Genomic DNA, 72089 nt, shown 5'->3' with positions numbered 1-72089 from the left:
TGCCCGCTGGGAGCAGAGGCAGCCCGTGAAAGCCCATCCTACACATTCCCTGGGCACATGTCCCTTCAGACAAGAGCTGCTGCTGAAGTCTGAGGCACTGCACTGATCAAAACAATGCTTATTAACCACTGCAGATTTCCTGTTTTACCTCTGCCAGTATTTACAAATCAATTTGTTTTTCAGGGAAGGACTGTTCTCCTCGAGACCTGCTCAAGCACCAAGGTGTCTAACGTCTTCAGAAACCACTGCCATGGGACAATAAAGCCCTAAAAATGTCAGAAGAGTCAGAAATACAAGCACAGGAACCTGGTTCCCCCAAGCAACTCCTCTATTCCCAACATTTATCTCACAGGCAGCAGTGCCAAAGCTGACGCTGATGATCAAGGGCTGCTGGCACATGGGGGGATGTTCCACCTTCATGGTATCACACCATGAACAACCTTCCTCCTTCTTTCTCTAAATTCAGATTGGGTTGGAAGGGACCTGAAAGACCACCCAGTTCCAACCCCCTGCCACGGGCAGGGACACCTTCCACTAGCCCAGGTTGCTCCAAGCCCTGTCCAACCTGGCCTGGCATACTAATATTCCTCAGTAAAAGAAGAGCAGTTCTGGGGTTTCACATACTAGGAAATCACAGGACTTTCTTCATCCTTTATAACTATTTCATCCCAGAGAATTATGAAGAATAATCAAGACAACTGAAGATGAAGAAACCCGCATTAACAGCAGCACTTTGGGTTTACAGGACTATTGGTGTTATTTATAATAAATGATCCCATCATGGTCAGTCTTTCCTATATCTAAGATCCCCTGAGATATCTACAAATGTGCCTAAATAATCATCCCAGGCACTCAGAGACCTTTTATCATTTATTTTCCGTCCTTCTTTGACAGGAAAGTACTGAAAATAAATATTAGGTATCTACACAGGGATTTAGTGTCTACCTTCGTAAATGCTTACATTTGGAAACCTGTTCCACAATTACTGTGTAGTCCTTAAAATAGAGAAGTTGAAAGCTGGCTAATTTGTAGGAATTCAGTGAACATACACTGAAAAATATCTATTAATTTGAGATATTCTGGGAAAAAACCTCAACAACAAATTCTCTCCCAAAGCCCACCCTGTTGTTCTACTCCCAGCTCCTTAACATTCACCACTGAGTGGTAACTGGAAACTGCATTAGTAGTAAATTTGAGCCCCGAGATCTCATATTTTATCCTATGTCATTTGCCAAACATTCCCCTATATTTTTTTCCTGCAGCTCAAGATGTTCTTTGCCTTTCATTTCAATTAATGGTGTCATAGTCAGTATATTCTCCCAACAAACTATTAAATTAACTGCCACATTCTTCCCTCATTTTTTCTTATTCACAGAAGGGAAGAAAAAATAACCCCTGCAAACTGATGCACTTAACTCTTCATGATTTCAAATAAAAGCCAGAAAAATGATTGTAATGTTTCAGCAGTCCCACCATTTAGCCAAAAAGCACACTGTACATCTTAGTTATGTCATGTTTTATTCCTCAGCCTATGAAGATGCTGGAGAGTGATGCATCTAGGATCAAAGAAAACCCACAAACCACCAAACCAAAATGAGAAGAAACGCCCCCCCAAATAACCTTGTTCTTCTCCCTCCTTTTAAAAAACAAAGGCGCAGCACAAGGAAATAAAAAATGCCATATGAAGCTTTTATTTCCAAGCCTATGGAAGGAGCAGTTTTTCATCTTTAGCTCTCCCTGTTATAATCCCTGTCACGTCCTTTCCCTGCCGGCCGTGGGTCTCTGATTGACAGGGTGCTGTCTGCATTCCTGCCACGCGGGGAGGCAGGTCAAACCCTGCCCCAGACAAACAGGCTGCAGGAAATTTCCCCTCAAAACCCTCCGTGTTAAATATTTACAGATGTCTTTTCTCATGATTGGACCACCAAGGATGGAAAACTGTCTATCAGGGGAGCCAAACTTTCCATCATCTCTTTTCCTGGCTACCTTTTCTCCCTCTTCCTCTCCTCCTTTGCTGGTCTTCTATTTCCCTGGGTTTTCTACAGTTTTCTCCCCAGAATATCCCATATCAAACCTGCCATTTAGCATCAGCTTTTCCACCTCTCACTCTACCACTTTTTGTTCACTTCTTTTGAGGAAAACTTCAGGTTTAAGTTTAAAAAAAAAAAAAATGCCAAAAGTTAAACACAGTCCTCGAAAGAAGCAATGGTTAAGGGGGTTGATGTCATTCACAACTCTGCTGCAAATCTGCATCAGCACTTTCTAAGGCATTCCTTGTTGATGGGGAACTGCATGCATTCAGCCCAAGGCTGAGCTCAGCCTAAGGGATGTCTCTGTTCCTTCTCTTCTGGGTCCCCGTGTCCAGGGGAAAAGCCCAAAAGTTACACGGAGGCAAATCTGAAGATCTGAATCCAGGAGTTAAAGAAATTCAGGTTCAAGGAGTGTTTGGACAGCAGTCTCAGTGGTGGGATTCTTGGGGTGTCCTGTGCAGGGCCAGGAATTGGACTCAGTGATTCTGATGGGTTTCTTCCAGCTCAGCAAATTCTGTGATTCTATGAAACCTCAGTTTGTAGTACCAGAGGTTGGAGAGGGTGGTTTTAACTGTCGTCCCTGAGGACTCCAGAGATACAAAAATATGAATGCATCTATTTAGGTGAACCTGGCTTGACTTCTATCATGCTGTGGGCAGGCAGCACCAGAGGCTGTGGCCACAACCACACTGCATACTCCCCCTTGTCCAGGGAAACTCCCCACCACCACCAGGCTCATTTCAATTACAACTCCCTTTCAACTCCTTTTTTGTTTTAAGTGAAAGCACATCTCAATCTATCACAGAGGCTTCATGGCCACACACTCATTAGTTCTCCTGCTTTAAGAGCCATCACTCCTGAGCTGGGTTGTTCTCTGCTCACTGAGAAGTGGCAGGAAGGGCCATGAATTACTCCAGCACCGCTGCCCCTCACAGTGATTGAGTTATGGGACAGGAGCACGGAGTCAACCTTTCCTGCAGCCCACACAGAGCAATTTGTTGCTTGCTGGGAGTTGCCACCACTCAGGTCACCCACGGAGAAGGAACGTTCCCCCAAAGGTGCCTTTGCAGTGCAGAAGCCAACCCTGATGTCCCCAGGCAGCCAGCCATGACCTCTGTAAGCACCAGCTCCACAAAGTGGCCCTGCTTAGGGAGGGCCCTGCTTAGGAGCAGCTTCCAGTAAACAGTGGCAAATATTTTTTCCCAGAGCTGACTTTTGGGTTACACACCATTTACAGCCCCACTAGTGGCACAAGAGCCTCTGTTGCTCTCCCGTGGATGGTTTGCCTGTTACAGAAGCCTTGGGATCAGAAAGACCTCTCAGGTCATCGAGTCCTATCATCTTCTATTGCAGACAAACACATTATATAAACCCTTTAATAAATGTTATCAATCCTGTCTGTAAAAACTCGTTAGGTTAATGTGGCGCTATTTTTATTTAAGCTCAGAGAACTCGTGTTCAGTGGCAAGTACACAGTTTAAACATGAAACAACTCTAAACTGATAGAAGCCAGGGCTTGGTGTCAACTGAAATCCACAGCTCCAAAGCTCAATCTCTCAGAGCCAGGTTGACTTTGTGGTCCTGCCATTACACCCCCAACTTTTCTCAACAGCGACAGCAATTCCTCACTGTCAGAGGATTCAGATTTGTTCCTGAGTGAGAGATTTGACTTCCACATCTCAGATTGATCTGCACAGACACCCCTAAAGCCTACAAAACTCAGATGGGAGGCATTCCCAGCACATCTTCAAATCAGAACTCAAAATGAAACAACATTGTCCCCACCAGGGTCAAGTACTGAGGCCCCTGACTCAGTGTAACATGTTATATGAGAAAAAAAGTTAAAAAATAGCTCCCAGTCTAACATGTTATATGAGAAAAAATAGTTAAAAAATAGCTCTAATCTTCCTCTTCTAAAAGATTTCTGGATTATCTGCAACTAAGCTAATTTTAAGCAATAAAGCACTCTTTGTGGCAAAGTGTTTTTAGGGACTGGTTAAGTTCTTGCACACACTATGGGAATTTCACCTCTATCCACACACTATTAAAGGAATCATCCAGGTGGAGATGAGTTAGAAGCCTCAACAAAGAACTCTGAATAGAGAAAATGATGATTTTTTTTTCCTTCCCATGAGCACTTTATTTCGTAAACTGGTGTAATACGATCAGTCAAACTGAAACGAGAGAATTCAGACTATCCTGGTTTCCAGCAGCAGAAAACAAAACATAGAATAGTTTGGGCTGTAAGGGACCTTTTAAAGCCCATCTAGTCCAACCCCCTGGTTGCAATGAGCAGGGACGTCTTCAGCTAGGTCTGGTTGTTCAGAGCCCTGTCCTAAAAAGCAGAAGACACCACCAGTCACCTCTCTGAACATCTGATAGGAAACAAGCAGAACTAGCATTTATCTGAATTTTTCAACTTGTTTTCAATAATAATTTCTATTTACATCACCATAATTTCCATTCACATCTTGCACTGCTGTCTCCATATTCTATTAACCTCTCTAAAACCCCTCCTGCTCAGCAGCCTGGCAATTGTCACACACGTCTCACAACCAGGAAAACAAAAGGCCACAGTTTAAGTAAAGTTGGTGCTGAGTCCTCATTAGTCAGGTGTTGGCAGGACTTTATTAATGGCAGTAATTAGTAGGAAAAAAAGTTCAGTGGTGGCAGTGGAAAATTTCACCACTTAAATATTCATTGTTATCGACTCCTCCAGCTCCACAGTGCCAGTTATCTTATTAGCTCCCTTTGGGCCAACCTCAGGTCAGCTCTGTGAGCACTGGTGAAGGTGAAAGGCTGGAAATGCTAAATTTCTTTCAGAAATCAGCAGAGTTATGTGCTGAGACAAACGACCACCCTTCAATTCCCTGAGCATGCCCTCTAAGTTATCCTGGGTATCAGGGTGATCTGAGCACGGCCAACATATCTTGCTCTTTACTTTGGCCTTTTAATTCACAAACGACAGGACAGCGGTGAGGAAAACCAAGGGAAAAATAAGGCACTAGTTATAAAAGCAATGCCTAAATATACAAAGAGGACAGGCCCATAAAGTGCTCTGCAATTGTCTAATTAATTAAGACCATCAGGGAAACCTGGAAAGTTTTGTAGCAAAGTAAGTGGGAAAATTAAAAAATTCAGGGAAAAACTCTCAGTTAATTCTGTCTCCATTTGTACCCACGAATGGAAAGACATTCATTCAGCTTGGAGACAGCTAGGCCTGGAATGTCAGAGCAACCTGAAGGCTTAAACTTGCTGAAGTCTAGTGGAAGTAGAGGCACAAACCCTGGTGAATCAAGAACCCCTGAGCTGTGCTCCAGTGGGACTCACTTTTACCCTGACCCAGCTGCAGGACATGAAGGCAGCTCAGAGGCACCCTGGTTTGGGGAAATCATTTGGTTTTCAGTTAGGCTGTTGTGCAACAGGAGCAATTCTACCTGAAATCCTTTGCAGTCAGCATCTCAGTTGGCCCATACCCTGAGAGATGTCACACACATTAAACACTCAACCTCCAACACAGGCACTCCAGATATGTGCACTGAAAGTGAAATATCTACTCTTATTCCACCTACCTTGAGCTTCTCCTTTTTGGTTTCTTTGAAGCACATTCTCACTCAAAAACACAAAACCGACACAAGTAAGAGCAAGGACAAAGCCCATCAGTTACAGCACAATGGTATTTATCTTCTCTGAGTTTTTAAAAACAAACAAACAAAAAAACCACCACCACAACAAAACCAAAACAAAAAAAACCCTCTCAAATGTCTCAGTGGACATTAATTCTTCTATCAGCATGAAATCAGACGGATCCACGCCAAATTCTGTCAGCTGGAGGACCTTGGGATTAAATTCTACTGGCCCAAAGCATTTTTTGAGATAAAATCTGTGATTTTCAAAAGCCAACCAGGACCTTTGTGGTCTTTATTTCTCTCCTACCTGAGAACCAGGGGTAGTGCTCTGCTGTGTCCTAGTGGTGCTGTATATCATACCACAATAGCTGTTAAGTGCTGGAAGAGCTTTAGGCTGGAGGGGGGAAAGCATAAACCTACAGAGTGTTTTATTGCTTAGAGTAAATGGTAGTCTTAGTGCAGCCCTTGTAAAGAGAGGCTGAACAGATCTGACCTTTCTACGGTCCTGTAACTTTTACTAAGAACACTATCCCAAAGCCAGCCAGCAGGGAAGCAAAGCAGTGTGATGGATATACTGCTGCAGCAAAGAGTGGTCAGCTCAAGAAAGATGGCACTGATTAGAAAAGGCCGGTCTAGGGCTGTTTATAAATAGCTGCAGAAATGCAGCTCTTACAGAAGGTGTCGCTGTTAAATAAATAAATAAATAAATAAAAGCCTTCATAAAAAAACAAGAAAGCATTGAGTGAGATCATTCCATTCCCAGAGTTGACATATTTCCACAGATTTAGCTGGTTCTCCACTTTACCCTTTAAAAGTGTCCATATGTGTGAAAGGATTTGAGACAAAGCAACTCCATTTCCCAGCCCATCAGATGTCCTGCAATACCTCTCTATTTGTTGTTCTGTTTGCAACAGATTTTCACCTCCGTGGTGCATAATCTGTTCTCATTTGTGCCCCTGCTAAAAGTGGTCTGCAGGAGCATTTTGGCTTTTTGCTGGAAGGTTGGTTAAAATGAAATGTAAAAATAGGAGAGGTTGGAAATCCCTGTGATTCCAGCAAATGGAAAAAAAGAGCTTTCCCACTGTCACCTGGGCTGGAAAAGCTCTGCTCCCTGCCTGGCATTAGGCATGCAGAGCACTGCCAGCCAGCAAAGCTCCCGAGACACCATCTGTGCACATAATAAAGAGCAGTGGGACTTTTGTAACATAAATGATTGAATTTGCTTTCTCCTTCCCTTGCAGTGGGAGTATGCCAGCTATTAAGTGCCATAAGAACTTGCCAGACTACCTCTGAATATAAAATTTATCTTCTCTGATTCATGCCCTCTCCCACCTCTGTAAGTAAAGCTGGTGCTGCTGCAGGAAATGTTGTTATTTTGCCTCGGCAAAAGTAATTTTACCTGCCCGTCACATCCACCTAAACCAGGAATGTAGCTGTGAACCACAGAAAGCCTGAACTGCTTTTGGGTCTTGCCTCATCCTTCCTCGACAGTGGGACAAACCTAAAGTGACCGCTGAGTCTCAGCACCTCTCAGAAACCTTTTAAATTTCAGTACCAAATCTGAGAAGGCTGATGGGCAGCACCCTTCCTCTTTGTCATGTTATGAGCTCCTGACCCTTGGTTTACTCCAGCACTTGTCTGTCACTTCTCAAATATGAGGGGAACTCCAGATTTCCAACATTTGCCTGTATTTTTCTCCCGTAAGTAAATACATTGTATTTGTCAGCCACATGCATCACCATCAGGACCAGAAGCACTGCCCAGTAAGGGACCCTTATCAGACCTGTTTTGGGTTATAATGACAAATTTTTTGCAAGGTCAGAATTTTATATCTGGAGTGCCTACATCAGGCTAAAGGGGTTTGAAACAGCCCAAATGAGCTGGGTGTTCCAGAAAACAAGAGAAAACAAACAAAAACATTCTTCCTATGGCAAAAAGAAAACCAAACAAGCCAGCGACGCTTTTACCGGGAGTGTGAGAGCATCTCATCTTCCAGGTGAGGACATGAAGTGCTAACAGGGAGCTTGTAAACATGGCCCTTCAATTAAAGATGGTCACATCAGGTATGTGCACAAGGCAAAAGTACAAACCACTTTAATTCTGGCCTCTTCCTAACTCTGTTATGCTCAACTTCGTCCTCTCCTACTCCCTTGACTGTGTTGTTCTCGTGGTTATATAAACAAAACACAACCCAATTACGCCCAGGCAAGTCTTTCAAATTTTATAGGGCTGTGGGATGTATGTAGTGGGAAAACTCAGCCTGTACAAATTGAACAACAAATGGAGGCAGAGGGAGGAGCAGCAGCAACTGCAGGGTAGAGGCAGCCCTTGGCAGTGCCACACGTGGGAGCTCTGAGGTCTCACCGAGCCCAGGGGCTGCAACCTCAGCAGACACGGGGTGTAAGAAGGAAATAATGTGCTGAGAAGAACAAGATACTGAATATTGAATATAGAATCATAGAATTGTTTAGGCTGGGAAAGACCTTGAAGATCATCCAGTCATTAGAAATATAAAAATAAAGACCTTTAAGATCATCCAATCAATAGAAATAAAAAATTATAAAGGACAGGAACACGTCCCAGAGCCTCTGAGCAGACAAGCCATTTGAATTGTGTTTAAGCAGGTCCATGGGAATGGGAATGGAGGTTTTGAACAAGCTGCAGCATCACCTTTCCAGCAGCAACGCACATGGCAGCCACCCTCCTCCCCTTCCAGGCCAGCATGAGCTCTCAGGGCAAAGACAAGCTGACAGAAACGTCTCAGTGGAGGCAATAACCACGAGGAGAAGTACAGGCATGCCATCAAAAGAGCTCTGGGAGGACAGCCTGCTCTCCCAGGAGCAACTTGAAATCCAATATGTTAATAAGTAACATGCAAACTTGCTATGAATAAGCAAACCCTGCACTAAGAGAAGCTTCTTCCCATCCTACGGTCCCTGAGGCTGGAGCGGGAGATGTGAGGACTCTCTGCCAGCTGGGACCTTTCCCTGGCTGCCTTCATGGCCCCAGCAGCATGGCACAGATGTGCTGTAGTGCCCCAGGCTCCAGGCCTTGGCATGAGAGCTGAGAGAGCAGCGCTGGTGTGGCCAGGGGTTGTACAGCAACAGCTGCTGCTGTCCCTGCTTTGTGATAAATGGCCTGAATTGTGAGCCCTCTCTTTGGGAGAGGAAGGCAATGGGAAGCAAAGACAGAAAGAGAAGGAAAACCAACCCAAAGTTTTGGTGGCCCAAGAAATTCTAAGTGGTTTACTCTAAGGACCCCTTGGGACACTTCAGGCTGACACAACAGGACAACTGGCCTATCCTCCCAAACTCTAATTTAGTTTTTCTTCACCACGGATCCGCACAGCTGGAATTTTCCAGCCTGGTCATTGAGCTGGGGACCATCCTCCAGGTGTACCAGGAGAGCACCACCAAGGTACCCACAGCTACATGCAAAAATTAGGGATAGAAAAGTGCAGTGTCTGCCTGCTCTGAAGTGCTGACAAGATCTTCAGCTCACAGGAGGAGCAAAGCCTTGAGAGGGCAGAGAGGATAAGGTGTACCTGAAACCCGCCCAGTTCTGTATGACCTGGGCTCTGATAGGGAAAATTCACTTAAGGAACATAATGAGGGACACAGGAGAACAAAGCTTCATCTGGGACTCGAATCAAGCCCTGCCTAAGTAAATGCTGCTCTTGTTTCAAAGATTCTCTCTCCAGCCAAGAGCCAAGAAATGTCTTTTTTCTGTGCTTGTCCCAAAAACTGTTGCACCGTGGTCATAACTGATATACACACTTCAAGCAGGCTATTTGCAGGACCCTTTTTCTTTCTGCTAGCAGACTACCAGTTCTTCTCTTCCCTTTTCCTCAGCAAATCCCTGTGCTTGGTAAATCCAGCTCAGCACAGGACCCAGTAGACAGGACTGATTATGCTGTAAATAAAGGTTTATATCCACAGTGAAAGATTTCTAAAATGCAAACAAAAAGGCCACTTCAGCTCCTGTTAAGCCTCTGGCCCTGTTAAGCCTCGATGAAGAGCAATAGCACTCCTGTACACGCTGGGAAATGCACTTTCCTTGCAGTGTCTCTGCCTGTGACCCTTCTACTCTTCTGCCCATTGCCAGTCCTGACTGACATTTTTTGTGCTTACTTTATTACTGCATCCCCAGAGAATGAGGGAGGGGTGAGAGGAAAGGAAGAATGAGAAAAAGGAAAAAATAATTACAACGGGATTTCATTGACAAGCAGGGAAAAAAAGGAAGTGTCCCTCTGGGTTTGATCAATAATGCAGCACTTATCTTGATCTTCTTAATAAACCACAAGCAGCCCAGATATATTTCTATCTGTGAATCAATGCTTCGCAATGTTTCTATCACAATACAGCCATAACATGCAACCACACAAAACTAAAATGAAATGGGCTGGTTTATTGATTGTCCAAACAAGAAGCCTTGTCGTTTGCATAGATTATCAGCAGAGAAGTGCTGTCTGCTTTGCTCCTGTTTAATTACTTTTGCTTTGTTTCAGCCTTTCTGTCCCCCACTGGGGCCATGTGCATTACTAGGCAACCCCCTATGTCATAGCAATGGCTAAATCCTCGCAGTTTAACCCCAAAGTCATTGGCTAAACCTGCAACCACGACTGCTTCCTTACCTGTGGCAGCACTTCAGGGCACTGCTTTTATTTCTCTTAAATCAGAGGTGTCGGGGGCGTTACCGCGTTTCACAGGAGGCAGAACTGGCCCGGAGCTCCTTGCCCTGGAGAAAGTTTAATTACACAGCTAATTATGTGGCTGAGTTCACCTCCTTTCACCTCCTTTTCTATTCCTGCCTCGGAGCCTGCCTGCAAAGTTCACCCTCCCTGACCCATCGCTGTGCAGGTTATGACCACCCCCCCCAGCAGCTCTAATTGCTGGGCTGGGGTCAGGCTGCAGAGCCCTCCCAGCCTGACCCAGAGAGCAGCTCTGGGAAGCTGCGCTGACACGTGAATAAAACCCTCAAAGGCGTTTTGTGTTTAGGTATTTCCAGTTCTCTGATGTGCCCCGCGGATCACGGCGTGCCCGGTACAGATGGCAGGGGTGCAGAAGGCAGCCTTTGGAGGAGCTGGCCTGGGAGAAGGGCTCCCCAGAGCTGTCTGCTGCACCCCTGGGTTAACCACACAACTGAGATAAGGACCCCCACCCCACACACACAGTGCCAGCTTACCCTCAGACATCACCCGTGGCTAACCAGGGAATGCTTTGATCCCCTTAGATTGAATTTCTGTGCCTTTTCTTCTGCTCTTTCAATTTTCAGTAACGCCCTGAGCCTTCTGCAAAGGAAATTTTCCCTCTGCAAAGGAAATTTAAGAACGAACTGAGAAAATCCTTCAAGGTTTGACCAGTGAGGAAATTACTAATGATCAGATTTTGTGACCGTCTGATGAAAGCAACGAACACAGAAGGAGCAAGGTAACATCTCACTGTCTATCAGTGCAGATACTGGGCGTGATAATGTTTCCTGTGGGTCTGCTGTATCCATGCCACAGCCTGCACCGATCAAATGAAGGTCCTAAATTAATTCCCCACCTTTCTTAGGCATTTACCATCGATATTACTAAGGTTTGAGAAGACAGCCCCTGAATGGATGTAGATGAGCCCCCCCCCTTCCCACAGAGACGGCATAAAATCCTTCAAGAAAAAAATGTAATTAAGTTAGACTTGTGAATGATAATGAGTTTCTATTACACCCCGCTGAGAGTAGCAGCAACATCTGAAAACTCTTTTTCGCTGTCTACAACCAAGCAATAGCTCTTTTATTAGAAACAGGGATGGAGCTGATAGCCTGGACTGTTGCAGCTCCAAACTTCCTTCAAGACCAAACCCATGTCAAAGATGATGCTGGGGATTATGGCTCTGGACCTGCAGGTGTTTAGAAGAGACAATGAACCTCTCTTCCCAGTTCAAGCCACTCCTGATTTTCTCAAGCTCTGGCATAACCTCCCCTCCACCTTTTCTTTTCCAGGTTGGACTCCTTGGCTCCTTTGCTTTTTGTCCCTGGGGAAAAGCTGCTCTTGGCTCTCTTGCTCAGCCTTGCAGGACATCCTGCAGCAGGGAGCCAGGTGGTGGCTTGCTCAGTGCTGTGACAAACTCTAGTGGTTTGTTCTCTGTTTGCTCCTTGGTAATTGCTCACACAGGGTTCACCTGTTTGATTCACCAAACTTGCACTTCCAAGGGGACTCTCTGCCCTAAGTCCAGCATTCCTCAGGTGTCTGGTGAGGTCAAGGACCATCAGAGTGGACATAACACACCTATATGTATGAATATTTATATGTATGTGTAACACATACAGGTAACACTGTGGTTTCTTTCCCCCCCATGTGCATAATTTATATTCAACTCCATCACATCTCATCAGGTGCTGTTTTCCCTCTCACTTTTATGAGATCTTTACACTCAGCTCTTGTTCACTTTGGGAGCTGGGGATTCTTTTTAAGAATGGAAAGGAGAAAACACAATCAGTTGGACCCTGCAATGCAGGAGAGGGGAGTTTTTTTCCACATAGAAATAACAGTTTTATCTCGGACCCCAAAGACACCAGGATGAAAACCACTTGTGAATTTTATCCAAGAGAGTTCATTGCCTTAATCCTGGATAATCCATATCTAATCCTTTTTATAATCTTACTCATCTACTTGCCTCAATAGTTTACCACAGCAGGGAGTTTTCATTTCATAAAAGGAATATTTTCCTCTTCCTGTTTTGCAATCAGTTTTACTCTCGCAGAGGTTTTCCTTCTGCAAGGGTTCTTCATCCAAACCAAAAATATATTTTCTCTTTTTGATGCCATGCCTTGTAAATGACTGAGGAGCTGTTTTGTTTCCCAACAGGACTTGCAATCCAGGTGGCTCATAGCTGCTACCAGATATACTTTGGACCCAGGAACAGTCACAGACCCCTAAAACCCGCGAGTATCAAACACATAATAAGCAGAGTAAATATATATTCATTACTGAACAGAATATATATTCTATCAGAAGAAAAGCCATCCTCAGTAGCCTATAATGATGCTAAACCAGTATATTTCAGGGCTGGTCATGTTGGGGAGAGACAAGAAATCCTGTATTCTAGATGGGGCCATATGGGACAACAACCTGTTCCAGCTGCCTTTTCCAAGATCTGGTACAAAAGCATCCTGAAGAATTTCTAAGACACTCAGCCTTGGTCTCTGCCAGGCAATCTGGACTGTCTGGCCAGCCTGTCAGGGAGCCCTTCTGCCAGTCAGGACCTTCATCAGTGAGGATGCTGCAGTCTGGGAGACTGCAGGAGGTGCAGGCAGGAGGCAGGAAAAGGCAGAGCTCTGCCCTCCTGCTCAGTGCCGTGTGGGCCAGGGGCAGAAAGCAGAGAGAAATCACATTTATGGGACCTGAGAGGTTTGGTTTTCAGGTCACAGCACTCAGTGATGTAGCAGACATGTTGATTTCTGGCTGGAGAATCTGCCTGAATTATCTCTGTTGTGCGTAAGGAAACAAGACAGATGTGCATTTTCCTTTTTGTGTGCGTGTGAATGTTTAAAAAAAGGCTACACAGAAAATGTAGCTGCTACATATCACTGCTTGCTCATCCTGACAGAAACAAATCACCCAGCCTTCAAACTTTTGTCAACCACTCAGGGTGAAGGGGACATAGCACCTCCTTGTGAAGAAAATAACGTGACTGTGGTTCAAGGCAAGTATAACACACACAACACAAAGCACAGTATTGAACTGAATAATCTTTTAGTGATCAAAGATCTGGAACCAAATCCACGCTCTACAAATCAGTGTACCAAGACAGATAATAAGTAAGAGAAATAGGCAAATCTGTCACCAGGGTGTGGGTGGTGCAGTTTGTAAGTTTGGGGGTTGCTCAGGAAACCTCCAAATTTTAACCCTTAGTAATCACTGAGGAGATCCTGCCTTTCATTAAGCTGGAGCATCCTCACTTGAAATTCAAACCTTTGTGCTCAGCTACCCAGCTCCTCATTTCATTATGAATTTCAGAAATTGCCCCCTGACCCTGCCTGCAATTTCCAAACCACAGGCCAATTACACTCAGCTAACGAAGGTGGTTGGCACCACGCTGCACAGTGACCGTGGCTTGTGCTAATGAAGAACCTGTTCCTCACAGTGGCTACTGGGAAGCAAGAAGATGAGCCCCTCCCTTCTCACCCATCATCAACAGTATCTCTGAAAATCCCTGAAGATTTTTTCAAGTTGCTAGTGATACAAGCAGTTTCCTAGCAGTGCTAGATCTTAAATACAAGCAGATCACTTCCAGCTGCTCCTTATCTAATTTCTGTTGTCATCTGACACTGTTCATTTACAGTATATCAATCTAACTTGGGAATATTTGGAATAATAATTAGGCGACGGGCCTCAGCTCATTACCAGGGATGCACTGAGCGGGATGCCCGACTGTTTACAGGTACCCAAACTGCTGTGCAGAACAAACAATCACCATTCCTCCCTCAGGGAATGTCTGGGAAGAACTACTCAAACCAGCTTTAACTGAGCCAGCTTGGGTGCTGTGCTGTGCTTCAGCCACCACAAGGAGCTTTGGGGAGACATCAGATGTGTCAGGATTTGTCCAGCACAGGTTTCGAGCTGTGCTGGAACAACCAGGCTGAGCCACACTGCAGTTTCCTTTGGGTTTATTCATAAAATCATAGATCACTTAGGTTGGAAAAGCCCTGTAATATCATCAGATCCAACCACTAACCCAGCTAAACCATGTCCCCAAGTGTCACATCCACACATTTTTTTGGAACACTTCCAGGAGGGGTGAATCCACCACTTCCATGGGCAGCCTGTTCAGTGCCTGACCACCCTTTCAGTGAAGAAATTTTCCCTAATATCTAAGCTAATTTGAGTCCATCTGAACCTGCCTGTGCTCAGGACCCACACAGTAAGGTCAGAGGGGCTGGTAATGTCCCCTGAGGAGCATCTGCTGCCTGCCCTACCCCGCTGACGGGGTGCAGGAGGGTGCCAGGTCAGGGTGGGCTGCTCTGGTGGGTTCTTGCCCAGATTTCCAGTGGGTTTTCCAGCCAATGCTGAGCTGCTCTGTGATTAGCAGTGCTCCCTCACCCAGCCTGCAGTCCCTGATGGGGATCTTGCCCTCTCATTTGTCTCACTTCTTAATGACCAGGCTGGATTATAGAAAATCTAGGAGAAGAAAAGCACGGTGGGCTGTTCTCTACCTAAAAAATGTGGGGCAGCAGGAGCTGGTCCTTTCTGGGAGCACTCAAACGTGTGACAGCACTTTACCCCAACCCCATTTCATGCTGGGATGGGAGCAATTACCAATAGCCACAAGCTATTATCAATGATAACTGATAATTATCAATATTATCACATAAATGAGAAAACAGGGGCTTGGCTTCTGCAAAGTGCAGCTCGTGTGGCAGCACACGGAGCTGCTTCTCTCTCCTGCACCCACCTGTCTGCCTGTAGCCTTGCCCCAACAGGGCTTTCCTTGATTTCTGCTTTTTGGGGGAGAAGATGAACCAGAGAGACCAGACCCACTCTGCTGCATCACAGCTCAGCAGCTCTGCTCAGATGCACCACCACACACCAGCGTGGTGAGATGCAGGATTCAGCCCCTCCTGCATCTTCCCTGATGAGGCAGAATTGAGGAGCCAGTCAATGAACACACACAAAATTGAACACACATGCACTAAAGCTGTCATTTAAATGCCTGGAAAATAGCCTAATTTCTGTGTACTCTGGCTGCCTATTACTGAGATGCTAAAGGAAGATGGGCCAGTGACTGACAAAGTGAGACATTAACTCCATCAAGCAGATGGAGAATGGCATAATTATGAAAATAATAGCAGTGATTGGCCAAGATATGACCAAAAAACAATGTTATATGAATTATTTACGTTCAGGGTTGTTGGAGCCTAATTTATTCTAGTGTTTGAACAGCAAGAAGAAACACAGAAATCACGGCTCCTGAAATGCTCATAATAGGTGGTATAGCCCAGAAGAACTGCTCCCAGCTACAGGGGTTTAATTGCATCTCCTGATGAATGAAATTAACCTTTATTTGGGGCTGATGTTCACATGTCACCCACCAGCATTTCTCACAAGGCTCACGCCTGCTGCCACCACAGTTAATGTCTTAAACGAGTTCATCGCGGTCTGGAGCGAGCCCAGCTCAGAGACACCAGGGTGTCAGATCAGAGGAATTAAGCTGTACCCACAGGACCAGCTCTGGAGCAATTAAAGTCCCTCATCAACAAACAATTTGCAGGGAGATGGGGAAAAGACCAATAAAGGGGTTGGTTTTGAATAAGAAGAAAGCACATGCTGCAATCCTGCTTGTGCTTCCATGTTTCAGGAGGGGCAAACCTGGCCAGATACCCATGGTGGTTGGCCAGGAAAACCTGTGACCTTTCTAAATAAAACACTCTCACCTTGGAAATTGAAATATGGCTGGGAAGATTGTCATGCTGCCAGGAACACTTACATTTTTCATACTTAACCCTAAATCTTTTCACCTCTCTGAAGTTTTACATCAATTTCCCTGCCACGTTTGCTGTTTGTCAAAGCCAGTTGGTCCCAGCTCACCCATCGCACTCCTGGGGGCAGCAGGAGCACCTGGGCTGGTGGGATCAGCTCTGGGTGTGCAAACCTGCCCTCTCCCCTCCTGCTGCTGGGCGTCCTCCTCCCCCTTGCCTGGATGAAGGATTTTTTTGGGATTTAATCACACTTTTTTATTCACAGGACTCCTGTCTCTTTTGCAGCTCCAGACAGACACTGCTTGGGGAACAAGAGAGTTATTCAGTGCTTTAATTCATCCTCATTCTATAGGGAACCTGTGCCTTATTTACTGCACCCCTCCAGCCCTCGTGCTTGATTATTCCTCGTCTTTCCAGGGCCATTCATCATTCTGCCTCCCAGATGCTAATCAGTCTCTCTCTGCAGAAAACTGCTCTTGCCCCTGCTGCATGTGGAGAAGTTCAGGGCAGAGGGGCACATGGGATGCCAAGAGGAGACCAACTGCAGAGCTGGAAATCAAGTCCACAAAGATGGTCCCCACCTCCCTGGCTGTGCCCCACCACTGGCAGCCTCATTTCCCAGAGGGGTGATCATCACTTTGGGTACCAGATACACTCTCAGCACGTGAGAGGGGCCCACAGCTTCACCAGAGATGGACCCAGCACCACTTGTCCTATTTTTGTTTGCTCTGTCTCCCTTTTGATACAAGTTGCTCATAAAGCAATTCCTTCACTGCTCAGTCTTGATTCCTTCCATGGCACCACCCTGTTCTTACTCTGGGCAGTGTCATGGGAAGGGACAGCACAGAGTCAGTGATTACAGGATGACATAGGCAAGATAAAATGGAGCATTTTTAGATTTCCTGAGTTTACCCCCTCCCAGCCTCAGCTGCCTCCACTCGTCAGCCAAGACAAGCTTCATTTCCACCGAGGACCCAAAGTCCTATACTAAAAAGGAACATGAAATTTGAATGATGGAGGCATCCACATGCTCTCCAGCAACCCCACATCTTCCTCCTACCAGCACCTCTCAAATAATTGCCCCCCAGCCCTACCCTGAACCCCAGACATCGAGCCCTTCCCTCTCCACCTGAGACCTTGCCCAGCCATGGGAGAGAGGGGCTGTGTTCCTCCAAGGCTGGCTGAATGCAGGTGCCAAAGGACCTCTGAAATTCAATATTTCATGTCTTTCTGATGTAAAAGCCTCAAATTCAGCTGTAGCTGCAAAACTTTCTGAAGCCAAGCATGAGCTGCTGGGGCCAGAGAAGCAGCATCCCTGCTCAGCAGTGTGGGGCTCACACAACCACAAGCCTGTGGAAGGGGGAGAAAGGCGGAAAAAGTTTAAAAAAAAAGTGCTGTAAACAGTTATAAAATGTTATACACAGCCTTGGTAACCTACCTAGAGTCTTGCTGCAGAAAAAACCTGCAGCACCTGACAGGAGACCTGGCTTAGCCTGCTGCACCTGAACAGAACTGAGCAGTGCCCACAGGATTTATGTCTAATTTAAGTCACACACAGCCACTTAATGCAGAATTGGGAGTTCTGTTGAACTCCAGATTCTGCCACCTGAATACTTTCGAGTCAGTGCCAACAGAGGTGAGGAAGTCCAGTGAAGTTCCCCCCACAGTGCCTGCAAACCCCACAGAGCCTCTGCTACTGATGTCCCTGCCTCCCAGGAGCAGGGAATTCACTCGATCCAGCACCAAAGAGGAAAGGTTCGTTTCTGACTAAATTTTTCCTCGGTTAGGTTGTTGTGTTTTGCTCCATTTTATTTAAGGCAGGAAAAAAAAAATATTAATTACATGCTGCCAAGATCTTCGGAGCAAAATTCAATATTATCTTTTACGGCAAAGAAGGAATGGATTAAGGCTCCATTCCAGATCCAGCACAGGCCTGACTTTGACGTGCCGAGGAAAATAATAACTTTCAGCACATACTAATTGTCTTGTTAACATGGATTATGCAGCCAGCCAAATAAATGTCATTCACACTTTCATGAGGAAGAACATAAATCTAAAAATCAGAAATGCATATTTTTTTTTAATCTTTTCTTTCCTTCCCATTCTGCATTCATAGCCTAAATATATTTACATTTTTAATCCATGCAAACAAAGCAAGACTCTGCTGGAGACTTTTGAAACCTCCCAGGGGTGCCAAGCTCAAGGTGATCAGATTTTTAAAATAACTAGCTTGGTTCCCATGTAGCCTTAAAGTCAGTTTATACTTTCTTGGCACTACAAAGCGGTTTTGAAATGAGGATAATTTACACGCAAGTTAATTTACACTGAGCCCCCTTCACATGCCAGCGCAGCACAAACACACTCTGGGCTGGCCTGGACTCGGTGTTCTGAATGCTCATTTCATTCCTCCGAGGGGAGGGATGAGTCCAAAAATGGGGAGCAAAGCTTGGAGTGGTTTCCCTAGGGGAGGTGACTGCCTGACTCCACCAGGTTGGTACCTCCCTTGGCTTAACCCACCTCCCTCTCAGCAGTGCAATGGGGAATTTTCTCTCTCAAAGCCCTCGTGGTACCTCCACATTCACCTCGTGCCAGGAGTGGGTGATGTGACTCACAGAGCCACCTCTGCCCAGCACAACAGCAGCCAGACCCTCCTGAAAGGCAAACCAACTGTTCAACTGAAGGAAGAAATGGCCCAACAAGGAGATTTAGACTAATACAGAACACAGATAAACTCCACTTGTTAACTTTGCCTCTGCAGTTATTATATTTCAGCACTCAGCTCTCCCTCACAGATCAGCCCTGGAGCAGCAACCCCCGCCGAGGGGCCCACAGAGCAGCCTGGCATCCGACCTCCCTGACACAAACTGGATTTCTCAACAGATGCTGCTCTTTAGGCTTTCTTTTATTTTACAGCAGCCTGGCAAACGGCACAGCTCTGGCACAGCACTGGGCTAAAGCCTGTGGTGATGAGCCCTGGCTCCCTCCCACCAGCCTGTTCCCGTGCAGGATTATCCCTTGCCCAGCTCCAGCATTGCCGCAGCTGCTCCCGGGTTTGCCACACGCTAATCCGGCTTCTGGCTCGGGCAGCTCTTCTAACACTGCTCCTTATCTCACCAGTCTGCTGGGATCACTTTAATCACCACTATCCCATCTTTCCTGGTCTCTTCTGCTCCAGTGTCAGCAGCGACAGTGCTTCCAGGACTTGGTAGGAGCGTTGGAGCTGTCACCGCACCACTGCCCTTCTCCATCGTGGCAGTTCTCCCCCTTCACACTCACACCACTGCCACGAACCAATTCCAAACCTACCACACGAGACACCCTGTGCCTGACTCCCAAACTGCCTCTGAGCTCAGCATCTCGGTGCTGCAGAGATGAATGTCCTCAGCTGGGCCCTGGGTCTGGGTTACTGAGAACCAAACCCCTGCCAAGGTGCTGTTCTCCTCCAGGGCAGGAAAAAAGCTGGCTCAGAGGGTACATTCTCTGCAGGCTGGAGACAAAGCTCCAGGCCAGAAGTGCCAGATGTGGAATCACAGAATGGTTTGGGTTGGAAGGGACCTTAAAAATCACCACGTTCCACACCCCTGCAGTGAGCAGGGACACCTTCCACTAGACCAGGTTTCTCAAAGCCCGATCCAACCTGGCCTTGAACACTTTCAGGGACAGATCCTTGTCTCTCTGCAGGAAAGAGGCTGGGGGGTTATATTTTGTGCAGCTCTGAAGTCCTGCTGCACTGCACGAAAATAAATCTACACCTGCTGTAAAAAACCCCGACACTGCAGCATCACCCAGCTGAGGAACAGAGCTGGCAGAGGGGGAAGCAGCCTTGACAGAGCAATTCCAGCAAAAGCTTACGGACAGACACAATTAAAACAAGCAGCGTAGTTTCAATTAACTGTTCTCCCCAGCAGCACGGGCTTGGAAGGGACTCTTAATAGATCTCTTCCACCGCAGTGCACAAACTCTATTGCCACTGCTTCACCGATTATTGAAAGTTAGCAGAGTGCAGCAGCTCCCTCACACCACCTTCAACAGCGATTCGAGGATCTGTCTGTTATTAGCAGCCATTCCGTGGATGGAGAGTCTAAGCAGGGTATGGACCAGGACCATTTTTCAGATAGTTTATCTCCCCAGGCCCCGGGGTTGCTGCCTTGGGGGGATGCACTGGCCCTGCTCCCGCTGCCAGACCCGGGGAAGGGAGCAGCATCCCAGCCCCCCGGGGGAAAGGCAGGACCACGCTGAGCCTGCCTTGATTAAATCACAGGAGCACACAATTCTCCCGTCGCCTCGGGCTGATTGGGAACAAGGCTCAGCATAATCTCTGATAGATTTTGTTCCTCAGACAGAGAGACATCCTGATGGTTTTAAACTTTCTCTTTTAGCTTGCAAAACACTCCCCCGGGAGGGCAGGCTCCTGCCAGCCCCACCGTGTGGCTTCTGCACGTGGCCTCCTGATGGAGAAAGGAGTGCAGAGCAGATTAATTTAGCCAGGTGTGAAGGTCAGCACCTGCCTGTCTGGAGGTTTGGGAGCAATATTAAATATAGCATCCACACTGTCAGTATGCAGAGGATCTGGAAGAAATTTTGGTTTTAGCAGCCAGCAAAGCAAAGAGAACCAAGGAAAGCAGAGCTGTGCCTCTGTTTCCCACCCCAAAACACTCTGTAAGAAGCAAAGGGTTGTTTTTAATAGAAATTATTAACCTTTGAAATGCCTGACCTAGAGATGTCAGGGATTCCCTAATTCTACAGTTTTGAAATCAATCCTGGCAGACTTTCTAAAACACCTATTACAAAAATAGACAACACCACTCAATTTTTTTCATGAGAAATGGCAGCTACCAATATCTTTCTCATTTGCTTTTCCTCTGGCTTCTCCTTGCCCACGAGCGAGTGAAGTGTGCCATGAGGGGCTCAGAAATGTGAATCGCAAGAATCAGAGATCATGTCTGGTCTTGGCACAGACTTCCCCTGCCCTTGTGTCTCCAATTCTGCACTTGTAAAAGAAGGTGATGGAGATATGCACCAGCTTTCTACAAAGGTATCACAGTGCCCTTGGACAAAAAGTATTATAGAACTGTGAATTATTAATTTTCTTCTAGAACTGGATAACCCCATTATTTCCCTCAAGCCCTAATGAACATGGCCTTGTTCTTTCTTGATTCTCCTTCCTATAAATGTCCACTTTCATTTAGGTTACCTCCAATTGTCCCCAAGGCCCTCAAGCATGGGACACCATGAACATCCAGACCCCCAGCTCCCCCTTTTCTTTTAGCTGAAAAACAGTCTCACACGCTTAAGTTCCCTCATAACCAGGAGAATTACCAGGTCCTACTTTACTGTGGAAAGCACCCAGGCAGATATTTTTACAACTCCCATGATGCAAATTCATGCTGTAGGTTTTCCCTCAGCTTCCTTCACCTGTCCAGTATTTTTGCAGGGCTTTTCCAAAATCTATTACCTTTTGAAGCCCTTGCCTGTCAAATTGCATTGAAATTGGTCAGTTCTTCAAACTTGAACAAGGTTAGTCTGACAGGAGGGCTCACATGCATTTGGGATTCCCACAGCCCTTGTTCTCCCCTGTAAAGAAGCATAAAACCCCCAACAATCATAACACCCTCCTCCCACCCAGCCCGATGAGGATGGTGCCTCTGGGTTTAACAGTCCCCAAGCAATGATGGGATGCCCTGGACTATGGGGAAAGGTCCAGGTGGAGGTTGAGATTGCAAATCAGCCCCCACGGGGCTGTACCCCAAACTGGAGGGAGGCACAGGAGGCAGACAGAGCTCTGAGATGGCAGCAGTGCTAAACCAGAGAGGCAGTTTTCCAGTTTGGATCCTGATTTGACTTTATTTTCAGATGGTTGGTGGTCTCCTGCTACCCCTGTTCTGCAGGAGGACTCCAAGATTTAAACCAGACACAAGCTTTGGGGTGTGTGTAGCAGAGGACAGCAGAGACTGAGCACCCCACTGGTTTGGGGTGGTTACCCCCAAATCAGTGCCCAGGTGAGGAACAGATTTCTGAGCAATATGCAGCCATGGCTGGATAATTCCTGCAAACATCTGATATTGATCCCAGGTATCCAGGGGAGGAAATGAGCAGTGAAAATAAGCATGAATGTGTAGGGAGAGAGAAAAGTTTTTCTTTGGATAAAGGAAGGTGACTTTAAGGACAGTCTAATGCAGTTAAACCACACCTGCCCTCTCCTAGAATATCCTGATGCAGATTCACAAACTTGCTGAGATATTTTTGATGAACTTTGATTTCTTTCCTCTGAAATCTCCACCTGTGGTCGAGGAAATTCCTACACAAATCCCACTTGGCACTATATAATTCAAGGTTTCCAGACATACATCCATTCTGAACATGGTCAGCATGCCCTGGACTGGCTGCACCCCTCAGTTCCCCACCACCACCTTGCTTGCCCTGCTTCTCTTTTATCTTAAAAATGATAATGAGTTCTCCCCCTCTTGGTCTGGATTTCTCTCGTTTTTCTCCAAGGGTTTTCAAATACTGGACAAGACAAGACAAGACAAGACTTCCTTTTTTTTTTTTTTTTTTTCCCCAGCTTGAAAGGAATAATTTCACCTCGATGGCTGCAGTGAACAAGCTGCAATAACAAGCAGCTTTTCCAGAAGGGTAAATTAGTGGTGGTACCAAATGGGAGCAATGCTGGTTTATAACATCAGATGTAATCTCTCAGCAACAGGGGGAAAAATGCTTTCAGAAAAATGCTGTTTGTCATTGGCCACTGTGGTGGTGCATCCAATTACACCAGTTTCATTTCAGATCCAGAGGACACAGCTCAGACGAGAAATCAACAACAATAAACATGTGTGTGGCAGGGACCCAGCCAGCAGGAACTGGAGTCTGTGTGTGCCCTGTCCTATGACCCTGCCACACAAAGGCTGCCCTATTTTCCTCAGCAACTTTTGGGCTCTTTGGAGAAAGCTCGAGGCTTTTGAAAGCCCAAGGAAATGCACACAAAGCAGGAGGGTTGAAGGGAGGGAGAAACATCATTCATTCAGAAAACTGAGTCAGCACATCAAATCCTGTCTGGAGCCGAAGGAAATCTGACCTAAAGACTCTAAGAGTGCTCTGAATCCTACTGGCCACTGCTCTTTGAATTCTTTCTTTTTTTCCTACGCTAAACTCAGCAAGGGTCCATCTGGCGAGGAGCTGATGCAGCACAGAGGCTGAGCTTGCACTGGGCACCCTCAGCAGACCAACCATCTCCAATATGAACTCCCTCATCGATTATTCCTCCTCTTCCTACTCCATTGCTCTCCCATCTGCCAATATTATCTATTATCTTTTCTAACTGTCACTCTCATTGATTTTTCCAGACTTGCCTTGCTGGCAGCACGGTGGAATTGGGTTTGTCAGGTGCAAGTTTCCCTGACATGCCCACGTTGGTCACAGTGAGGTGACCAATTCCTGGGGCACAGGACTTGCTGTGCACACAGGTGACATCACCCTGGTCATGTCATCATGGAAGGAACTATAGGGAGGCCCTTCCAGCCCACCTGCCCCTTGTGCCTTGTGTTTCCATGTCTTGCAGAGCTCCTGGGGAGCCCGAGATGGAGATTTTGATGTTGAATCCACTCCTGCTTTAGGAAGCCCTTGCTGCTGTAGGTACATAATGGAGCAATTTGTGGGGAAATGGTTGCATAACATTAATTTCTTTCTTTTCTGCCAATTACTGTGATACACTTGCAAAAGCATTTTTCAAATATTCAGCCAGCTTTACAGGTGACTGAAAATACACACCAGCCATATCATTTGCAATATTTTCCTGTCAGTCATCTACTAATGTATTCAGAGATGAATTCTCTTTTTCCTAGGTCAGTTTTAAGTCATATTTAGTGACTGAAAACAACATTAGCCTTATTGACTTCTCTTATCAGAATCCCTTTAGCTGGTGACGCCAGACTGTCACGAATAGTAAGACTGATCATACTTTAAAATCCCAGCAATCGAGGGGAGGGCAGTGCAGGGGCAGAGGCAGCAATTCCTGTGGCCAGACGGGGCAGCAGTAAGGTCCAAGCCCTTTCCCCTGGCAGCTGAGTTTCAGTCCAGATTTGAACTTTACTGCTGAAAGGCAGAAGTCTGATTCTGATAACAACTCTCCTTCTCTCTCACCACCCCCTCCAACCACCCAGTTTTGCTTTCAGACCTCAGTGCAAACCCCTGTTAAAATCCTTTCCTTGGCTGTTGCACACCGAGTTCCTGATTCTGCATTTGCAGGGCTTTTCCTCAATTTAAGTCATAACAATATCAAAAAAATTATTACAATCCCCAGCAGTTTGCACTCCCAGAGTGTCACCAGCATCACTGACTGACTGACCCCATTCCAGGCACTGAGCAAACACGTGCAGGGGTGAGATGAGAGCTCAGGTCTCCTCATTTATGACCACCAGCCCATGCTCTGGCTATTTTTTATGTTTGTCCTATTTCTTCTCCTTGATAAGCGAGACTATCTGGCTCTGCTCTCTGAAGGCAATACCTGCCTGCCCAGCAGCCAAAGCTGAGGTTCTGCTCGATAAGTCACAGCCACATCACATTTAACTGCCTTCAGCACGTGTATTTTTGTGTTTCCCGTGCACTGTGCCCTTCCTGGGCAATGCAGATGCAAATCAACACACACGGAGCTCTAAAGAAGAGAAGCAAATTTGCATTTCGTTCCTAACCAGTAGCATTTTCATTTAATTTCCTACCTCCTTATCGTAATCATCCTCTACACCATTTCAATCACATCCATCAATCTGCCCAGCCCAAAGCACAACAATGGGAATACTCTCGTGTGCTCCTAAATGTGGTCTGTAATTGCAAATTGCAGCAGGCATCAGTTATCTGGCTCATGATCACTCTTCTCTGATAACCTCCTCATGCAGAGATGACTTGCTGTATGAATTTATCTCTGGGAGAAGCTCTCCTGTGGCAGGTAAAGCTCGCACATAAATTCTCACACAAAGGCAAACTGTAAAAGGAGGGAATTGTCCTCTGTTAAATATGGGATGAGGGCAAGAGGGGAAGCTCTGCTTGCAGCTGCACCTCTGATTCCCAGTGCACACCTGGCCTGGCACTACCTCTTCACTCCTAAAGCACAACACAGGGGGGATTAGAAAAAGATTATCTTTAAGGACCCCTCCAACCCTAACCAATCTGGGATTCTCTGGTTCCCCAAGGGTAGCTTTGCACCTCTGAGAAACACCAGCCACAGCTTGTCTGGGCAGGAACATCGGCCATCCCTCTGCTGAAACCAGCATTTCTCAGGCATTAGGAGAGAAATCAACTCATTTAACAACTTTCACAGCCCTCAGGTCTTGGCTGTGTCTGGACCCAGCAAAGTCCCTCCTCCTCCTTGCCACCAGTGTGTTCACCACTGACATGGAGCAGATCTGGCTCTGCAGTAGCACAGCAACCTGCTGTTAGCAACAGGGCTTTATGCTGCACACAAGTAATGAGAAAACTGGGAATAGCCTGGAAGAAAAGAGATTATTAGATAATAAATTATCAATGCACCAAAAACTGCTCTGTACATATTTTTCCCCCCTCTTACAGCTTCCCTAATGTCCTGGAGAAGTGACAATTACACAATTTAGAGAGGTTAAGTTTATTAAAATCCTTTTTTTATTGCTGTGCTTTTAATTTATGGTCGAGATAAAGCATCTGATTAGAGGGAGGTCACAAAATAAAACATTTAATGTTCATGGAAAGAGCAATTCTTCCTCCCCTGTACATGCAGCAGCAGCAGAGGGGCAAGTGAGAAAGCACTGCCCTGCTCTTCCATGTTGGATTTCTCCATGAAAAAGCAGGGCCCTGCTCTTCCATGTTGGCTTTGCCTATTACAACCCATGCCAATACCTTTGGGAATTACTTCCACAGGGAAGTTCATTTATTTTTCTCCATTTCAAGCATTTAGGACACTCCAAATGTTCCCCTCTTCCCTCTTCTTTCCCAGCCTTATATACTGAGCCTGATGCCATATGATCTGGGATATCCCTTGGACCAGCTGGGGTCAGAAATCCCAGCAGAGTCCCTGCTCTAATTCCATCTGCACCCTCTCCCTCCTCAATGGTGGCCAAGAGGGGACAACACACTGCTGAGACACCAAGCGCTCCATGCATGTAGCACTGGGGGGGGCAAATCCTCAGGTGACACAGAATTGCTGAGACACTAGAAAAGAATTTCAAAACTAAGGTGGGCACATGGGAGTAAAACTCACTTTTACCAATATGAAATAACAGATACCAAGAGGTGCATTTTCCACAGGTCACACTCTCTCTCCCTGGGCTCTGCTTCAAATATTACAGGCTGGAAAACATCCTCCCGTTCATCAGGAGAATCCCATCCCCTCTGTACCCTGTTCTGCGTGGGTGCTGCAGTCTGTGTGCCACTCCAGCCACGGGCACCAGCCCAATTCTGCAGGGGGCATCAGCAGCAAAACAGAAACAGCCTCTCAGCCTTTACGGCCGTTTGCAGCACCCAGCAACCTGCTGCATATCTAAAGCCCCATCTAAAGCCTGATTTTCCATGAAGAAGCTATTCCAGGCTTAGCTCATTGCTCCCCTCTTTTACTGACTGATGGCAAAGTGCAGCTGATGGGCTGTGTGGAGCTGTCGGGTCCGACACGGCCCCGTGCCCGGGGCAGGACCCTGTGAGTCACTGCCTTGCAGACACATCAGCTGGAGCTTTGCTAGAAATTCCCCTGTGGAACTGATTCTCCACAACTTTGGCACGCAGTGACTCCCTTGGCTCTTCCAAGCCGGGATTTCCTTGGACAGTGCAAAACCAAGAGCTCCACAGTGAAGATGGATGGTGAGCAATGAGTGCTTTTATGAGACAGAGTGTTCTTGCATGTCCAGAGGTAAGAGGCCAGTGCCCTACACAGTGGCACTGTCAAGCCATCTGGATTAATTTAATAAGAGTGGTTCCAAATGCTCCTATGTGACAGATAGCAACCCTTTTCCAGATACTGTTCACAGTGTGCTGGGAAGCAAAGAATAAAAAGTATATGGATTGTTAACTGCACTGCAGGTGAGAAATAACAGCCCCAGTTCTCAAAACTAAATACAAGCACTGTCTAATTAGTCCTTATTAACAGTCCTATGAGCCAGGCACATACTTCTATTGCCCAAAGCCAAGAACAAAAAAAATCAGCAGCTAAGGGTTTGTTAGCAGTTAGGTCAAGACTCAGCCTAAAATCCAGACAAACCAGAAACCTTTCTCATTTGCAGCAGCATCCCACCCCTCCAAGCACAGCAGATGCCTGGGTGACCAGAAGCACAGCCAGCATTCCCCAGATGGGCAAGTGATGCACAGAGTGATTTTGGGGGGGGATTTGAACTCTCCAATTTCAAACCAGGAGCCCTTCCCTGGCACTGCTGTTTCCTGTGCCTGGGGAAAGGGCTGCAGCACTGGGAGCACTGTGTGATCCACCAGCTGGAGGCAAAAGTGCTGCTGATTAACACAGCAAATGGACAAGAGGAAATAAAGTTTCTTTGTTAGGGGTGGACCCTGCCTGGCTCAGCTTGATAAAATCAGCGGGCTGGAGATGGATGATGCTGAGAATCATTTCTGAGCTGCAAACGCAACACAACGACAGAAATTAATGGAGTCCTCGGACTTGAAACACCAGGGCATGTGTTTTAATTTAGAAGGACTGAAAGTAAAAAATCATCTCGCTGTCACATCTCCTGGTCAGCATTTGACTTATTAACTTCAGCTTTGAGCACTGGTAAACCAACCACGCTCCACTCAGCTGCCAAAGTTACACAGGAAAAAAAAACAAAAAAACAACAACCAAACAAAACCTACCTTCACTTAATAATCAGGCTTAATCTCTTTAAGTTTTGTTGAAGTCACTTTCCCAGGGCCTTAGGCAAAAATCAGTCTTAAAAGCACTGAGAAGCTGTACCATGGTAGTTAGATAATTTATTATTCCATAACTCTGGGTCCTAATCTAATTAGAGATCATATCTAGGATTCGCTTCAACATCTATTTATTTTTCTATTTTTACTTGCAAACACAAAGAAATTAGATTGTAAGTGGGGAGATGGGGCATGTGCTGCATCATTCCTGCTGGGTTCCCAAATTTGAATTGAACTCCACATTTGCTTATCAGAGACCAAGAGACAGCAGAAACAAGACCAGATTAACAAGATTAAGCTGCACAAGTTCAGAAATTGCAGCAAAAACTTCCCACATGTTACCCAGAACCCAAAGAAAACGTCCAACCACGAATTTGTCCTTCCCAGCTCCACCATCCCAGCCTTCCCTCTGCACATCCCTGTGGTTTGCATTCCCAGCAGGTGACTGCAGCAGGTTTGACAGGTCATTTGCCCTGGTTGGTGGTGTAGGGACTGTGCTCCCCAACCAGGGCTGTGGAAATCCATCATCCATCCCCCTGCCACGCTCCACCTGGGGACTCACACCACTTGGAAAGACTGCCTTGCTTGCTCCTCACCCTGGGGTGATCCTGCAGAGCAGACATGATTTATTTGTTTAAAATAACCAGAGGTACCTCTCAAAGCCTGTCAGGAATCTGAAATAAATACCTGAGGTGCAATAAAGTGCAAATAGAAGGGAGGAAAAAAAAAAAAAAAAAAGAAGGAGCTTTATGACATGTATTAACATAGAATTGTTAGACCAGCATGGATATAAACTAAGACTCTTCCTTTGCTCCACAGAGACCTCACAAATATTTATTTTCTTCTTCTGCAAGCAAAAGTAATGGCTTGTTTCGGAAAGATTTTGCATAGATATTTTGAACATCAGCAGCCTTTTTCTGTGAAAAAGTCCAAGAGATTGAGTTGGCAGGTTTAAAAAATAATAATTCCAGCTTCTTCCTGCCTATATTTTCCAAAAGAAAAGTTCCAGTATACTGCAAAAACTACTCCCTGCACTCACAGGCTGGGACAATAAGTGAACAAAAATAATCTGTATACATTTAAGAGCAGCACAAGTTTCATCTAAAGGAGAAGAAGCCTCTTTTTGTGGGCATGCAGCCCTGAGAGCCCTCCTACTCACAGCATTCACAGATTTGAAAGAAAAAGAGGGAAAAAAAAAAGGCACTTAGGGAAAGACAACCTATTTCACTGACCACCAGATCACTCAATGCCCTCAGACATTTCTCCCCTCATCTTTGAAAGGAATGGCATTATTAGCAAGGCTCCAGTGCATTTCTCCTGTGACCCTTGGAAGGAGCTTTTAGGATCCTTGGGAGAGGGACACACTATATTTTGCCTTCACTTACCTTCCTCTCCTCCACCCACTCTCTCAACCTACAAACACCTTCCCCCAACCTCCATGGAGGGGGACATATCCCATTTTCTATATTAGCTCTCAGCACAGTGCTGTCTACCTGAGTAATCATGAAAAATGAAGCAGTAACTCATCTGCATGTGTGCAAAGGCCTTTGGCCTCACCTGCTCTTGCTGCTGAATTTCAATCTGCTGGGGATGTGGGGCCAGCACAGCACCAGGGAGAGGAATGACACTGCTCATGGAGTGTTCCATTCCCTGGCACTCCAGAGCCCAGGTTAGGGTAGTTGTGACACTCCTGGCTTGTGACAGGATACCAAAACAAACTGCCATAAACTTCAGTTCAATTGAAAACTGAGCAGAAATCTCTAATAAAGCTTCCTGGGTCTGGTTTCCATCAACTCTGACCACATGCCCTATTTATCTTTCAGTGGTCACTGCTATGAATGCACCTATAGCATCTTATATGTTCCTTTCTAAAGGAATAGCTAAATTTGCACTCAGAAGTGTTCTTCTTCATGAGTGCATTAAATTGTATTTACATGTGTATTGATACCCAATTGTGCACTTTAAATTAACCACATGTTTAGCTGCTTCTCCCAACGCAGACCTTGGAGGACAACCAAATGAATAATGGTGAAACAACTCAAGGAAGGTGATCCAACCCCCTTAAAAGTCAGGGAGGTTCTTTCTTTCCTTTAAGTATGAGAAATAAAGTCATCTTTTGAACACATAGGAAGGTGGGAGGTTCTGAAGCTGCTCTCCAGTAAATCATAGAATCCTAGAATGATTTGGGTTGGAAGGGACCTTAAAGCTCATATTCCAATCTCCCTTCCATGAGCAGGGACACCTTCCACTAGCCCAGGTTGCTCAGAGCCCCATCCAATCTGGCCTTGAACTCTTCAAAATCAAAAGCAAAAGCTGCAGTCCCAACATTCCCAGTCAAACCACCCACAGCTTCCAGGAAGGACTTGCACCTCAGCTCTGCTCCATTCCCTGTCTCAGGGTGCCTGTGCAGTCCTGCACCCTCCACCAGCTGATCTAACTCACCTGCCGTGCCCAAAACCAGGTTAAATGTATAAATGATCTGAATTGGCTGCTGGAGGCATTCAAGGAGTCCGAGAGTTGGTGTGGGCGGAGGTGACAGGGAGCACAGGGCAGGCTCTCCCCTTTCAAAAGCAACAAAATTGTCTCTGACTTGTCTCCCAGACACACAAAATCCAGGGATTTGGGATCCTGCTGCCCTGCCAGAGGGTAACATTCTCATAACACAGCAGAAGGTGCAGGTGCCTCTACTTCTGCAGCTCCCAGTCCTGCTCCATAGCCAGTGTCAGTCCTCACCTGCCTCTGAGAGGAAAAACCAGCATAAAATCACTGCCCATCAAAAGTTTGCAACCCTATTTCTTCAGCAAAGATTGACCCTCTAGATAGAATGGGCCACTGCAAGAGAAACAGCTTAAAGGGAAAAAAAAAAAAAAAAAAGAAAACCTGAAACAATGAGAAATTGTCCAAAAGTCTACTTTGAGAGTTCAGATGACTTATAACTAATCACTGCATTTCACTTTACCATGGGAGTCACATTAATTATCACAAAATCAGAAAGGGCTTCATCCACCTCTCCTCTGAGTCACCAGAAAAAAAAAAATATAAGTTATTAGCTTCTATTTTCTTCACTGTCTCTCTTCAAAATCTCATAACAGCCAGAAATCCAGATTGAAAAATATGACACATTCCAATTTCCCTTGATTTAATTTCCTCAAGCTGACTAATTTAATTGCTATATTAGCCTGGTATCTTGAGTTCTGCTTTCTCACTCTCTTCCTGTTGCTGAAACCTGCTCCCCAGTCCTGCTCCCTAAGATTAAATCTATGCAGATGGTTCCAAATTTGTATTTGTTAGATACTAATTACCCTCATTCCCCAATGGATCGTTCCACAGGGATCAGATGTGCCATTTGTGATCAGAGATGTAACACACACACACATCACGTGGTTATCTAGAAGAGGCTGTGCAATTAGGTATCTCAAAAGGATAAATTGTTTAAAGTGAAATCTGGATTATTTTTTTCTTAAGGTTCCATATGATGTGAGCCAAGAAGATCTAGCTGGCTAGCAAAGCTGCTGGAACAAAATTGGAATTCAGCTTCACCACTGAGAATGCAAACAACATCAAGATGAGGAGATATTTTCAATGTCCGCAGATTAAAGAGCTTTTAATGGATTTCAGACTTTATTTTTCCTCTTTTTTTTTTTTTTGTATTTTTGAGTTCAGAAATAATAATAAACAACTGGCAGCAGCAAAAACTATAACTCAAAATTAGGTCAAAATAGGCGAGAGAGGTATTTTTTATTCTTTGTGGGTATCCACTCCCCTCTCACCACTGTAAGTCAGTCGAGTTCCTTTCATCGAGCCAAAGGCATCGGGATGGGACCTGCCCTGGCAATCTCAGCTCACATCACCCCGTGCCCTGCTGAGCCCCCTGTGCCCTCCCCCTCCCAGCAGAGGCAACCCCAGCAAAGCCTTCCCCTTCCCTGAGCTTTCAGTCTCACCACAGCAAGTTTTTTGGGGATGAACGCTGCAAATGTGAGTCAGGCTTTTGAGCTGGAGGTGAGTCCTCCTGAGTGCCAAGCTCTTTATGTGTTTATCCATTTCATATTTTGGGGCTTTACAGCAGACTTTGAAAGGTAAGAGTTAGCGTCAAATCTTCAGAGGTTCAGGGACATGAAAAAAAAAAAAAAAAAAAGCCCCATTTAGATACACGATGGTGGCAAGCAGTAACCAGAAATCCTGCGGTAATTTTCTCAAGACCGAAAGGATTTTAACTTCATCACAACACACAGGCAGGGCAGTGAAAAAGGGTATAAACTGCAAATCTGCCTCTCAGCATTTCACTGTCCCCCAGCTACACATCAAACGTGCCCAAGCACTGTGTGTTCAGCAAACTGCAGTTCTGCCCTGCAGCCTCTGACTGGAGGTGCCCTGAGCACCCTGGTGCTGCTGCAGGGCAGTCAGGGCTTCTCCTCTCCCCAGGCAGGAGGAGACACCTCTCTTGCTGTACAACAAAGAGCACACAAATTCAAATCCTAATGCTGCTGCCACACAGGATCCAGGTGAGCCCCTCTGCTCCCTGATCCCAGGAATCGCCCTGGATTTGCCCCCTAGATGCCATCACTGCCCCTCTAATTCCTGAGCCGACACCCCCATCCCAAGACCAGCAGTGTACTGGGGGGTTTGCACTTTCTTCTGGGCAAAATGCAGACAGAGCCTGGGCTGAAGGGTCACACTAACAGGGGTGGCATCTCTCCAGGGTGCCCTGTGTGACACAGGAGAGGTGCTGCCACGTGCTCCCTTTGCCCTGTTGAGCACAAAGCAGTCCCACCCTGAGGAAGCCTGGTGGCACCAAGATCATCAGTATGAACAGCAGGGCTCTGTCCATCATGGGTGAGAGCAGAGAGCAGGACAGGAATTCTGTTAAGATGCTGACTGGAATATGAATGGGGGGTTCTGTGCTATTTGCCCAGTCCTGAAGACGATAGCATCGTGCCAAGGAAATTAGGATTCTTTAATTATTCCAGTTGGCTTCTGACTGTGAATGAACTGGAAATTGCATGTAATTATATTCGTTATTACTTTGCTTACAGAACCAGCCAACCTGCAAGCTTACACTGGGCCCTGCAGAGACCTACCAGGTCTTGGACCCAGACCCTTCAAATCCTGCATAACTTAAACAGGGCACAAGTCCAGCAGCTTGGTGCTGGTTTTAGCAGTGACTCAAGAGACAAACCCTCAGTGCACACACTCATCCCTGTATCTCTGTTTCCACCTCACTACGTGCTGAGCCTTAAAAAGCTGAAGGCTTTTGCACTGGTTGCAATCCCAGCAGCAGCACAACAGCTCTGTCAGGTCCAGACTGAAGGTGGCTGTTTCAGGGCTCAGTTACAGCCACCAGGTCACCACGGCTCTGACTCTGCCCTGATGATTTTTCAAAATAAACACTCATCGTGATTGGGTTCAGGCTGGATGAAAAGTGAAGGGATGGAATGTTTCACACTGCAGAAATGAGCCTTTCCTTCCCAGCTGCAGCACTTTCACTCTTGGAATGCACTGTGTGTAAGACTAGCCACAGAGTGTTTTTAAAATTATTATTATTTTCCCTTGTTAAATTATTAAATGCCTTTCCAAAAGGAAGAAAAATAATCTCATCAACTATGTTTCTCTCCAGTTTTGCATCCTGATTTCCCCTCCCCTTTGCCTTTTCTGCATTTCGAATTAAAATGTTATTTCAAACTAAAAATATCAAAACCTGTCATTCGAATCCTGTCAATTTTCAAAATGCTGCCTTTTTTTCCCCTGCAAAGTTAAACTGTCAAATCAATACCAGCTCTGCGTACTGCACATGCAGGAACACACAGTATCTTCAAACAACCATTTTCCAACTGAAATCTTTTGGAAAGGAACACCCAGATGAGGTCCAGACTCACCAAGTGGCACAGGGGGCCAGGTTGGGAGAGGAACATTTCAGGGCCCAGTGGGTTTCTGCAAATAATGTAAAGAATTAGTCTGTGGTGCTTCTCTTTTTAGTCAGGCTTGTAGGAACACACAGACACGGCATTAATTAGCTACTGGATCATCATCCTTTATCATAGAATGGTTTGGGTGGGAAGGGACTTTAAAGCCCACCTGATTCCACACCCCACTAGACCAGCGTGCTCAGAGCACCAGCAAAGCTCCTCCATATGGGAAAGGGCTCCTCCTGCAAGAAGACTGAACAATTCAAAGGAAGAGATTTTCCAACACAATTCAATGTTTAGCATCAATGTAGGGTTCACTTGTGCATCTCACAGTGGGGAGAAGNTTTTTTTTTTTTTTTTTTTTTTTTTTTTCCAAATCTCTGTTTCTTTGAAGCTGAAGTTATTTGAAAAACGTTCCTTTCTGTCAATCCCCAGTGAGAAGTTATGGAATAACATGATCTTTTGTCAATTTTTCCACCAAGAATTTAACTTCAGCATTGAGACATTTTAGTTTCAATTCCGTTGTGCATCTTTGGTGGGTTTTTCCCCCCAGTTTACGACAAATCTATTGCAATTTATATGACTCCACTGTGACTGACAAGTTTTACCATGATGGAATGTATGAATCAAAACACTTTCAACTTTTTATGTAAAAAATATCAGGGATAACAGATACCAAATACTTGTTCTCTAGAACAAAACATCTCCTGTTTGTTCCAATGAAGTGACTTAAAGCAAGTTGACACACAGATCAAAGTGCTGCCTACTTGAAAACTGTCAAACCATTTCAGTGCAAACTAGATGGGAAGCACTTTGAAACACAGGAAAAACCTGAATGTTTCATTCAGGAAGCCAAATCCCAGCCACCCCTAACGCAGGGAGGAAAAACATCAGTGTGATTTTCTTAACAGGTTGTCATAGTACATCATTATCAGTTAAATCTGCTCTTCACGATTAACACGGTGCCACAAAATGATGGCAAAACAACACAAAGAGAAAAGTAAATTTGAAGTGTTGTCATTCCAAAGTGAAGATTCTTCTGGTCTGTTTGAAAGATATGGAAAGTTAAGGTATTTGGGAAGAACAGTACCTTTGCTGCCCTGGTCCTGTCCACCAGATGTTGTGGCTTGTGGGATAACTGAGGATGCCCACTCCAGCTGCTGGAGCCTCCTGGGGCACAGCAGAGATGTTGAGGCACATCAGGGAATTTCTACCAACTCCAGCATAAAATCTTCTCACCCTCCGACCTGTCCTTGAATCTTAAAAAAATATAATATACTGAGCAAACTAAGGAAAAGCATCTGGTGATGCTGGATCACTGGCAGGTCAGAACAACACAGGTCATAAAAACTGATTCAAAAGTCTAAGAAGTGTGTAAATGAGTAGGGAATGCACCTAGGAATTAAAAATAAAAACTAGTTCAAGTTATATGCTGTTGTAAAGCTTCTAAAGAACCTAAATAATAACACCAAAATCCCCCAAATTAAGTCAAATTAGTAATAAGTTTATGACCAGAAGAACTCCTCCATCATTCAGCAGAGCTGTTACCAGCTGTCATTGCAGAGGGTAGTGCTTCCCAGTAAAAATGATGGATTCATTTGTATAGATATTTCAATTGTTCCTTGTAGCAAAAAGGGAAGAATTCAGACTGCAAGGGGGAAGCAATAGTCCAGAAGATATTTATTTAAATGGCATGTTTTCAAACCATCTGGGTCTGCTGAGATTCACGGCCAGGTACTTCCAAGTGGTGGAGGTAATCTGAGGGCTGTTAGCACTTATCTGTGAAAACTCAGGAGCTGTGACGAGTCCCACAAGAGCAGAGAACAGCAAACATAACAGGGAATTACAGGCCAGTCAGCTTAACTTCAATTCCCAGAAAAAATATTGCAACAAATCATCAAGCAAACACTTTCTAAGCACTGAAAAGATAACCAGGCAGCGAGGCACATGAAACATGGATTTGTCAAGAACAAATATCAAGCCAATCTCATATTTTTTTTCTTTGACAGGGCAGCAGGGAGAGAAGGTCCCTGTTCTATACAACGATCACAGCAAGGCCTTTGGCATCGTTTTACATGACATTGCTTTAAGCAAGACACAGAATTACGAGCAGGTGACATTGTTAAGGTGCACAAGGTGGAAAACAAGGCTTTGGGGCACACAGAGCCTGCCTGCTGGGACACTGGCACCTGGGAAAGATGGGGGTGGATTGGGAAACAAAGGGAAAATGAGGGAAGACAAAGGAGCTGGGATTTAGTTTAAAGAAGAGAAGCTGTAGGGGTAAGTTAAGATAAATCCTCGTGTTAGAGCATCGCAGCCTCAGAGGGAGACAGGCATGTGCACCATGCACTACCTGTCAGAAGAATGTTCTTTGTCTTATTTTTTTATTATTCTTTATCAGTTTTTATTATTCTTCAAGGGAAAAAAGGTCTTGTGAAGAATCATCACACTCATCACTATTAGTGACTCCTGAAAACACTACCTCTGTGAACAGGATGATTAATTCCCCTTGATGTTCTCTGCCATGTAGAGACATTTGTCCTGGTGTCTAATGAAGATGGTACTAAAAGGAAAGTAAAACACACTCCCATAACAGCCACAATAATCTGAGTCCATTTAAAAAGAAAAAGAGCACACAGATAATTTTCCACTACCACCAATCTTCCCCCATCAAAAAAAAAATCATCTTTGGGCCAATAATGAGGCACTGGACAATTCCTGCAGGGCCAAAGCTGCCAATTTTCTCTTCACACTGATTTCTCAAAAACATCAGCTACAGATTATGCCCTCAGAGGAATAGAAGGAATATTGATACAGAATAAGAGCCAGGAGCACCTGGGTTAGACAAGGGGCCAGGGCACAGATCACCCCTCAGGGGAAAATAGGAAGCAGCAGAGAAAGGAGAGGGAATTGGGATCCCCCTGCTCCTCTGGACAGCAGCAGGATCCAGCCATCCCCAAAGACACAAAGATGTGCAATTTTCCTAATGGCACAGCACCGTAAATCTCAGGCTCAAAGGCATAAACCAACCACCTACTCGTGTCAGGCCAGGAATAAATTCCCCCCATGAGAAAATATTAATCAGCTGGCCAGGTACACTGAGTGCTGTACTCAGACACAGCTTCCCAAAACAGCACCACCAGGAAAAGCACACCAAACTAAACTGAATTATTGTTCCTTTTTTTTTTTTTTTTGACCACTCTGTCTGTACACTTTGACAAACAAAGTGCAATTCCCAGCATGGAGCATTTTCTCTCTATTCTGAGACTTCTTGATGTGTGTCCTTCTCACCCCAGACTCCACACCAACTCTTTTTCCTTAAAATAAGATCTTCCTTAAGCCAGGAGTCTCAGAGAGATGCTGCCTGTCTATTCATTTCACCTCTTTAGTCCCAAAACAAAGACAGCAGTAGGTCACAGTCCGGAGCAAACACAAAAATAGTTTGATTTATTTTGGTCCTGTGTATGGGTGTAAAAAAGTATCAGGGCTTTGTCAAACCTCTGCTTTCTGCTGATGCCCCCAGGAAGCTGCATGCCCTGGGAAATGAGGGTCATGCTTTTATATTGTATTGCCCAGGGTCCCCAGATTTTTTTCCTGCATCAGCAGAATCCCCCTTTGGTTCATGACCTTGGGACAAGCATTCCTCTGAAAACAACATTTTAGCTGAGTAACTGCTAACACAGAGCAGCAACTTGGGGGTGCCTCCAGATTTCCACCCTCAGAATGCTGTACCTGCCCCAAGGTCTGATAACAAGCCTGTGTTTTTGGTCCATAGATCTGCTGTCTCCTATTTATTTTACACTTCTCTTCCCAGTCTTTCCACCCTACCCGAGCATTTTGCACTCAGAGTCATGAATCACAGGCACCTGCAGGGGACTTTCTCTTCCCACACTAAAACCACTTTGGTGTTTGCTCTCAGCCACCCTGCCAGGGATCTCAAACCCCTGGCCTGACCTCCGTGCTGGGCTGCCCAGACTTCCTGCAGCAGAGTTTGAGTCTGTGAACACAAACCTGGTGGGAAATGCAACCTGCAGGGCAAGGCAGGGAAGGATTCCAATGGCACAGGTGTAAATGGCTCCATATGGAGCCAGGCAGGGGAGACTCGAGCCCAGAGAAGGGGATTAGTCACTGCTGAGGTTTATCTCCATTCCCCCATAGCTCACCAAAATCCTCTTATAATGATTGCCTAGAGCTTGTCCTGGGGAGAATTTAGACTCCTGTTGGCTGCATTGCATATTAATAATTTAAATATATGGGACAATATATCAGATATATTTAAAATAGTACAATCTTGCCATATTTTTTTATGGTATTTTAAAATTGATAGCCCCTGTTTTAAATACAAGGATTCTGAAATAGAGCTAACACCTACCATACTTTGCCATCACATCCATTTTTAATTATCAAGAACACCAGGCAAAGTTTGCAATATTTTTAACAGAGTTTTATGTGTTGTCACAAGTACCTCAATTATTGATGTGCCACACATTTTATTAAGCATAGCATTTCATGAGAACCATATCCCAGTTCTGGGATATAATTCTACTAGAGTTGTTAAGGCTGAAGGAGGAGCCTCCAGAAGCAAACCCTGAAGAGGGAAGGAGGTAGGGGAGAATAAAGTCCAGTTTGCAGTTCTCTTGTTGTTTTGGAGGGTGAGGACCAAAAGATCCCAACTTCTCTTCTGTGGGAAGGAGAGGAGAAGGAAGGGCAGATTTCATCCTGGTGGTTTCCCTTGAATGCTGAGGAGAAGTCACCAAAAGGTCTGTAGGTGTTTCCTCCAACTGAGGAGCTATTCCTCAATTCCTCCTCTGCTGAGGAACTGCTGCACCTGCAGCAGGTCCAGCTCCACATCCACAAAGTCTAACAAATCCCCTCCCACTCTAAGGACCTTTAGCCTCCCATCTCCCCTGCAAGAGCCATCTCTGCTAGACCAAACTTAGGCTTGGGAAGCCTCAGAGGATGCAGGGAGTCAAAAGCAGCAGAAGAATCAATGAGGGCATCTCAGAAGAACCACACAAAAAGTGCTAAATCAGTTCTCAGCTCCTTCCAGCTTCAAGTCTACATAAAAGCTTCTGGCCAACCACAACCTGATGGACACAGGCAGACGGAAGACACAAGGAAGGGGAAAGACTGATGTCAGGTAGAGATGATGAGGCTCAAACCCAGCTGAATGGTCCCTTCTGGGTGACTCAGGGTCACTTTGGCCCAACACCCTTCACAAAAGCCACAAGAGGCACCAAGGCCACTCTTCCACGCTGGCTTTTCCCTGCTGTTCTCTTTTATTACTGGCTGGACTCAGTCATTTTTCCTTCACAACTAAAGTTTGAACAGGCTGCCCTGAGGAGTAATTTTGGAAGCAGCTGCAGTGTTTATCATCAGTGTGGGCAGGTTCTTATTCCTTTAAGAGCCATCTATCACACCCCATTTGAGTAGTTGCTGTTTCTCACAGTTTGTCCTCAGAAGGTCTGGAAACTTTTCTTTTCTGCCCTGGAATGGAAGAAAAGATGGAAGTTCCAGTTCTGGATAGCAGGGACCACAGCAGCTCCCCTGAGGTCCATCCTGCATGGAGGCAGCACCAGGACTGACAGAGCTGATGGACTGCACCAGTACTGGAGAAATATTTTAATTTCCTTCCTAGCAGGGATGGGTTTATTTACATAAGTGTTTCAAATCAGCAAGAATGACTGCTCTCCATCCTATTTCTATTTGTGCTTTTGAGTGACTGTTGAGAAGAAAGGTTCATTCTTACTGATGGGAAACCATTAAAACACGAACTGCAATTAAATTTAGCCTTTACATTCAATTCACTACCTTATCTGTATGCACTTCAGCAAATACAGATACCTGCATTCATTCACAGTCTGTTTTTTCCAATTTTTTGCCATGTTAAACAATGTTAAGTGATCCCTTTACTATTTACAAAATGATAGTTTGTTTTTCACTTGTGTCAAACTGGCCTTGGACAACTGGAGCTGAATGAAAATGCACAAATCAGCATTTCAAACAGCTTTCTACCCATTACAAGTTCTTCATGTGTGCTAGGTAATAAAAATACTGTTATCAAAACATGCTTTGCATTTCAATCTGATTTACTACACAAAAGAAGAATTATATGAGGTCAATAAAATTGAATTGCTTGTTTTCAATAACTGGGGCCAAAGCCTTGGAGATGGTAGAGCTAATTGATTAAAAATCAGATGCAAGAGGATAATATCTGAGGCTGCAGAAGGACAACCACTTTCCTAAACTGGTTTTTGGTTTGTTCTCACCAAATTTGAATTAATTAATTTTTTTAAGCTTTGCTGTTCGATGAAACTCTTTTAAAAATTTTTCTTTCTGCAGCTCCTGTAAACACATTCTTTTAAAGTGGAAGCAACCCCCTTCAGCAAGGTCACTGCAAGTGTTTATCCAGGTAATATCCATCCTTTCAGTAGTTTGAAACATTAGAAAACTTCAGCAGTAAACTATTTTAGCATTTTCATTTAAATACATTAAGATCTTAATATAGATGGTCAGAATTTTACACTTAATTTTCTAGTTTAAAAAAATCTGATTACTTTGAAGTCATCTCTTTTTATCTGCCACATCTCCCATAAAGATTCCTTTGCAGGCAGAATATAAATTAGAGCTCCCAGGAAAAGACAATTAACACCCACAGCTGGGTGAAGAGCAAGTGTTCAGCCGCCACACCAGCCAGGGCAGCCACACCCGGGCTAAGAGTGTCTAGAGGTGAAAAAGCTCCTGAAACTTCAACATTTGAGAACTAACGATTCCTACCCCTGCAGATACAGCACTGTCCTGATCTCCACACACCTTGTTTCTCCTGCATCCCACAGGATGAGAGAGGATTGTGGCTGCCCCAACCATGGAAGTGTTCAAGGCCATGCTGGGTGGAGCTCTGAACAACCTGGTCTAGTGGAGGGTGTCCCTGCCCTCGGCAAGGGGTTGGAACAGGATGACCATTAAGGTCCCTTCCAGTCCATACCATTCTGGGATTCTGGATGGATGCTAAACCCACCCTTACACCTCTCACCCAGCAGCCAGTTTGGATGCCAATCCCACTTTTGATCCTCAAAGGTGACAAAAAGTCTTGTGTCTTTCCAAACCCTGGGTGGAGGCTGGAGAGGCTTCATCTTCCTTGCAGCAGCACCACCCCAGGCTTGTCCTTTGCTTTGCCCTTGCCCTGTTTCTGGAGCTCATAGCCCAGAGACCACAAGCAGGGGAAGATGACACATTCCTGTAGAGCTATAGGTGCTCCCAGAGTCAGAGTTCTGTGCTTTGAAAACGAAACAAAAGGAGCCAGTGATTTGCTTTCTCCAAAATACCAACACTTGTTGGTGCATTATGGTGTCTTGGACCAGTAAAAATGACAAATCACCAGTGCTTTCTGTGAAATCTCAGGTTTTTCTCCTCAGGTCTCCAGCCCCCTTGAGCTACTCTCTGGAAACCAGTTTTCCAGAGTGGTGGAAACCAATGGAGAGTCCACTCAGAGAGCAGACCTTGTTCTTCACCCAGCTTTTGTTACAGAATCATAGAATGGTTTGGGTGGGAAGGAGCCTCAAATCTCGTCTCATTCCACCCTCTGCCATGGGCAGGGACACCTTCCACCAGCCCAGGTTGCTCCAAGCCCCGTCCAACCTGGCCTTGGACACTTCCAGGGATGGGGCAGCCACAGCTTCTCTGGGCACCCTGTGCCAGGGCCTCCCCACCCTCACAGGGAAGAATTTCTTCCTGATTACACCAATCTGTTGTTACCTTCAAGCCATAACACAGAGTTCTAACTGCCTTTCTGCCAGATCATCCTGATCTACCCAAAAAATAATCTGCACCCACATCAAGGTATTTCAACTGCTACAAAAATTGGGAAACAAGTTTCACTGAGGGCAGAAGTCTTCCCTCAGACCTTGTTCCAGAAGTCCCTGAAAATCTGAGTGCGATACTGGAGATGTGAAGGGTGACTCCAGGAATCAATGCTGATATTGGCTCCAAAGAGAAAAATGAAGCTGACAGGGCAGAAAATTGATTTGGACATGAGTAATTACTTAACTTATTAGTGTCCTTGTCTGTACCACCACCTAAAACAGAGATGACAGGGAGCTCAGGAGGAGCCTGCAAGCAGCACAGCCACAGCGTGCACATCCTGGGTCCTGAGCAGCCTTGGAGCTTTCTTACTTAAATCTCTTGGTGAGCCTGTTTGTGCACATCCCTCCTTGCTAGTGCCACCCTGGGATGTGTGGAGCAGCAATTTTTTTCCTGAAGGCAAAATAGGATATATGGGGAAAAGCATTAAAAATACAAGATGCAGAATGGAGGGGACAGTATTTGAGAGTCATGGTATGAGCAGGTTGATGCAGGCAGTGAGCACAAAATGCACAGATGCAGGGGGGCAGTGTCCCAGTCAGGGCTCTTTTTATTGTGATTCTAGTTATGGAAAGCCCATGTGCCCACATATACCAAAAAAAACCCCCACTATTCTGCACTTGGGGCAGCCCCCTGAGGTGATGCCACATAACCTGGGGACCAGTTTTGCCTAGATTTAAAAATTATTTAATGATGAATTTAGTGTGCCCTCCCCCTACAGCTTTTCCAGCCCCTGTGCCCATGTCAGCAAGAGGAATCCTTTGGGCTTGGTGCCTGGATAGGAAAACACTCCAGTCCCACCAACACGTTCATTGTGTTCTCTCAGCAGAGATCTGTAGTGCTGAGCTCCCTGGTGCAGAGCTGGTGATGTCCCCATGAACATTTGGGGACACTGGGGTGCTGCATCACTGCAGACACATCACCTCAGTGACAGCAGAGTGTACCCCTCCCCAGCACCACCTCACAGGGATGGTACAGGGTGCAGGGAGAATGAGAGATCACCCAAATCCATCCACGCAGACACAAGAGAAACAACAGAAAAACAACTCAAAAACACAGGGTACATCTTCAAAACATTGGCCAGGAGGCATTTGGTGGGAAATGTAGGCCAGCTCCCACATGAGGGACATGCATTTTTCATGACCTTCCCCATCCTTGATATTTCTAACCTTCAAACATATGTAAAGAGGGGTTTCCCCTCCTCTCCTCCCACGAGCTGCAACTTTGCCCTGCTGTAGACAGGAACAGCTCAGGGTGGGTGGAGAAGGGTAGGAGTCACCTAGGAGTCCCCTGCTCTCTTAAAAGCCAAGCTTGATTCTAGAAAAAAAAAAAAAAAAAAAAGGAAGGATCTGAGTCCTCCTTTGAGTGGAAAAACCAGAAATAATAGACCCCACAAAGCACTGAAGTGCTGTTTGGAAATGAACAAATGAGCAACAAGAGGAGGGATTTATCTTAAAAGATGCTCTTTTATTTTAGCCCATCAAACAGGGGACTCACCTCCTGCCCCAGCCCTGGAGATCACATGTCTTGGGCAGACAGTGCAGGAAACATCAATGAGAGGGTGTTCCTGGCTGCTTGTGTTTCATCTCAATATTTACCACCCCCTTCTGTGCAGATGAAACAGGAGATGCAGGAAGCCTCAGAATAAAGAAGTGAAAACAAGGAAACCCCCAGTTCTGGTGGAAGAACAGCAGAGTTCATTTCCGTGTGAGGATTACACCAAGGGAAGCAAAAAACTATCAGCAGTCACACCAGCCTGGGAGCTCATCAGAGGAAGAGTCTCACTTCATACACACTCTTATCTCTGCTCACTCTGTGTTTCACACCTGCTGACACCTCACAGCTCTGGCCCTGCTGTTTAGCACTCACATCACTTGCTCTGTCTCAGAGACCATGGGCTGGAACAGCAGCAATCCCTTCACACAGCTGGGAGCCAGCATCGCCTGCTGCCACCACTGGCTGATGCTGCCAGTGCTGGTGGCCACCCAGCCCAGCCCAGCCCAGCCCAGCCCTCCAGGTCTCCACCTGCCTCCCCAGAGTGAGGGGGGTGGCTGAGGATGGGGAACTCCACAAGGGAGTTTGCTCAGGTTCCCATCTTCAAAGAAAAATAGCAGCTCAGAGAAAAGCACACAAGCACATTTAGGGTTTTGTTCTCCCCTCCAAAGACTAAATAATGGATGCTGAAGAACTTTCTACCTTCTGAACTTGCCCACATTCAAGGGCAACATCCTCAACCATCCCACACCAAGTTCTGACCCCTTTAGCAGAGAATGAGCTGCACCTGAGCTCCCACCCTGCTCTGTACCACAGGAACACCCAGCAGTCACAGCACAAGCTCCATCTACAAAAAGTCTCACACTGATATTTAGTCTATCTCATGCAAGTTGTGTCAAACCACAATTAGTGGGTTCTTTCCAAAGGATTCATCTCAGAGTTCCCCTGCAAACAAGGCCAGTTTTTGGAGAAAACAGTCACTGAAGGAAGCACTGATGTTTTTAAAGTTTGCAGGATAACTTGTCCCCATTTGTGGGCAACACAGCGAGATCTCCCCTGCATCTGAGTGTCAAACAAAGGCTGTGATTGCTGCTCCCTAAAGGGACACCTCATCAACCAATCTTATATCTGAACCACTGCTGCACTTAAATTCCACCTGTCCAGCAGCCCCCAGACATCTGAACACAGAGTGTCTCCATGCAGAGTGGTGTCCAATCTTTCCCAGAGCTTTTACTCCCAGCCCCATTTCCCCACTCCCCAGAATGTGCATGAGCAGCATTTAACTCCTTTGGTGGAAACAGGAATGTTTGCCTCCTCCACATGGCCCTTGTGGAAATAACCTGCACACACCCAGGAGAGCTGCAGCAGCATTTCAGTCTCTGCTCCTGGTCCAATTTGTGCTGTGATGGGAAGCACAGAGTAAAACAGCTCTCCTGGAACCTCTGCAGCATATAAAGGAAGAAATTTCAATCCCATCAGCTTGGTATCAAAAGCAAATGGATGATGTTTCCATGCCTTTTTGCCAGCTGAGGGCTAAAGCCTCAAATTTGATGCTGAAGATCCTTTTGTGTGACGGTCTGGGGCTAAAACTGAGTTCTGGCTTCATCACGTCCTGTGGTTGGGGACAGCCCAGGCCCAACTTGTCCCCATCCCCTCCTGCTTCCCACAGCTCACCCCTCCCTCAGGGCTGGGCACCAGCAAAAGGTGTCAACCAGCTGAGATTTTTATTCTTTTGTGGATGTTTTTTTCCTCTTTTTTTTTTGTTTTAAGCCACAAAACCAAAGTGAGTGGCAGGGAGTCGGTGATACAGAGAAGTTTAAATCAGTAATGCCAACAAAAACTTCATATCAGCCAATATGCTGAGTGACAGAAACCCTTTCACAGATCCTGATGTCTTAATTGCAGCTGCTCTGCGCCAGCAGCATTCAGACTTTTCTCTCAGCATGCCCAGGAGCTGATAGGGAGGCACCAAAGGAAATTTGCTGTGAAAAATCTGCAAGGAACTCAGGACTTGAAGCCATGCCAGGGTCAAGACAGATACAGGAATAGCAGCTGTACAGCACTAAGTCCCTGAGCACCCTGCTGAAAGAATCTTTAACCAGGTTACAGGGCATCATACAGCAAAAATATAACTCTTATTTACCATATAAACAGATTGCAGTTGTGTTCATTACCCAGGCTTGCATCTCTGTTCAGCCATAGCACATTAAGTGCAAATAAAAAAAAAGGGAGTTAAGCTGCATTTAACCACCCAGCCCACTGTAGGGAGCTTGCATTGACAAGGGGCTCGAAGAGGCATTTCCCAGGAAAGGAGCCAAAGCTCCCTCCCAGCCCTCAGTGCAAATTGCTGACTGCTCCTGCAGGGCTTTGCCTTTGTTTGTGGAGCTGTGAACAAAAGTCCTGTGAATAACTACTTCCCACATTAGCAAACACACCACAGAGCCAGTGTTGTCCACTGTGGATATTTTCTCTTATTTACAGCTGACAAATTAAACAAGGAGCACAGAATATTAGCTATTAGCTCTAGCCCTTTACAACATGCTGAACAAAGCTGGTTTGCAACATCTCCAGAAGGAAAGAAACTCAAGAGTTTAAGAACTGACTCCCTGAGAGGCAGCAGAGCAATCGCAAAAAAGTTTATAAAGAGGTGTTGGGGCATCCCTAGCAAGTGATTGTGAGCCCTGTGCTCCTTAGCACCTTTAACAGCAGGGCAAAAAGTTGGTCAATCTGAGGCACTTCTGGCCTTTGCTCCTCTCCATCCCAGATCTCGTTAAGGTTGGGAAGTATTTTGGGCTGATAGAGGTAGAAGTTGGACTCCAAAACTGTTCCTGACATGACAGATATAGAGAGCTTTGCTACCTGTGCAGGAGGACATCCTGCTTCCAACTCAAAGAGAGTAAGTTTAGATTGGATATTAGGCAGAAATCCTTCCCTGTGAGGGTGCTGAGGCTCTGGCACAAGTTGCCCAGAGAAGCTGTGGCTGCCCCATCCCTGCAAGTGTCCAAAGTCAAGTTGGACGGGGCTTGGAGCAACCAGGGCTAGGGGAAGGTGTCCCTGCCCATGGCAGGAGGTGGGACTGGATGGGCTTTAATGTCCCTTCCCACCCAAACCATCCTGGGATTCTCTGATCCTCCCTTCCACAGAGCCCATGAGGGAGCACCAGCTCCCACCAAGCAGCACATCACCCCTCAGATGCCTTGATATTTCCAGTCCAGCAGCATTTGAAACAGAACAGACTTGCAAATGCATCTGCATCTTTTCTCTGGAGTTTTTACTCTCTCTGTCCTGCAGTTATTTTTAATTATAACTCACTCCAGAAATAATCTGAGACTTTTCTCTGCTGCACACACTGCCACAATCCCCCAGCCCGTGCCTTGCTGGGGAGCAGCAGCAACTGGTCCTGGATCAGATCTGCCCAGCTCTGCCTGCAGGGCCAGACACTCATCACCCCATGCTGCTTTTAAATACAGTCATTCAGAGGAAACTCTGGCTTTGCAGCAAACCTCACTGAGCACAGAGGCAGTAAGAGGATCCAGCAACAGAGGCAAAGGGCTCACATTATTCCTTGTTATTTCGTTTGTAGTTCAAGGATGTGCATATTTGTCAGAAGCCTTTTCCCCCTGCCCTCTTCTCCTGCCAGCTCTTTCATCACCAGCCCATAACCCCTCTCACTGACACAAAGCTGATTTGAGTGAGGAAACCATTCCCAAGGCCAGCAGGCGTGGAGGGTTCAAAGCCACCCTGGCAGCTGGCACCTCCCCACACACCAGAGGAGACCCCCACACTTCCCCACCACCTCTCTCCTCCACATCCCCATGAAACAGGAAAAGAAAGCCTGCCACAGTTGCATAAACATTTTAAATATCTGGATTATTAGATTCAGGAGCACTCTCCATTTTGGGACTTCAGCATCTCAGCCCTGAGAAAAAAAGAATACTGTGGTGCTCCATTTCTTTTTAATCTTAATTTCCCAAATTCATATAGAACCAGAAACATTTGCTTTCAAGTGCTAATTTATTAATATTTTTTAAGTGCAATCCTCTCTGATGGCTGGCTCTGACTGTTTGAAGGCTTTGTTTTAAACTTCCCTTCATGGGAATTTCAGTAGCTCCAATATTTCCATGGCTTAGGTGAGCCAAGAGCAAAGGTGACCTCAAAGACCTGTAGCAAACCAACTGAGCTGGGTTTTGCTTTGTGCACCCAAAGAGGCAAGAAAGAGCCTGGAACTGAGCTCAGGGCATGGAAAGCAGGGTGGTATGTCTGGCAGTGCTAAAAAATGCAAAGGCACCAGGAAGGCACCTCCTGCACAACTCATCTGCCTTCCAGCAGATAAGCTGCATGGAGCTGGGGCCAGAAGTGGAGCCAGCTCTCTCAAGCAGCCAAAGAAAGGCAAGTTGGGCAAAAAAGAAAGGATCTGAGTAGTCTCAAGCATCCCAGTTTGTTTTACAATAACAAACAAATTGACTCGGAAGGGTGACCAAGGTCCTTTCTACATGGCAGCACTCTCAGCACTCAGTTCACACACCCAGCAATATTCTTAGATTTAAGTTTTCCCCCAGGCTGTTTAAACCCTTGCACAGGCACCTTTAGGTTCTGGGGTACCACCTGCTTTACCCAAAGAATGATGGTGGAAAGTTAAAATTGCACAAACTGCTCTAGATGGAGGTTGGTCCATGGGTGGGAGCTGAGTCCTGGCTGTGGGAAACTGGGCTCAGCTTTTCAACAGATTGTCTGGGCAAACTTCAACAAATCATTTCAGTTTTCTTTACCCCATCCATGTCTGTAAAGGTTGGATAATTACACTTCCCTATCTGCTGTTGGATAATTACACTTCCCTATCTGCTGTTGGATAATTACACTTCCCTATCTGCTGTGGTTTTTGTGAGCATGAACACAAAACCAGTGAGGAAATCCCATATTCAGGCATTCAGAGATGATCTTAGAGCCACAGATCCTACTAAATAGCTTCAAAAAAGCCAAGCTGTGCTGAGATCTCTCATCAGCAAAAGACTGGGGTCAGCAGTGATCAACCCCCAACTCCCAGACAAACATCCAGGGATGCTGTTCCCTGTGATCAAGGAATTCTGAGAGCTTTTGCCATAGAGCTTCCAAGAAAAATCCCACAATCTTTAGAGTAGTTTAATGTTGCTTATGCAAAGACACACCAACAGCTTAAAGAACAAACTGTATAAAGCCCATAAGCCAAGACATCTCCCCTTTCCTTGGTAAGTGCTACTCTCCACAAAAATCAGCTCTAAAAGCCTCATCTCCACTTGCCTTTTGCACCTGCCCTCCCATTTCACTGCCCAGCAAAAATGCAGCAAGTCCTTTTCTGCTGGGTTTGCAGTCAGTGGACACCCAGAATAAACAAGCACCATTTTATTTATGTTCTTAATACTGCCCAGTAATTACAGAGAGCTGGGTGGTCCTGCAGGGAATTCCCACATCACTTCTTTCTTTTGCTCCAGGGACTGGCAGAGCTTTTTCCTCCCACAGCCCCCCTACAACCCTGACGCTGAGCAGGTTGCAGCAGGAGCTTGTCCCACCAACAGTGTCAATAAACCAGGGGTTTCTGTCCCCCATCTGCAGTGGGATGAGCACCAGATGGCTGTCTGGGGGTTCCCATACATTATGCACCCCCTCCTGCTGCCAGGTAGAGGAAGGGGAAGGCATTTATTACCTGTGCACATCCCCCAGGTGAAAGCAAATGGGAATCCTAGCGCTGGAAAGTTGGCAGAATACACCAGCACCAGCCTGCCTGGCAGGGGAAAAAGGGAAATAATTGATATTTAAAAAGAAATAAGTTCTCTGCTGCTGTTGGTTCAATAGAAATCTGTTGTACAGAACCCATAATTACAAGTATGAGGCCACCATAAGTCAATTTATTTCCTTTGTTTCTGCTTACCAATGGAGCTTTAAGGGGAAGGCACATTTCTACAAAGAACTGAGTGCATTTCAATGACACCTGCCCCATTACATGAAATAAAATACATATGTGCACACCCCCTCACTTTATAAAGCCCTGCATGGAGCCCAAAGCCAGCACTACAGTCAATTCACAGATCAGGGATCACTCCTAATGGAGGCAGCATGACAGAATTCATTTAATATTCTCCTTGGATTCAAAATAATAATATTGTCAACTAAATAAAAGGCAAGCATTCATTTGTATGTAAAACAGTTGGTTATATCAGGCCTATTTATGTCTGCTCTGCCTTCCAGCTACAGAGATTTATGACTGAACACCCAAGGGACCTTTATATATCTATCCAAATTCATGCTTTTTTTTCATTAACCTGTGTACTGGCATCTTGTACAACTTGGCATGAAGCAATAATATAGATCCTTTTCCCTCTTTATATTCAGACAAAGGAAGGAGAAGTTCCTGTCAATAAGAGATGATAAATAAACTCTGTGGGCTGGTTTGTCATACATACAGATCTCTATTGAAATGAACATGGATGTGTATGAAAATGTACACTCAGGCACATAATGGACACGTGTCTATACACACACAGAGGGGGGTTCTGCTTCTCCCTCTGCCTGTTCTTTTCCTTCTCCCATTTCCATTCTCCCCCAGCCTTCCCACCTTCTTGCAATGCCAGACTTGTTCCCCTTCCAGTATCTCCCTGGTGACGCGACAAACAGCTGCAATAAATTACTCAGTGTGCTTTTTTTTTTCCATTAAATATATTTTAAAAAGTGAAAGTTTGAAAGGCAGAAGTGTATTTGTGTAGGGGCAGAACAACCACCTTTATAACTCCTGGAAAATGACTGCTGGGTGAAAGAGGTGGAAATCTGGAGGCTAGGGAACAAAACCCAGCTGCTGTTCAGATGAACAAAAAGTTTCTTGGCTCAACCATTTGGTTTTTTGTTTTGTTTTGTTTTTTTTCCCTAAATCTTTTTGGTTGATGCTTTGCTTCCCATCCTGCATTACCCTGTGCCATTCAAGAGAGTAAAGCCAAAGTCATCCTCACACCCTGCATGGGTTCCTGCTGCTGGCAGTGAGCTCACAACAGCAAGTCACTGCAATTCCACCTCTAGAAAATGCCACTCTTCTAGCAAAACTCCCATTTGAGGTGCCAGCAGAGCAACCAGGATCTCCACAGCAGCAAGGATCTCCTCCAGCCCCCATGAGTTCTTTGCTTCATCTTAAATCTGCCCATCACAAGCAGCTCATGCATCTACTTGCCCAGTCCCCCCTCCCTGCTGGCACCTCACACAGGCACAGCTGAGGTTGCTGCAGGGAAATTTCTACCCCATATGGGATTATTTCATGATGGAACCTGAGCATGCTGCCTTCCCTTGCAGGCTGTTGGGAGAACAGACAACGTTTTTAAGGCAGCAAGGAACATACTGAGTCCAGGAGACATCTCTAACTCAGATCCTCAAGTCTTTTGAATTGCATTAAAGTTCAACTTTTCTACTTAAAAAGAAAAAAAAAAAAACCTTCCCAAGAGAGTCTTATTATTATTCTTTCTTTTCTACCAAGAATTGCCAGTGTTTGTTTTTTGAGGCTTGGCAGGGGAGGCAGGCAGGAGGTTTTGGAACAGCAGCACATCCAAGCTGCAAGAGCATTTCTATCCCACCCATCCTCAGACCTAGACTTTCACCTGCCACACACGTATTAAGAGGGCTATTACTGAGGTAGCATTACCCAATTACTGTCACCCAAACCAGGCCCTCATCCTCCCCACCAGCAGCCAGGAGGAATTACACCTCACTGAAGCACTGAGCCTTGTCACTGAGGTGACAGGCTTCTTCCCCACCCCCTGCCTCTTCCAAGACATAATTGAGCCCCTTAAGTAAGCAGTAAAACAAATACAGGAGTTGGGTGGGAAAGCTCAAGCATAAATCTCGGTGTTTTCCTACCAGAGTATTGTATTTTTCATGTTTAATAACACAGGCTGAGGCAGAGCAATCCATCTCAAGTGAAAAGACCAACTTTTCCAGGTGTAGCTATGGCTACATAGTACTTGCTCTCATGCCTAAAAATTTCAGAAGTGGCTCCTTGGGGTACAGTTTTTGGCTGGGCTTCAACCCACACTCCTGCTATGTGGGTGCACTCAGCAGTTCAGAAAAACATCCTCCCACTCCCATGGAGTTTCCCAGGACTCTGTCTCCTTTGCAAGACTCAGGCCCTGACCTCCAGTCTGTGCCTCTGAGAAACATTCCTAGCACCCACAAATGCCATCAGGTGCTCCCAAGGGCTCAACATGCTGGATATTTTAATGGATCCAAGCAGAACCTGTCCAAGGTTAAAGAGCAGCTTGGAGGAAAATCTCACCTTTATGATGCTCAACCCTCCCCTTCCCAAAGGGGAATGTTTTGGCCAAGACCTCATCCAGTAAACCACCTCAGCAGTGACCAGCAGGATATAGCACTGCATGCTGAGAGATGCTCGTGTTTCTTATTGCCCAGAAGGTCTGGGAACCCATTTCAGTCATGAAAATTCAGCATCACTTTCCTTGATGGAGTTCCCTGCCATACAGGTTGTCATAACTCCATATCCCATCATACATAGTACATACTTTGTACACTAACTCTGAGACAAAACTGGACCTCCAGGGGAAACTTCATCCTCAAATTTAAATATTCACTACATAACAAACTTGTACCCATGCTTCCCTGGGCTGGAGCTGTGGCTGACTCACAGATTTCCTGCTTTGGAAAATAATACCTTGTCACAAGGACAGCTGGAAAAAAGAGTTGGAGTCCCTCCAACAGCCAACACAGGGTGACAGTGTGTGCAGCAGCTAAGGGTGACCACACCCCATCCCTGGAGGAAGCTTGGCTGTCCATCTCAGGATGGTTCCTGACTTGATGGATCCCTCTCTGCCCTACTTCCCTGCAGAAGACAGGGCTGCAAACTGGGACCCTTTGCTTTTGTCCCTGCCTCCCCTAGTTCTGAGACCGCAGGCAAAAAAACCCCCACATCGTCCCCATTTCCTGTACTTTGTCCAGCCATCAAGATCAGAGGTGTTCCCTTTCTTTGAGAGCAGCCTGACACAAGGGACCCGCCTCGTTTTGCACCCCAGGGCAGCCTTTGCTGAGCTGTGCTGTGACAGGCAGTCCCAGACAGTCACTCCCTGGGGGGCTACACAAAGCACAAAGCACAGTGAGCGTTCACTCCCAGGAGATTGAAGGAGTTGGGAATAAAATCAGCAGCCAGCAAGCCATTTCTTAACAGGCATTCCCCAAAGAAATAATGCCAAAGGCATACCCATTAGGAGAAGCGAGTCCTGCCACCTCACCAGTGGGGAGTGGGAAGGACCCAGCACACAAGGCACGTGAGAAAGTGTCCTCATCTCAACAAAACACGAGGTTAGCATTTTACAAGTCACATTTGCAGCCTTCCTGGCTGCTCCTCATGTACAACACACCTCCAAGGCGTGATAATAAATGTGCCACACTGTTCTCTCGTGCAGCTTTTCAGGTACAGTAAATCCAGTGATTTTTATGACTAAACGGATGGAAGAGTTGCAGAACAAGATGTCAGCCTTGCTAAGTACCTCAACTCAGAGTTACACACACAATTATTCTCTCTACAGAAATCAAAGGTGATCCATCAATTACTGTCTTTTTATCCCTACCTACTCTCCTATTATTTTGTACTTTTAAAACATTGTTTTATTAACTAAACAGAATTTACAGTGCACACATTGATTTTCCATTAATCTTGCTTTAGCTGAGTCTGGGGAAAAAAAAAAAAAAAAAAAAAAAGAGGCAAACTAATTTTTTTTTCCTGCCGCAAGTCAGGCATTTGCAGCACAACTGAGCTCTTGCCCACTTGCTGGCCACCAGTGTCTCCCAATCCTCTAGCAAATGAGGATTTTATTATTTGATATCCAACAAAGCTGGGTTGGATGGGGCCCCTGAGCAACCTGGTCTAGTGATTGGCATCCCTGCCCATGAGAGGGAAAAATATGATCTTTAAGGTCCCTTCCAATCCAAACCATTCCATGATACATGTGTATCCATATCTATGAGTGCACCCATTAGAACCACTGAAAATATACATTAAAAATCAGATTTTTTCAACACAAACACATAAGCACTGTCATCTGTATGTGCATTCAAGGCTGAACACACTCAGCGACCTCCCAAACACTGCACATGCCAGCAAGACACTGAGCTGGGTCTGTCTGGATAGAGGTTATTTTCTTCACAGTAGCTGCTGTGGGCCTGTTTTGAGTTTGTGTTGGAAACAGGGTTGACAGAGATGTTGTAGTTACTGCTGAGCAGGAATTACAGCCCAGGCCTCTTCTGCTCCTCATCCCATCCCACCACTGAGGAGGCTTGGGGTGCACAAAAGATTGGGAAGGGATCCCTTGGGACCAAGGGGACACCCCATATCATATGGCATCATGCTCAGAGTACAAAGTTAGGGAGAAGAAGGAAAGAGGAACATTTGGAATGATGTCATTTGTCTTCCCAAGTCACCATTCCATGTGATGGAGCCCTGCTGTCCAGGGGATGGCTGAACACCTGTCTGCACATGGGAAATGGGGAACTAATTCCTTGTTGGCTTTTCTTGTGTGCACAGCTTTTGCTTTCCCTATTAAACTGTCCTTATCTCAACCCATGAGTTTTCTCCCTTTTACCCTCCCATTTCTTTCCCCCTTCCAGCCAGAGGGGAGTGGGGAAGCAGTTGGGGGGGAGCTGAGCTGCTGGCTGGGGATTGATTACAACAGTGATTTAAGAGTGGGGCTGAAGAAGGATTGCATCAGTCCCCAAATACTTCTCCTTTCTTTAAAAAGAAATAAGATTTTTCTGCCCTTGTTTTCCTGGTGTGCCATATTCTCTCTCAGCTGGAGCACAGCTGATCAGGGCATTGAGCTCTTTGATGGTCCCTCAGCAAGTCCTGCCTGAGAAAGCCCAGCAGGGAAGGAACTGAGGGGGCACCTGAGCTTCCTCTGCCCCAGCAGTGGCATTCACTGAAGCCTGAGCAAGCCAGGGAGGCTGCCTGCAGGTGCCAACCAGCCCTGCTCACGCTGACAAGTCCAACAGCAGTAGGTACAGTGATTATCCTGCCATGCAGAGAGCAGCAAGCACACCTTCATAACGGCACAGGTGGATATTAAATGCTCTTTTCTCACAGCCCTACTGTTCCACACCATCATTAGGACAAATGGGGACTGGGAGAAAGTCGGGGAAGGTTGAGTCTTTTTGCTCCCCTGTGTGCTGAAGATTAATTTAGAACACATTAATTACATTTGGATATGCCTGAAAGCCAGCAGAGGAGCGAGCAAGTGTCCTGAAGGTAATTGAGCACTGCAACAAGAAAGTTATTTCAGCGGATTTTTCTTTGCAAGGAAGGGTAAAGGAGGAGATGGGAAGAAGGCTAATCAGAGTCTCAACTCAGAGCATCTCCCTGGACACTGCAGCCTTGCCAGGCTCATCCCCACAGGACTCAGCTGCTGCAAAGGGACCCATCCAACCCAAAGCAGTGATTTGCCCCCTGAGGGGCTGAAAGGAATATACTGAGAAGGATGTTCAAGGCCTTCAAGGACATTCATCCTCAGGTCTGTATCCAAACATGCACATCCCTCATACAACTGCTCTTCTCATTCCATTAATACTGCTTCCCCTCCTTCAAAGGATTCTGACATCAAAAAAAAAAACCAAAAAACTAGTGAAAAATCTTTTCTAAGCCCAGCAGAGGCTACAGCTGGGACTAGGTCAAGTCTGTGTCCCATTTCAAAGCACTTCACCTTCACCCAATCTCCCTTATCCCTCCCAGCCCACACCCAACCCTCAAAAACTTCCCATGGAACAGAAACACTCAACAGGAGAACGAACTGGATTTTGTACCTCTATCCCCCAGGTGTGTTTTTTCTCCCCCATCTCCAGCAGTCACCTCACAGGCCTGGTGCACCTGAGGATCCCTTTTGGTGCTCTGCAGAGGGGGAGACCATAACAACCTCTTCACCCTGTTATGAAAACCCAGCCCTTCTCCTAAGAGCTCTCCTGCAAAGCAACGTCCAAAATGAGACTTCAGTCCTGCTCTGCCCTGATTACACCCTTCAGGGCTTCTCTCATTTCACTCTGCTGGGCATTGCAAACTCTCTGCAGCAAACAGCCATATCCTCCAAATAATAATATGTTGGAAAAAGGTCTCAAAGTCTGCTTCCATACCAGGAAGCTTTTTTTTTTTCCCCCTAAGTGCAGGTTAAATTATAACTTCTGTAGCAGCTATAATAAGGAACATAACACTCCTGCATGGTGGGAAGTCTGTTGTTCTTCCTTAACCATTGAGTAGCTGCTCAGATTGGAGTGACCCTCCCATCCTGCCTCTGCACACAAGAGCCTGACCCTACAGCTCAGGGGGTCAATTTGTCCAGGGGAAATTTCAACCCCACATCTGTGCAGGAGAGACAAGAACACACAAATCAGCCTCTCGTCCTTAAGAGATAAAACTGTCATGGTAGGTACACAACCCACGCTGGTCTCATCACAGGCACCAAACCAGTTCATTTTATTCTTAGTTGAGCAGAATTAAGCTGGACTGGCTGAGATCCATCTCACAGTTTCTCTCACCTCTGTGCCAGGGGAACTGAGTGTCCTGCCCAGTTTGAACATCCTGCAGTAACTCAGAGAACAAGCCTGAGATACTTCACAGGAGCCTTTTGTGTCCTTGGTTGAACTTCTCAACCAGAAGTTACATCCACAGGGTGGAGAGGGGCAAGCAGGACGTTGACAGTAAAGTTTCATTTGTTTAACTCTGCAAATTAAGCTATTGCTGGTACAAACCAATTCCTGGTGGACCTGAAAGAAAAGGCTCAAGGAGACATTTGCACAGATCCATGTGGTAGACAGATTTTTTGCTCCTCAAACTCTTCTCCTGGCTCCAGCTTTGGAGCACAACCTGCTGGGACACCCAGCACCCTCATCCAGAGAGCTTTAGAGGAAGAAAACAGAAACCAGGATGTGAAGACTGGGGAGAACTCCCACCTTTGCCATGAACAGACTGGTCTGGCCAACACCTGCTCTCACCTCCTCCAAGGGGTCAACCGCCCCAGAGCTTTAGTCCTGTTCATTTTCAAGCAAATGTCCCAAAACCTCAGCTCTTCCATTAGGCAATTCAGCGAGGTGTCTGGAGCCCTTCATGAAGAAAACCTCCAGTTCTCTCTCATCCTATAATCTGTTCTGTGACAAGTCACCCAGTGCTGCATTAAGGCACAACTATCAAACCCCACACTCCATCCCAGCCTCAGCCCCCTTTTTGGGATGGCCATCCTGCTCCCATGCAATAACCAGGTCCCCTCTGGGGAGGTGGTTGGTGGTGGCTGTGCAGGGTTGCTCACCACAGGCACAGGGCAGGTTTGCACCAGCCCTCCTCTCCTCCTCACCTGAGCAAAAGCTCTTTTCACCCCAGAAACGTCTCCATAAGTGTGGTGGAGACCTGTGGTTCCACAGGTATTTTACGTAAATGTTCCAAAGTAGGGAATATTTTGGAGGAAATAAAAATTTCCTTCTCTGTACCCACAAGAGCCTGCTCTTCAGGCAGAAACACTTTGTGCTCAGCACCTTAGTCCTTCCCTGAGCTGCTCCAGTTTTCCCAAAATTCTCTTAAATTTTGTACAAAAGTGCAAACTTCCCTCCATTTTTTGACCTACATTCGTTTATCAAATCATGGCTAAAAATAGAGCAAACTATGCAGGAATGGTTTAAAATGTTTGTTTGGTATTTTTGCACTTTCTCCCTTTTCCCATCTATTTTAAGGCTGCTCAAGCATTTTTCAAAGGAAAACAAATGAGGGGTGTGTGGCGGGTGGAAGAAAACACTGGCCTCACTGATGGGAGGGCACAGATGCTCCTCCAGCTCAGAGCCTGAGCCCCAGCGAGAACTGGATCAACGCGACTCCTGCTCATATCCCAGGGACAGCTTTGCAAGTGGACTCCTGCAGCTTGGAAGGGGCTCAGGTTTGGTTTGGGTGGTGGCCCCGTTTCCTCTTCTACAGGTTTGCCTTGGGCAGAAACAACTCTCCACCCCTGTGGAGAGTACACAAGGGGCAGAACAAGTCTGGGGTCACCTTGGTGCTCACTTGTGGAAACCTGGGGCAAGCAGCAGGTTTCTCTTGCTGTTTCAGTGTCATGGAGCTCCTACAGTGAGTGATGGGAGGCAGGAATGTCTTGAGTCACAGGGCAAAGCAGCCCTCAGCCCCAAAACTTCATAACACCTCTACCCACACCCTGCACATCTCCTGAGCTCTTTGTGATGAAACACCTTTTCCAGCACAGACAGATGCACTTCTGAGCAAAGCAGCTGCTCAGCTGGAGCAGAGGAGCTCTGGCTAATCCCTTCCTGGTCTCCCAGCTCCTCTCACTCCTTACTTTTGCAGCTGGTGGGAGGGCACAGGAGGAGGAGATCACCTGCAACGGGGTCTGGAGGAGCAAGGAAGGCTGGAATGATCTTACACTTGTAGTGCAGCAAAGTGCTGAGTGCTCCTGTTATTACAGCTGTGCAGAGGGGACTTTCAGCCTTTTCCCTTGGTTTTAGTCACCTGGCCACTGCTTCAGTTCATCTTCCTCAAGAGCTGGTCTAGAGAAGCAGAGGGAACCTGCCAGCCTGTGGCTTCTGCAGGAACTCACCCTGCCCTTGAGCCAGCTCTTCAGCCTCAGGGCTGGTTACAAGCACTGGTCAACATCCTGATGCAGCCATGAAACCCGCAGCAATTTCACCAGAAAACAGTTCAGCTTCCCAGTTAAGAACACCAGCATGTCACCCAAAGGCCTAAACCCACATTATGGACTCGTTGTTTCACACTCATCCCTGTTGGGTTTGATCACAAACACCCACAGCTCAACCCTGTCCATCAAACCCTCATTTCCCTCCTCCTCTCCAAGCCCAGACCCTCTCCAGGTTGGCCAGGGCAGCCCCCCAGGCTCTCACAGGTGCCCAGCCAGTGCAGAAGGCAGGCACAGTGGCAACAGATTTGGCAGCTGATCATCAGGCCAGCATGCGAGCAGGGGAATTAAAATGGATTTCAGCATCAGCTTGGAGCTGATAAAAACAGCTGTGGGTATCATTCAGAGCAATAAGGATCTCAAAGTAGACACTGCAGGCTAACTCTGAGCAAGACAGAGGGGTTTACAGAGCCACAGCAGCCCAAATGTCTGCCCAGGGACCATGCCCAGCTCTTCCTTCACACTCAACCTGTCCAAGAACTGTCCAAACAGCCTGCCTGGACCTTCCTCCCTCAGGCCAGAGCCCATCTCCATGAGAGCAGGCAGGGCCAGAGCTCCCAGTGCCCACAAACATCCCCCACAGCCTGAGCCTCCTTGGGGTGCAGCTGGTCACAGAGTGGCCACAGCACTGAGAAAGCAGCAGGTTCAATAAAGTGCTGTCAGGTGCCAGGGGAGGGCTGGGGAGGCACTGAGCACCCTGCCAGAGCAGTCTTTCACATGTTATTATAATATTTATTTAAAGAAACCAACCCTTTCACTTAGCAGCAGGCAGCATCTCATTAAATGTGTCGGGTTACTGGCTGCACTGAGCAGCTGCTGAAGTGTTGCTCCTTGTCACCTTATTACAATCCACTGCCAGCTGCCTCCAGTTCTCCTTCCCTCCCTTCAGTTCATCCTTATTTTCACACTCTGTGCCTCCTCAGCTCCTGTACCCATCCCTCCATGCCCCCCCAGCAGTAGCAGTGCTGCAGAACGTATCACAGGCAGCCCCTCCTGCTCTAAAACTCTGCCAGCAGCTGGAAGCACAGGGGGATCTTGTTTCGAGCCCTTACAATCAGCTCCTAAATCTTGCATCAGCCTGGCACAGCTAAGCCCTCAGCTTTCTGAGGCTGGGAACAGCAGGAAGAAAATACGGGGAGAGAACTTGAGTAAAAGCATTTCTTCACTCTGGGCAACTTCCACCTCTCACAGGGCAGGGTCTGCAAAGCATCAGCAAGCTTTGCTCACCTGGAAACAGTCCTGAGGGCACTGGGAAATGCCAGAGTTGTGGTAGCAACACGTGGACTTTGCAACAACCCCCCACACACACACACCTTCCACCTCACCCTGCCTGCCCTGGCATTTCAGTGCTCATCTGGCCATGCAGCAGATAAGACAATTTCAGGAAGAAACTGATATCAATTTAATATCAGCTCTTCCTTTAATAAAAAGCATGAAGCAAATATAAAATTAAACTAAAGCTGACCTACCTGATCATAAAGTATCCAGAAGCAGCATGAAGGGGCTGTTCTGCAAAGGAAGATGAGCCAGCAGCCAAGGGGGACAGCAATTCCATCATCAAGGGGCTCAGTCCCAGAGCAAGGAGAGCCAGTTTGGGGGTTTTGATGGACTCTGTACAGGTCCATGTTAATTAAGAAGGTCCAAGGGCAGCCCTGATGCCAGAGCCAAAGAGCAAGGCAAGGTACAACATCCACACAGTCCAACCAAGAGAAAAAACAAAGGGCTGAGAGCCTGAGCTTAAATACACCCCCGGCTAAGGGCTGGACGTGGGTGGGTCACCTGCTCCCAGGTGAGGCTGATCAGGGTCTAAAGGCTGGGTAGGTGGGTACTGAAGTCAGGTGAGGCTGATTAGGGTGTTTAGAGCCTGGAGAGGCATGCAAACCTATAGAGGGGCTTTCCTTCACAGTCCTGGGGGCTTGGCCCTACCCCATTAACACTGATGCTAAAAACAGTCAAAACTCTGGCTTCTCCTCAAACAGAAAATAAATCAATAAATAAGAGAGTTAAAAATCCAGCCCTCCAGCACAGAACAAAATAGGAATGGGAATGGCAGGTTTCAGACAGAGCCAGATAAACCACTCCAGTTTCTCTGGGTTGTGAAATGGGTCAGGAGGGGCAAAAGGGCTGGGGTTCCCATCCTTGCACCAGCCACCCTCAAAACGATCCTGCAGCTCTTAATGATGGTAGGAGAACAGGAGGATTTGTGTTTAGAGAATTGTTTCTTTTAAAACCCTTTGGGTGCTTTTAAGGGCTCTAATTCATTAACCTTTCCTTGGCTGAGACCAGCTAATGGATATCGAGAAATGCAAAAAGCAATTAGACAAAGTCATGGGGAAGAAAGTCCATCAACATTATTAAACACAACCCCTCAAGCAAGTGCAGGGAGGGAGAGTGGCCATGGGCTTGGGAGATGCAGATTCTGTTTTCCCTGGGTTCTACCCCTTCCCTTGGCTGCTTTTGGAGGTGGAGGTGCTGGAGTAGACAGATCTTTGCTCCAACAGGTAATCACCATCCTCAGATTAATCTCTTATTGATGGCAAAGCCCAGGGATGGCTGACCTTTTAGAGCCCTCACTCTATACAGAAAATATTCACATTATCATATGGCCACAGGACAGCTCCCAGTGGAGAAGGAAACCTGTTGGAAAAGGTCACTTTTTGGGTGGTTGGTCCAGGTCCCGCAGCAGCTCAGCAATGCACAACCTGCACGTGGGCATCAGTCAGACAGAACCATGACAGACATCTTCATGCTGGGCCTCTGCCTTCCTTGATGCCAGGGAAATTCACGTCCATAAGGACACACTGGATCAGTGGGGTGACCTTGGAGCTCTAGGATGATGTAGGTAATGGTGACAGCACTGGTCCTGTCTGAACGAGCTCTCTCCAAGGGACCCTCTAAAAAGGCAGTTCATTCACGGAAATGGGAACAAATGATTGGTGAAGAGTGTGAACATGAGCCCTCAGCCCTGACCCAAGGAATGAGGCAGCACCAGGTTTGTATAAATCCTCTGGTTTTGCAGGAAAAAAGAAACCACCTGCAAATGCACAGCCTGATGTGCTGGGACCTGGGGCGTGCAAAGAGGGGGGAGTGAAAATTAGGGGAATTTGTAAGGTCCTTTATGAGCCTCTTCTGAAGCTCATTCATGTGATGGTCTCCAGGGAGACCAAGTTATTATTAAACCAGAGTGTGGCCTCCTCCCTCCAGGATGCCCATGCTGGTTTCAGCTGGTTTAGCAGTGCTGCACAGAGCCAGGCTCTGGATACCACCACACATCCCACAGGGAACCTGAGTCCAGAGTTCCTCCAGCTCCCAGACAGGGACAAACAGGGAGAAGTAACAGGAGGCACAAGCTAGAAGGAGGAACAGCTGTGAGAAGTGTTTAACAAATAACTTGTGTCTGCAGAGGGTTGTGTTTCCCAGATTTAATGTGCCTTGTACCCAGGCAGTTGCTGTGAGCTCCTCTGTCAGGCAGTGCAGTGAAGGCATCAACGTGGTAATCACAAATTGGGAGTCATGGAAGCTCTATCCTTAACCAGTAAGAGATGGAGAGAACACTGAAGGCTCTGATGTTGAAACGAAATTTTCTGAGTAGTAGTAAAAGGCACTGCGGGAAGGGGCACATGGCAGTGTCAGCCTCTGCTGCCCCTTCCCCTCCTCAGTATTCCTGCTTTCACCCCTGCCTGGCTGCTGCAAAGGGCTCCAGCTCTGCTCAGAGCTCACTGTCAAAGTGCTTCTCATGGTGGCTCAGCTCTGCTGCATCTTCATTGTTGTTTTTCCCTCTTCCTTCCCCGTTCCCCGCTTTGCCTCTCCCCATTTCACAACATTCTTTCGTATAATTTTTCATATAATTCTTCCCCCTATTTTCTAAAAAATGCATGAGCCCAATTTCCCTCAGATGCCCTCTTTGTATCACTCCAACAACTCTTATTAGGCATTCAGCATCATGTGTGCCTCAGGTTTGCTCCAGAGCTGACCTCCCTCGGCGTTCCCAGCAGCTGCTCTGTCTAGATGTACCTGTTTCCAAGGCGAGACACTTCCTGGGTGGGCTGGTCTTCTGTCTGTTGTGGTGTTGGGGGTTTTTATCACAGTTTATGAAACATCTGCTGTTTATAAATTATTTCTTTTGAATGTCATAATTTTTTCGGTTGTGTGAGCCAACAAGCCCCTCTGAGCAGCAGAACGGAGCTGCCAGCACTTGGAATTGGCTGTTGCTGCAGAGGGACAAGATGTGCAGATCCCTGTCCCCAAGCACACGTGTGCAGGCACATGTAGAGGGTTGTGAGGCCCTGGCACGGGTTACTCAGAGAAGCTTTGGCTGCCCAAACCCTGGAAAATGTTCAAGGCCAGGTTGGACAGGGCTTGGAGAAACCTGGGCTAGTGGTGACATCCCTGCCTATCGCAGGAGGGTGCAAAGAGAAGAGTCCTTTCCAACCTTTCCAACCCAAACCATTCCATGATTCTGTGTAGCCCTTAGCTATACCATGGGAAACTTTTTAGAGCTACCTCCAGGCCACAAGAAGCCCCAGAGGCAACCATCATGTGAGCACAAACTCCAGCCTTCTCCAACCCTGACACCCAAGTCCGCCCTGGCCCCACACACAGTGAGCCAACGTGCAAACACACACATGTATTTTGGGAATTCATCAAAATGCAGCTAAAACCTGATCAGACAGACTTGTCCCAGAAGAACGACCCCCAAAGCAGATCCCCAAAAGCCTCTGACACAAAACCCACCCATGCCCAGCCTGGCACGAACCCTGCAGTGCAAGGCTAGAAATGCTGATGGACTGTGGAGGAGCAATGCTTTCTACTGAAATCCTGCTTATGAAAAGTTAGGAAAGCACAGGAAAATTGCAAGGAAAAGAACCAAACCAAGTAACTGATGCATTTGAACATCAAAGTGCTCTCAGCCAGCTCTACCCCATTATTTATGGTTTACTCATGGGTTTAATTTTTCTGCTTTGTTTTTTGTTCATTTGTTGTTATTTCCTTGAGAGAACATGAGAACCCTCTGGGGGATTAGAAGATTTTCTTGTTCTGCTTAGTGAAAATTCTCAAATGATTGTAAAAACAAGGCGAAATCAATAGAGGATTATTATCTGCAGGGATTCAGCTGCTTTCTGCCTGAGTGATGGCAGAGCTTTGCCAGACTGTCCCCCTGACATTGGCTCCCCCTCTAGTACCAAAGTGGAGAGAAAAGAGCACACACTCTTTTTTTTCACCCAGAAAGGCATATTTGAGCTCACTTTTAACTCTGGACATAACCAGAGGTATTTCAGCCCCCACACAAAATTTAGGCCAGCTCCCTGTACATCACTGCAGGTGGAAGATGTAAAAGCTAGGTGGAGCTTACACCAGCTGGCATGAGCTACCAGAAGCTAACTGGTTGGAGCTTATACCAGCTAGTAAGACCAGGGCATGAAAGTCCTGCAGAGGACTCAGCAATTTGTCTCCTTCTTTAAAGAATCTAAGTCCCCCTGCAAAGGCAGCTGGAATAGGGGAAGGAGAATCCACCCCTGCACTTCCAAACAAATCCACTCACAGTCACAAAAGGCTGCTCAGGGGGTGATTTTGGTTCCATGGAGGCAGAAGCAGATCCTGCACATACAGGGAGATTCTTTAGAGGCAAGGACAAGTTCAATGAGTTAAATAACCATTGATAGAGAAAATCACACTTATCCCCTAACCCTAAAACTCCTGCCAAGGTGTTCTAGTCCAGAGTCGCATTCCTTCCGTGGTGTGATATTGTCTCAGAACCAAGTCAGGTGAAGTGAACACAGGGACAAAGATTACAGGTTTTTCATGCAGGTGGGGGGAGGTGACCCACCCTAAGTGCCAAAACTCCTGGTTCTCGTTCTCAGGGAAGCTGAGGAGAGTTTTGGCTCAGGAAGGACTTTTCAGAAATGAAACGAAGGGGAAAAAACAAATCCACCAGAAAATAAATTTCTTGAATGTCTTCAAATAAAAGAGACTAAAGATATTTTACAAATAAAGAAACCAATGAGGAGAGGGAGGAAAGACAATATAACAAATAATTAGACAATTAGGTTAATCCTCAGGAAATTAGCTAATTCCCAGGTAGACAGCAGCCAGAGTCTGATTAATTGTTATGCCCCAGGAGGTACCATGCAAGGGACAAGACCTGTGGATCTTCAGGAAATGAGCAGGGAAAAGTACGTTCTGAGGGCTTCTCTCCTCTCCCTCCTGGAACTGGGTCCTGACAGGGCTCAGCCCTCCCTCAGCACATGGATGATGCTGCAGGAGGTCACTGTTCCAGAGACAACAGGAGCAGGAACCTGGCTGATATTAATATTCCATGGAGGGAGGGTGAGCTGAGTTTTGGCTGAGTGCAGTGGAAGCTTTAGGGGCAGAAAGCAGGGATGAGGCAGAGCCTCCCATGGACCAACAGCCAGGAGAAACAGCAGGAGCACCATCGTGCCTACAGGCATTATTTTTATCTCCTCCAGATTAAGATGAAATATTATAATCATATTTATCTTGCTTCAATGGAGATATATTAGGGACGTAATAAAAGCGGAGTCTGACATTCAGATATGAATTCACCACGTCAGATCTGTGTTGTGTTGTTCTTTGTCAGCTGCTTGTATGACATGATTAAGTAACATTATTTTAGTCTTTTACCCTGAACATCCTGTCTGGGATGGATTCTCTGAGCTCTGGTGATTTCTCTCAGCTGATTTCTGAGGGTCAACACAGACACACAAGGAACAGGCTGCCCAGAGCGCTGGGAGTTCTGGCAGCCGGGTCTTTTTCTCAATTAGCCAGGTCATGAAGGTACTGATTAAGGTCCCAGACACCCAGTTAGTTGTCTTGGATGAAAGAAGACATGGCCAAGCATCTAGAACAATTCCTGCTGGAGCAGACAGAACTGCTCTTTTCCCAAGTGGAGGTACCAAAGCACATGAGGAAACAGCAGAATGTATAATATGAGCTCCAGGGTGAAGTTTTCTGTCCCTTCAGGGAACCAACAGCTGCCAGTTGATGTGGCTCCCCATCAAATTCCTCATTAACACACCAGGTCTGGGCACTGCTCTGACTCCTGCTCATACTGGGGCTGTACCAGCCTCTGGTCCTGCTCCAGCGAGACCACCTGACTCTGCACACCTGGACAGCAAAGTTTAACCTTTCTTTAACTTACCCCTTGCCACTTTTCTCAGCAGATGCAGTTGCCTGAAAGCAAATTGAAGTTCCTGACAGTGGTTCTGCTTTGCTGTAGCTCTCAGCACGCCCAGGTCAGAGAAGGAGCTCTAAACCAAAGCCCAGGAGCCGTGGTGATGGTTTGTTGGGACAGTGATGTCTGATGCCACCACAATGTCTCCATGTGAGAAGACACAGCCGAAGTCTTGGCCAAGGCTGGTCCTACAGCTGCAGCAGACAAACCCCAGCATGGCAAGATGAGTTCATTGCAGACCCATCCCCTTCAGGAGCTGCCAACACTTCAGCTCCTCACTGATGCACAGGAGGAAGGGATAATGTTTCTTTGCCTGATTGTGAGGCTGAGGATTAATTAACTCTGATATAAACTACCAAAACAAATGCAAATCGGCATTTGGAAGAGAGGAAGGGATAAGGCCAAAGACAGATTTTCTCAGTGCACCTGCTTTAGGTGTCTGGCCACGGGCACAAGCACCCCAGAGTGAGCTCTTGTGTTCGATACAGCAGTTTGAGAGGTAACAAACACAACTCTGCCAGCACACAGCTTCCTACATATTTGATGGGGATGTTGTAACGTTGCTTATTCTCCATTTTTTCCCCCTTCTCTCCCATTTGAATAGTTTTGCCTTGCACAGCTGCAAGAAGAAACTTTGGAAATTTTTGCTTTGGAAATCTCCAGACATTGTGCGTCGAAAGGCGCAATGGAAACGTGTTTGAGCTGACACCCAGCAAAGCAACCACCCCTTCAGATGTCAGTGGGGTGGGTCTTGGTGTATTTACGCCCATTTGCATAACGCTGAGCGTGGGGTAGCGGTGTTGTCACCCCACAAATGCAGCAGCAGCCAGCTGGAAGCCCCCAGATCCAGGCACCACAGTGTGGATGTTTTGGGAGCTGCATGAGCAAGGCTGCTCTGGATCAGAGAGTGGGAGGCCAAAATGCTCCCTGTGCCCCCACTGCAGGGTCATACATCTGTGAAAACCACTATGGGGGCTGCTGATGGGTGAGGAGCTGATGCAGGGAGGGTGTTCACAGACTCAGGCAGCTTTGGGAAGGAGCTGGGATGGCAGGATGCTTGGCTGGGAGAAGGAGCTGGGATTTTGACACGATTGCTGGTGGAACTTTCACTGTAGGCAGCTCTTCCACTTTGCATTCAAGTCCAGGAATAGTCTTTGCTGAGCTTTTCTGCCTCAAATCAAACTACATTCAGGACATGAAGAAGGTATTTCCCATCCCTTCAGCTGGATCCAGGGACCCCCAAACTCACCTGTGTGTGGCCTCAGCTTGACAAGAGCCAACACAGTGCTGAGAAGGGAACATCAGCTTGTTCTTCAGATATGCAAAGACACTGCCATGTGCTCTCCAGCACCACCAGCTGTACTACTTGGGGGCATTATAGGTAACAGTTTGATTAAGAATTTATACATGCTTTACCTCGTTTCTATTGCTGCTGGCAGCAGCAGCCCTCAGCTGAAAGCTGAAGCCTCCCAGCAGAGAGAATTCAGGTTTTAGTTAAAGGTAAACTCACTTTTGTTGGAAATCCCTTCAGGACAAAGTTTCTGGATTGCCTTTCCAAGGGGAAGTGAGGCCCATGGCACAGGCTATGAGAACACCTTGGTGTCCCACGCTGGTGTGGGGACAGAACAGCCTCTCACAGGACATTTGGTTTAGTTTTCCAGGTGGGTAACAGAGGTGAGATGTCCCTCTCCAAGGGTTATTTGGGATCCAAGAGACCAAAGCCTCCCTGTCTTCCTCCCCAGACAAGAGACAACCTGACCTAACCTGTGCCTGGGTGCAGCAAGGATTCATCTGAAGAGTTAAGAAGCCAAACAGGAAGTTTGACAGTGTACTTTGTCTTGCCAAAATGAAAAATATAAACAACAACAAACACAAAAAAAAAACCTCAACAACAAACCCAGATACATATAAAAGAAAATTTAGTAATTTTTTTTTTTTCTAATGAACGCCGGTGGGGTTGCTCTTTTTTGGTACTTTGGGCATTAACATATAAATTGCTCTGTAATGGCTCTGCCCTCCTTCTCTTCAGTGTGTTGTTAATGAGCTGTAGGAAAGGTCAGGGGGCTGAGCTGAGGCTGCTGCGTCGAGGGGGTGCTGTGATCCCGTCCTCCTTTCCCTACCACACTCCCCGCTGGCCTCCCAGGCTACCAGGCACCCAAAAAAAACAAGCACTCACCTCAAAGATGCGAGAGGAGTGCTGTCCCAGTAGCGATAAATTTTGCATCCCATTCCCAGTTAAAATTGTTCCTCGTTTTAGGCTAAACCCCCTCAATTCCCTCAGCCTCTCCTTACATGACTTGTTCTTTAGAACGTTCCCCAGCTCCATAGCTCTTCTTTGGACAAAAATCTAATTATCTTTTTTATTATTATTATTATTATCTTTTACCCAACACCTCCATGAAACGAGTCAACCAGGAGGTTGGTTGAAAAGTCTGAAAAAAATTAATTGCTGCAGTATTTAAACCAAGTGGCAGCAAGGGGTATTTCAGAGAGGTGGTGCTTCAAGCAGTGCTCATGGAGCACTTTGGTCACCCAACTACGGGTAATTATGAGTTTAGAAAAATAGAACAAGCATGTAGGAAAAATGAGATAACTTTAGAGAGATACCCGCTCCTTCTTCCTTGCAAATAAACTGGAGGTGACAGAAGAAGAAGTTCCTCCAGACTTGCCAAGGATCTGAAAGCACTAGGAAGGAACAAAGGGACAGTGGAGATCCCAGGATCCACCTCGGGGTGCAGAGCTGCGGCTCTGGGGTTGCCCTTGGTCCCTCCAGGACTGCTCAGGCACCGAGCTGAGCACCCTCAAAAGCAATTTCTGTCAGGACGGTCTGTAAAGAGCAAATCACTATTGTGTGAAGCAAAAAAAAATTACATAAATTACCACTAATTTAGTATAATTTAGAGGACAACCTTGTCCAAGGAGAGAATTAAATATTTCTCAGAACAAAAAGGGAGGTAAACAGCCTGAACAATAGATTTCTAAAGCCGGAGAGAGTGTGAAATCCCTCTTTTTATTAGTAGTATCACAGTGCTGCAATTAAATTTGTTGCCTGAAGGAAGGAAAGGGAAGTTTTAACCCAGCCTGTTGGATGATGCCACTGCAGTGCTGGCAGGGCATGGTTCCACTGCAAATCCAGACCTTCAAAAAGGCACTGAGGGACACAATGATGGTTATTTCTGTGGTGACCACAGCTACAGAGAACCCCAGGAGAAGCAGCTTCTGATGGTCATGGACACCTCAGCCCTTCCCACCAGGCATTCAGGGCCAGCTACGGACCACGAGTAGGAAGCAGAGCACAAGCACCCAGGGAAAAGGGGTGCTCTGGTGATTGAAGATGGGCTCCTCACAGGCTGGTGAGAGAAGGTCACACCCCACCCACCACCAATCTCTGGAGCCCTTCCATCTCAGCTGATTGGCAGAAAGCTCATTTAGAGGATCAGGGCTTCTCCCTGCCTGGCCTTCCCTGTCATCCTCACAGGAAGCAAAACCTCTTTGCTCCAGCTGATGGACACAGTTCACTGCAATTAGTGTTTCAGCAGCAGGTAGTTAACCCTCAGGGCAGAGCTGGTTGTCTCTATTTGGCTTGCTCTGCCTGGACATGAATTTAGAGCAAGTTCTTCAGATTCCTGTTTTCTTGCTGACCCACCAGAGCAGGCAGCTCCTCCGTGCAAAGAAAGTTCACTGCTCAGGGCAGCAACACACTCCCTCAATCTGCCGTGGGTGCAGAACCCATCCCAAAACAACCCCTGAGCCTCAACAAGAGCCTCCTCCAGTAACAAGGCTGAGGTCCTTTTCCTGCTGGAGTGAACCAATACAGGACAGAAATGCACACACTAATGTAAAATGACCCCAAAATGACCCCAGAACCCAGGCTGATATTTAAACAAAAAGTGATTTGTTTGTCCTTTACGTTCCAATTAATCTGCATTTATTGTAATTGGCAGTCATGACAAGAGCATTTACAGGCAGCAGCTGGGAAGGTGTAATTATGTTACTGTCACAGGCATGCACACAGCCAAAGGGGGTTCTGCTCATAAGCAAAAAGGGCAGAAAAAAACAAAACCACAGAAAAGAGACAGTCATGAAGACATGGTTGCCCAGAGAGGCTGTGGACTCCTTATCCCTGGCAGTGTCCAAAACCAGGCTGGATGGGGCCCTGAGCAACCTGGTCTAGTGGAAGGTGTCCCTGCCCATGTCCCTGGCAGGGGAGTGGAATGACATGGTCTTCAAGATCCCTTCCAATCCAAACCCTTCTGTGATCCTACGACTTCTCATGATCTGGACCAGACCCAGACCAGCACGGAGGGCTTTGCCCATGGCACAGACAGTGCACCCAGTGCTGGAAAGAGACTGAGGGCAGGACAGCTGACAGGGCAGTGCCACCCACAACTCTCTGCAGGGGAGCTGGGAATGTGGCAGAGAAACTCGCAGGGATTATGGAAGGCAGAGGTTTCCCTGGAAATAGTAAATCTCATAGAACTGTAGAATGGCCTGGGTTGGAAGGCACCTTGAAGGCCATCTCATTCCACCCCCTGCCATGGGCAGGGACACCTTCCACCAGCCCAGGTTGCTCCAAGCCCCATCCAACCTGGCCTTGGACACTTCCAGGGATGGGGCAGCCACAGCTTCTCTGGGCAACCTGTGCCAGTTGCTCAACACCCTCACAGTAAAGAATTCCCTTCTAATCTCCAATCTAAACCTACTCTCTGTCAGTTTGAAGCCACTGCTCTTTGTTCTGTCACTAATATCTTGGGGGTTTCTGACTTATACCTCTGTGCTGTGGCTCTGTGCTGCTGGCTAGAAATCCTCTCACTCTCCAACACCAACCACATCAGCCATGGTCCTCCCCACCATGTGAATATTGTTCTTGAGGCAAAGCAAAACTATCTGCAGGGAACATCAGCTCGCAGACACTGCTCCTGCCACCATCACACACTCCTCCCTGCAGGGCTGTGCTTAGGGTTTCTTTTCCACTTATTTGCCTGGAAAATAAATCTTCAAGCTTACTAAGACCTTCTGTGCTGGGTGGATCCCTGACAGAATGCAAACATGTTCCAGCCTTTCAGTGGGCTGCTCTTCATCAGTGGAGTCCTCACTCTTGAGTACAAGGTAAAATTAGTTGACTTTAAACTTCAGGGAAGGCAGTTTAAGCCAACACCTTGGGTTTTGCAGTTGGGTTGGTCTAGGAGGGTGCACAGACCCCATGTGGCAGTTCATGGAGCTGCTGTTCCCCAAACCACACTCAATCGTGTTCACACCTCCCATATTCTAACAAAAGCTTGGTTTTCACTTCCCCTCTCAGAAAATAAATGGACAACCTTTACCAGCACAACTCTGTCCTAGAAAAATTTTGCCTGTGAATAATAATTTATTTTCAGATTGTTTTGAGCAGTATCACAACAGGCCTCAACAGCTGTCTTAAGTCCTCTCTGTCCTGGGTATATTATCAAAACAAATGATAGCCAGCCTGGCCAGGATGCTTAAAATTGAAATGGAAAACAAAAAAGCCCAGTTAACCATCAGTAAAATAATGACCACACGGGACCAAAAATAACCCCCCACTTATCCAAATAAAGAGAAGCAAGAGCCAGAACACAAATGGGGGGGGGGAGGGGGGTGTTACCTGCATGAATTTCCTCAGCCCCAGCATTATAAGGCAGAGGCAGCCCTGAGCTTGGGGCTGGCACAGGGCTGCACCAAATATTGGGGAGTCAGAGGTGGTGCCCCCACTCCCAGCCTCACCCCCTCCCCAGCTCAGGCACCCTCGTGTCACCATCACGTAGGAGTGTAATTTGTTATTCTGCTACGGTCATTCTCTATATTAATTTTATGCGGCATCAAAAGCCCTTTCATATGTTAAACTCTAATTCATATGCTAATACCCAATTTATGGCAAGTTAATTATTTTTTGTCCAATTTATTTCTCGGTGTTCATTGAGGAAGGGAGAGGCAGCAGCAGGTGGATTTTGGCACTTGGCTGAGTTGATGAGCAGGACTGAGCCAGGTAACACCCTTCTGCTTCCTGGGTGTGATCCAGAGCAGGCACACTATTAAAACCCACTCTGACACAGCCATCCCAGTGCCATCTAGCTGTTTCCTTACTGGTGGCATCTCTGGCAGAGAGGTTGGAAAAGTCTGCTCCGAAGCTTTGCACAGCACTGCTCAACCCACCAAAGCTGTTCCTCTCAGGGCTTGGGTTTGTCCAACTGCTCCAGAGCATGTGCCAGGAAAGCAGGGATGGGTGATAACTGAGAGGATGGGATTTTCAAAAGATAAAGTGATGAGTAAGAGAAGGATCCAGGCAGAAATCAGACAAAAATGGAACAGGCACCCCATTCTGCTCACAGCAGCCACATTCTGTCATTCCAGTCTATAATTTTTGCCCCATGCTGCTTTGCACAATGACCATGGAATAGTGGCTGCAGTTTCCCACAGTCTCTTTGCTGCCCAGGACAGGCAGGAGGGGCTGGGGACGGCCAGGGATGCTCCAGTCCCTGCCCTGAGTGCACCACCTGAATGCAGCACATTATTTTACCCTCCCTCCCATGCCAGGAGGAGTTTTTCATGTCAGGAAGAGCACCCCACACCTCCACCACGAGCGTGTGATCAGGGCTGAGATCAGCTGGACACGTGGGAGAGCCCAGCAGCCCCTTGAAGTGTGTTCCCATTCCCCAGCCCACCGTGACCTTCCCAGCTGGCACCACAGAGAGGGGCTCACCAGAGCCGGGGGGGAAAACACACACAGGGGGCAGGAAGCAGGGATGGGGAGCATATGCTAAACATAAAAGAACACGAGAGCAGTTTAGCCTTCACCTTTTTTTTTTTCTTTTTTTTTTAACAGCCTATTTTCTGCTTGAGGAAGCAGGTGCATTTCCCATCCTTGCAGCATCAACAGCCGACAGGCTGTCGGAGGTGTGATGGCTCCAGGACAGTTACACTGCCTCGGATTTCACATTCCTGACACA

The sequence above is a fragment of the Empidonax traillii genome, unplaced genomic scaffold (genome assembly GCF_003031625.1).
Source record: "Empidonax traillii isolate 1590-97213 ecotype Southwest subspecies unplaced genomic scaffold, ASM303162v1 scaffold124:size1682992, whole genome shotgun sequence".
In the NCBI taxonomy this organism is placed as follows: domain Eukaryota; kingdom Metazoa; phylum Chordata; class Aves; order Passeriformes; family Tyrannidae; genus Empidonax; species Empidonax traillii.
Note: the sequence above shows the minus strand (reverse complement) of the source record.